General features: G+C 46.5%; 1 protein-coding gene and 1 non-coding gene across 3 annotated transcripts; both read left to right on the forward strand.

Annotated features, from left to right (window-relative positions):
• Positions 1-45,988: 45,988 nt before the first annotated feature.
• Positions 45,989-54,410, forward strand: Eif5 (eukaryotic translation initiation factor 5). Of its 2 annotated transcripts, XM_032908489.1 has the most exons (12): positions 45,989-46,099; positions 46,215-46,408; positions 47,256-47,535; positions 47,664-47,745; positions 48,001-48,173; positions 48,331-48,442; positions 49,730-49,869; positions 50,136-50,294; positions 50,633-50,794; positions 51,040-51,204; positions 51,464-51,598; positions 52,330-54,410. In XM_032908489.1, the coding sequence occupies exons 3-12, from the start codon at positions 47,464-47,466 to the stop codon at positions 52,417-52,419; spliced, it is 1,290 nt and encodes a 429-aa protein (XP_032764380.1). In that variant the 5' UTR covers positions 45,989-46,099; positions 46,215-46,408; positions 47,256-47,463; the 3' UTR covers positions 52,420-54,410. The 2 variants fall into 2 exon arrangements, with proteins under 2 accessions (XP_032764380.1, XP_032764381.1); XM_032908490.1 differs by lacking the exons at positions 45,989-46,099; positions 46,215-46,408 and adding an exon at positions 46,457-47,011.
• On the forward strand, positions 48,839-48,964 carry LOC116906418. Its single transcript, XR_004388680.1, has one exon. It is a non-coding gene; the product is annotated as a small nucleolar RNA SNORA28 (small nucleolar RNA).
• Positions 54,411-71,922: the final 17,512 nt, after the last annotated feature.

Raw genomic sequence — 71,922 nt, forward strand, 5'->3', positions numbered from 1 at the left:
AGAAAAGAATAGATAATTAATGGGTTGGGGATTTAGCTCAGTGGTAGAGCGCTTGCCTAGGAAGCGCAAGGCCCTGGGTTCGATCCCCAGCTCCGAAAAAAAAAAAAAAGAACCAAAAAAAAAAAAAAAATTAAAAAAAATGCATACTAAAATAATAAATAATAATAAAAGTATACACACATACATAATTAGAGGAGCTGATGGAGAGATGGCTCAGTGATTAAGAGCACTTGATGCTCCTGCAGGACCATCTCTAACACCAGTTCCAGAGGATCAGCTTTTCTCTTTTGGTCTCTGTGGACACTGCATGCGTGTGGTAGACATGCATACATGCAGGCAAAACACTCGTGTACATATAATAGACATAACTAAAGTTTTTAAATCTTAAATACACACATATGCACGCACACACACACACACACATGCACACGCACACACATGTGCACGTAATGAGATAACTCAGCACGTATAGGCACTTGTTACACAAAGCCTGACAGCCTGAGCGCAGTCACCAGAACCACTTAAAGTTGGAATAGGAGAACTGACTCCAGAGATAACCAAGCTCCTGAGGAGACATTGCTTCCTGTTCAAAGGCCTTGGCAAACGCTTCGAGATGTGGAAACTATCATGAGCAGGAACTTGAGACAATCTTCATGACAAGAGTCAGGCAAATCTCGTGCGATCTGGCATGCTCTTTAAAGATTTATTTTTAAGCTAGGCAATGGTGGCCTGCACCTTTAATCCCAGCACTCAGGAGGCAGACGCACCAAGTTCTAGGCCAGCCTGGTCTACAGAGAGAATTTCAGGAGAGCCTGGGCTATACAAAGAAACCCTGTCTCAAAACAAAACAAAACCAGCAAATAAATAACTGAACACTTGATTTTATGTCTGTGCATGTGTGGGTATGACTCTGTGTGTGAGTGTGTGTGTGTGTGTGTGTGTGTGTGTGTGTGTGTGTATGTGTGTGTAGGGGGTATCCATAGACATCAGAAAATGCATTAGATCCCTAAAAATGGAGCTGGGGGTGGTTGTGGTGCTACCAGAAGTATGGGCCCCTAATGGCCATAATCCACCGTGTGCTCTCCACCTTCACCATAACGGGCATTCCTCAACAGACGAGAACTGATAACAGCCCTGCCTTTACCAGCTCCCAACTCAAACCCTTCTGTTCAAAATGAGAAATCCCCTACCACACAAGGATTCCTTACAACCCCCAGAGCCAGGGCAAAACAGAAAGAACACATCAAACCCTAAAAGCCCAACTTAAAACAAAGACAAAAACACTTACCCCTCAACACAATATTAGTGCCAGCTCTGACCATTCTGAATACATTTAATATTTACCAGAGCAGCAAACAACCCCTCCTCTCCCTCCACTGCCACTCACCAGAGGTAACTCCTCTCATCCTAGTACAATGGCGTGATCCCCTGGATGGGATTTGGAAGGGGACAGACCCCCTCCTCACTACCAGAATGAGTTTTGTTGTGTTTTTCCACGGGTCCCGCCCAGGCCTATTTGGATTCCAGCCAGAAATGCTGGACACCACCCTACCAACCAAGACGATAGCCCACCCCTCGGGGACAGGTGAAGGACTGAGGAAGCAGAGGAGGCATCGCCACTGATAGAACAAGATCTCCTGGCAGGACATCCATGGCCTAGCAGCAGCTACCGTCCACACGCCCTCCACAGGCTTCCGTCTCCTCTGCTCCAACGGCTGCCTTTGTTTCCTTCATTCTAGCTCCTCTAACACCCAGCCTCTCCCTAACCCTCCCAATACCCACCAACGGAGATCCTTTGCTAGGGAGACCTATAATGGACACAACAAAATCATAGGAACCCAGGCCTGCCCACTTGAAGGGTGCCGGACCAAGACTGAGATTCCGCTATACCCTATACCCTGATTCCATCTCCTCAGCCCTTTCCTCTGCTTTCCTCACCACAGCGCAGGTGACTGCCTCCAGAAGGCCCCATAGATGGAGGCTGCAGATTTGGAGTTGCTGAATCGAATCCACCCGTCATGGTGGCTCATGCTCACTAATCCTCGTTTTCAGCTTTCCATTGGTGATCCCTGGGACAAAGGATAATGATGAATGGGAGTTGTGGTATGCTCTACCCTAACGGCTACACCAAATACTCAGTAGCGAACTGACAGATCTCCCGCCTGCTCGTCCTGTCTTCACCCAGGTTAACATTCTTTAACAGGAGAAACAAACTCAAAAGGAGGTTCGAGCCTCCCTCTCCTGGCTACAATGTATCCAATACACAGCCAGGCTCCTCTCCCTAGCCCCTCCCTAACCCTCAAGGCCTTTTCTTCTCCGCTTCCCCTCCCACCCACTATCCGCAGCTGTTTCCATTAACCGCTCACTTCATGAAACTCCGTGGGCCCTTAGCAATACAAAACTTAAAAACCATTCCTCCTTTTAATCTACCCTCCCCCTTAGCCTCATAGGGTCTTCAAGGTCCCATCCTACACATTCCTATAACATCACTGCCACCCGGCCAATGTGTGTTAGCCCTTCCCCCTTGCTCTTCTCCGGTGCAATAGCATTACCAGTTGCTGTGTTAAACCCCCCTTTCCAAGATTTCTGCACCCCTGCAATGATCGTTCCTCAAGTCTTTCTCTATGAGACCAAAGGACACACTTTACAGCTGGGAGGGGACTGAAAAGAAAAGGGAGGTCTTCGTCCATCTGCTCACTGGACTGGCTCTCACCATTTCACTGGGTGCCATGGGGACCGCTGGAGCAGTGTCCGTGCAAACGCACCGTCTGGCTGGCGATTGCCGGGATGAGCTGCACCAGGCTGTGCCTTCCACCTTGGACAGTCTCGAGTCCTTCCATCGACAGAGCTCCTCCCTAGCAGAGGTTGTGCTACAGAACTGGAGAACTCTGGACTTACTGACTGCTGAGCAGGGAGAGATGTGGCCTGCATTGTGCTGGGGGAAGAATATGACTCTTATGTTGATGAACTGGGCTGGTGGAACAAAACAAACACTCTCAAAGATCTCCAGCAAGATCTCTGGGCATGTAAGGCACCCAGCACCCCTACCCCATGGCACTCAAATCCCTTGATGGCTCGGCTCCTCCCCTTCCTTAGCCCTGCATCGCTTCTTGGGACCCTTCTCGTCCAGTCATCTTGCCTCCAATTTCTAAACAATAGAGAAGTAGCACTGCAAAACCCACTGTCAGTCAGGTTCTGGTTCAATATGGAACCACCCCCAACATGGACGCTGACTGTGACGATACTGCCCCTTTATAAAACAAAAGGGAGGAGCTGCGGGACCTTAGTGGCCCAGGGTTACAGAGGAAGGGTCAAGGGGGCTTCAACTTCAGATGCCTCAGATTTGAGGACAGCAGGAGTTGGCTCCCTCCAGCCTCCCAACCTGATTCCATAAAGCCAGCCCCCAACAACATGGTAAGAATTTATTGGGGTTGGGGATTTAACTCAGTGGTAGAGCGCTTGCCTAGCAAGCACAAGGCCCTGGGTTCGGTCCCCAGCTCCGAAAAAAAAAAAGATCCAAAAAAAAAAAAAAAAGAAGAATTTATTACCCTGACGGTTATCAAGCTTCACACATAGACAACACACTCACTCTCACACACACACTAAAAGCCTCTGAGTAGGGAGCTGGAGAGATGGCTCAGCGTTAAGAGCACTGGCTGCTGAGGGGTTGGGGATTTAGCTCAGTGGTAGAGCGCTTGCCTAGGAAGCGCAAGGCCCTGGGTTCGATCCCCAGCTCCGAAAAAAAAGAAAAAAAAAAAAAAAAAAAAGCACTGGCTGCTCTTCCAGAAGTCCTGAGTTCAATTCCCAGCAACCACATGCTGTCTCACAATAATCTGTAATGGGATCCGATGCCCTCTTCTGGTGTGTCTGAAGACAGCTACAGTGTATCCACATACATAAATAAATAAATTTAAAAAAAAAAAAAAAGCCTCTGAGTATTAGATAAAGCTTCTTCCAACACCCCTGCCCTGCCCTGGTCAGCCACACAAACCTTGCCCCAGAGATCCTGGCCACCTCCCCAGTGGCATAAATACCCCTCCTCAATAAATGGAACCATTTCTCTGAAGTTGTTCCCAAGCGCGTTCACTGCCCAACCCACATCCTGCACTGTACTCACCTGCACCCTCCCCCTGGCCCAGCTGGTTGCAGAATGGGCCTAGCTACCCTGAGTGAAAGCAGACGGGGCAGCACAGAAGTATTGCAGAGAACTAAACTCGCGTCCCCTGGAAGAGCAGTACCTCCCACTTCACCTCTAAGCCATCTCTCCTGCCGCAGACATTTATTTATTTATTTATTTTTATTATTTTTTTTTTATTTTTTTCAGAGCTGGGGACCGAACCCAGGGCCTTGCGCTTGCTAGGCAAGTGCTCTACCACTGAGCCAAATCCCCAACCCCTGCAGACATTTTTTTAAAGGCACAGGTAGCCACGTATGGTAGCCCATGTCACTAATCCCAGCACTTAGGAGTCAGAGGCAGGTAGATCTCTATGAGTTTGAGGCCAGCCTGGTCTACATAGTGAGTTCCAGGCCATCCAGGGCTACAAAGTAAGAACCTGCCTTTTTTTTTTTTTAAAGATTTATTTATTTTATGTATATGAGTACACTGTAGCTGTCTTCACACACACCAGAAGAGGGCACCAGATCCCATTACAGATGGCTGTGAGCCACCATGTGGTTGCTGGGATTTGAACTCAGGACCTCTGGAAGAGCAGTCAGTGCTCTTAACCACTGAGCCATCTCTCCAGCCCAAGAACCTGCCTTTTAAAACAGTCACAGGTAAGTCGCAGGGCAGACACCTCAAATGCCCCTACAGGTAGGCCCTCCTCTCCTCACACCTGTGTGACTAAGGTATTCAAACAGCACTACCATGAGCCACCAAGGGGACCCTAGAGACCCCCCAACAATAGACTGCAAAGGGAGTAGAACCCGGCATGCCAGAATGACCCCCACAAGTTTAGGCACTAGCTCCCTTTCTTTTATTCTGCCACATATACACACCCCAAGACAGGATTTCTCTGTACAGCCTTGGCTGTCCTGGAACTTGCTCTGTAGACCAGGCTAGCCTTGAACTCAGTGTTGGGATTAAAGGCATGCACCACCACCACCTAGCTCCCTTTTTATCCGACAAATAATATCCAATGACACTGTGCTAAAACCCAGGGGACCGCGCACTTTCGTTTGGTGACTTCTGACTCTTCAAATACACACATGGAAATAGGAAAAGCAGCAGCAGCAGGAGGAGGAGACCGACAGGGGCTCTACTGTTTCTTTCAGCTTCTGAGCAGTGGATCAGTGAGGCTAAAAAGGTGATTCAGGGGATAAGAGCATTTGCTACTGTTTCACACCACCTGGTTCTATTACCAGCACCCACATGGCTCCCAGCCATCAAGGGATTTGATGCCCTCTTCTGACTTCCTTAGGCATCAGGCGTGCACATGGTACACACACACGAAGTGGAAACTTAAGGGTGCTTTGGAAAGTTAGTTGTGTTGGATGGTGTTTTGCTGGGGCAAAACATGAAGGTGTGTTTTTCTGAAGTGGACACAGGGGAAAGGCTAAGGCAGACTCGTGAAGGAACGTTTCGCTGAAGCAGACACAGGAGAGAGGATGTTCCGCTAAAGCAAGCACGTGACAGGACACGTGATAAAAGGATTCTTCGCTAAGAACACACATGTATTGGTCTTCCTTACACTGCTGTAGTTGAACTGCATTTGTCATGACTCCATAGAGAGAAACTTGCCAGAAAAATTCTGGTGGCGTGCTGCAGCTTCCTGCTGCTTCCTCAGACTGGGGTCGATTGGCAGAGTGATGTCAGCTGAGACAGACGCACATGCTGAGGCAAGACACATGGAGGACACGTGATGTTTGGAGGGAGCATAAATAGGGGTTGAAGGACAGTGACAGTGGCTGAGCCTGACTTGCTTATAGAGCTTATGGCTCTCAAGTCTTCACTGAGAGAGGCACAGCTGAGAACTCCTCCTGGTGGTCCTGTTGGCCCTGGCCCCTCTTGCTGACTTGTATCAAGCCTGAGGCCTGGCTGTCTCTGCTGGGCAGCACCATGGCTGCTGATTTGTGTTTGGTCTCCTGACTCTACCCAACCGGACTGACTGCTGGTGCATCCGTGAAGTGTTTGCCAGTGATCAAGCTGCTGCTGCCCTGTGAACTGAACTGCCGATTTCCAGACCACACAGATGGGAGTTGTTCCAAAGGATCTTTTTAAACAGGTCCACTTCCCCTGCACCCTTTCTTTTCCATGACCTCTGGTGGGTGGTGGGCTACAAGGGAGGTTAAAGCATTTAAAACCCACCATTAAGGGTTGGGGATTTAGCTCAGTGGTAGAGCACTTGCCTAGCAAGCGCAAGGCCCTGGGTTCGGTCCCCAGCTCCAAAAAAAGAAGAGAAAAAAAAACCTACCATTAAAAATGGGTTTTGGGGGGTTGGGGATTTAGCTCAGTGGTAGAGCGCTTGTCTAGCAAGCGCAAGGCCCTGGGTTCGGTCCCCAGATCCAGAAAAAAAAAAAAAAAGAAAGAAGAAAAAAAAATGGGTTTTGGGAGCTGGAGAGATGGCTCAGAAGTACTGAATACTCTTCCAGAGGTCCTGAGTTCAATTCCCAGCAACCACATGGTGGCTCACAACCATCTGTAATAGAATCTGATGCCCTCTTCTGGTCTGTCTGAAGAGAGCAACAGTGTATTCATATACCTAAAAAAAAATAGGTTTTGGAAAAAATTAAAGGTACACACACACACACACACACACACACACACACACACACTCACAGGCACATGCACACATGCACACACACTCGCACACATACATGCACAGAAAAAATACTCAAACACATAAAATAAATGTTTAGAATTTTCTAAAATATAAAATAATAACGGATCAGTTCCTGACAAATCACAACCCAGGATAGCAATTTCAGGATCTAGTGAAAATATTCAAGCTGATCGTGGTCCCCTTTTCCTAGCATATCCACAGGTCAGTACTAACCGTAGCTTCCTATCCCAGACTCCAGAGTCACCAGGGCCCAGAAGGTCTGCACGGTGCCTTCTAACACCTCCCACTCTGCTGGACTGCAGGACCTGCTCCTCACAATGCTGGTAACTCAGTTTTCCCAGGACCCCCTCAGGATGCCCAAGGCTCAGAGCCTTGCCTGACAGTATGCGCCTAGCACATTGAGCCAGAGACCAGCCTGTGGTCATGGACCCTAGAAAGCCTTCCTGTGTACTAGGAGAGCTGGGCCTGAGGCCCTCACCCTTTACTACATGTATCTGCCCAGCCTGGAGGTGAGTAGAATTTCATCCAGGAACAGCCTGTGCAGGTTCTAGTGGCCTCATCAGTGAGATGCTAATTTGGACTTTACGTCTTTTGTTTGCCTTTGGTTTGGTATTCTTGAGACATACCTTGCTGTTACACAGGATTGCCTCACACATACTAGGTAGCCCAGGCTGGCCTCAAACTACCTCGAAGCCAGGCATGGTGGCACATGCCTTTAATCCTACTACTCAGGAGGCAGAAGCAGACATATCAGAGTTCAAAGCTAGCCTGGTCTACAGAGGGAATTCCTGGCAGCTATGTCGAGAACAAACAGACAGAACCTGCTTCAGTGTCTTAAGCTCTGGGATTATAAGGGGTACCTACCACACCCAGCTAGGCTCTACCTTCCATTTATGTGTCTGCTGTCTTTTAAGATCCCTTGTTCTATAACGCTCTGTGTAGACCGGGCTGACTTTGAAGTTGTGGCAACTCTCCTGCCTCACCTTCCCACATGCTGGTTACTGATAAGTACTACTTGGCTCAAGGCCTTTCTTACATCCAATTTATTTTTTTTAATTTTATTTATTTTATGTATATGAGAACACTGTAGCTGTCTTCAGACACACCAGAAGAGGGCATCAGATCTCATTACAGATGGTTGTGAGCCACCATGTGGTTGCTGGGAATTGAACTCAGGACCTCTGGAAGAGCAGTCAGTGCTCTTAACCGCTGAGCCATCTCTCCAGCCCACACCCAATTTCAACAGTCAGTGAGAACTGGCTGTGGAAGCAGGAGGCTGATGTGGACACTTGAGTCGGGGTGGTTCTGGGGCTTTGGGGATAGACTTGACAATCGGACTCCCCTGGAAGCATTGAGAACGCTGCATTAAGTGGTTTTCAATGGCCTGAGTTAAATGGACAACTGAAAGACAGGGCAGTAGTTACCAAAGGCGTTGTTTTGGACCATGGTTTGGTCACAGCAGAACTGGAAGCAGGAAGTAGGGGGGTGAGAAGTTTCAAAGCTCAGAGATCTAATTCTGCCAGCCAGGCTCACAAAAGCTGAAGCCCAAAATACATCAGGAGGAAACGACTCTAGTGAATTGTTTACAGCATTGAAGACAGTGCGAGCACAGCCTCTGCACACAATGGGGTGTGTCCCCAGCACAGATGCCTTGATGAAACAGCCACCAAGCGCTGAGTCTGCATGGCCCACAGCTGTGAGCAGAGCTGTCCTAAGCAAGTTACAGTGACCAGCTAGCCGTGCACACACTGTGGTCTGCGGCAAGCCCTTCTGGAAATACTCACTCGTGAACAGAGCTTAGCTCTGCGGTAAAAGACAAGAAGGAAAGCCAAGCTTTTCATTCTAGACTTTTCTGCACTATTGAACTCTACCATGTGGGTTAATTAAGTTCCTTTAGGTGCCAATATGCTGCTAACAGGGAAAGACTAGGTCGTTTCAATTTCTTTGTACTTCCTGGGTTTGGTTTTTTAAAAAAAAAAAAAAAAAAAAAAGAGGAAGGAAGGAAAGGAGGAAGGAAGGAAAGGAAGGAAACAAAACAAAAGGAACAGAGCCAGGTACTTGGTAATCCCAGTACTAAAGAGGGAGAGGCAGGAAGGTCAGGAGTTCAAGGTCATTCTCAGCTATACAGCAAGTTGGAAGCACACTGAGTTCTGCTTGGTCTTAAGATCCTCCACACTCAGGGTCTCTCCCACAGGGAATGCTCTCCCCATTGACCGTCCAGACCTTTGCCTGATGTTCACAAAGTCAGCTGCTTTGCCAGGTCCCTCAGCTGCCAACCATCCTTTCTCTACAGTGCATCCCCAAGTTCCCCATGTGTGGAATGAAGGGAAGCTTCACACACACACACACACACACACACACACACACACCCCACTGAGACAGTGAGAGCGATATGTACTCAGACCTGTCAGCATGCCCAGAAGCAGGCAACAGAAGCAGCCTTGCAGAAGATGGTTTATCTGGAAATTACCTGGTGGGGAGGAAAGGGCTGCCAGGGCCTCAGATTGGCTGGGGTTAGTCCCTGTCTCCCCACAACCACCCAGAACTCACATGACAATCCTCAGGACCCACGCTTCCCAAGAAAGTTCAGTGTAGCATCTCTGAGACAGAGGTGAGGCAGACCTGTGACTCCCAACCTGGTCACCTGGGACAGTCACAGCAAGGTCTAGTACTCCGATGTAATTAGTAATAATGGCCTTGGGAGCTTGAGGGGTGGCTCAACAGTTAAGAGCACTTGTTGCTCCCGCAGAGGACCCAGGTTTGGTTCTTGGCATCCAGAGGGAATCAGATACCCTCTTCTGAACTCTGGGGCACCAAGCACGGACGTAGTACACAAGCATACATGCAAACACTCACATAAAATGAAGTTTAAAGATCTAAAACAGAAAAGTACAGCGGCGCTCTCCCTGTAGTCGCCCTTTGGGCCACCGTTGACAGGTTATCACAAGTCGGATCACAAGCTCACACTCCAGTTCCGGTGGGTGTAGGTAGGTGAGCAATGTTCACATCCTCTAAGGATCCCTGAGCCTCCCACAGTCACGGTTGGGGTCACGAAACCAAAGCTCCTGAAGCTCATTCCGTGGGTCCTGGAGTCAAGCGCCCGGTAACAGCACCCCTAGTTAGCACTGACCGAGTCTCAAGAACGCAGCATTGACTTTGTCAGAGGGACTATGTAGTGGAATTCATTCCCTGGCCCCACACTCCAGCCCAGAAGGACTTCTTACACCTACCCTCAGAATTGGGACGCGACTCCTGGAAGATAAACCCAGGGAAGAGCGGTCCCCTGGCTGCTTAGGCGGCAGTAGCTAGAAACCACAGGCATTCAGAGATCACAGAGATCGCAGCCACGTTCGCCACCTAGTGGCGATGGGTTGCAGCATCTGTGGGGTTTGACTCACTCACAACCTGGTCAGGACTTGAAGCAGGGAAACCAGGGCTATGTCTTGGGCTTGGAGGGAACGGAGAGTAGCAAGGAACATTTTTAAAGAAACAGGACAGTGGACATTAAAAGACTTGAAATTCTTTCCAGAAGAACCCTCTGGAAAAGAACAAAGACAGAAATGATACTCCCTGGCGCTGTGAGGCTTCAGAAAACCGTAGTCTCATGAGAACCCTCACAGACAACTAGTACAGTGGCTTCTCACCACCTACTCCAACCTTTAGCCGGGCACACATTTATCAACTGTGATTCATTACACACCCACAAATTTCAATGAGACCCCCACCCTTACAGATCCTCTGAAGGTGTTTAAGTGTGTGTCCCACCAAACAGCTATATTACTCATTTAAAAATAACTGCCGCGGGGGGGGGGCAGGGGTGGCTCATGCCTTTAATCCCAGTACTCAGGAGCCAGAGGGAGGCAAATTTCTGAGTTCGAGGCCAGCCTGGTCTACATAGTGAGTTCCAGGACAGTATGAAGACCCTGTCTCAAAAATACAAATTATAAAGGGGTCAGTGTTTGAGAGCTTTGCTGAGCAGCCGTGAAGACCAGAGTTCGGCCTCCAGCACCCACATGATAAGCTAAGCGTCCCTCGCAAGCCCGCAACCCCATCTGCAAGATGGGAGGAGGCAGGAGGATTGGTGGGGTTTAACGACTTCCAGCCTACCCAAGAAAACTCAGAGCCCACGTTCAGGAAGAGACTCTGCCACAAAGGATTAGTGAAGAGGGCTGGAGGATACTGACCCCAACCATAAATTGTTTTATTGCTACTTCATAACCATAATTTGTCTACTGTTATCAATCTGATGTGATTACTGTTATGCAAATATGTTATGTGATTCCCAAGGGGGTCTCCACCCACAGGTTGAGAAATATTAACATACAATTATTCACACACACACACACCCCTATGTCATGCACATACAAATAAATAATGTATGCTGATGAGGTGATACAAACCTGTAACACAAGCTCTCAGAAGCTGAGGCAGGAGGATTTCATGTTTTAAACTCCTGTCTCAAAAAATACATTTGTTATTCTGTTTATAAGTTCAGTGTGAGGGGCTGGAGAGATGGCTCAGTGGTTAAGAGCACTGTGTGCTCTTCCAGAGGTCCTGAGTTCAATTCCCAGCAACCATTTGGTGGTTCACAACCATCTGTAATGGGATCTGATGCCCTCTTCTGGTGTGCAGGTGTACATGCAGACAGAGCACTCGTGTAAATACATTTTAAAAAATAAGTCCAGTTGATTTTTATAAGGGGGTTCAGTCTCCTTTTGCCAGCTGTTCTAAAATCTTTTTGTATATGTAATTGCTTTAAAAATACAATTGAACACAGCTGACAAAATATTCTCTATTGTGTTTAAAATGTATTTTAAGGGCTGGAGAGATGGCTCAGTGGTTAGGAGCGCTGACTGCTCTTCCACAGGTCCTGAGTTCAATTCCAGCAACCACATGGTGGCTCACAACCATCTGTAATGGGATCTGATGCCTCTTCTGGTGTGTCTGAAGACAGCTACAGTGTACAGTGTAAAATAAATCTTTAAAAAAAAATGTATTTTAACCAGGTGGTAGGCAGAGGTAGGCAGATCTCCGAGTTTGAGGCCAGCCAGCCTACAGTTCAAGTTCCAGGACAACCAGGGCAACCAAGAGAAACTATCTTGAAAAAACAAAAGTATCTATCGTTATGGCTGGGAGGTCGGCTTAATGGTTAAGAGCACTGGATTCTCTTCTATAGGACCTGGGCTTAATTCCCAGCATCCACATAGGAGCTCACAGCCATCTGTAGCGGCAGTGCTAGGGGATCTCCCGCCCTCTTCTGGCCTCTGTCGGCACTGCATGCATATGGTACACAAACACACATGGGGGTGGGGGGAACACTCACTCGTATAAAAATGAAAGAAGAATACATTTGGAAGGTTCGTTTATATTAGTTTTCACATGTGAGTTGGGGGGGGGGTGTACACCTGAGTGCAAGTGCCCAGAAGGCCGGAGGCATCAGCTCTCCCTACGGGTGGAGTTACAGGTGGTGGGGTTGGTGCCGAGAACCAAACTCAGGTCCCCTGCAGGAACACTCAGCGCTCTGCCGAGAGCTTTGGGTGCTGCTTCCAGGAATTTGGCCCTGGGCTCAGACAAGGAAGCAGGCTCAGGTAAGAATATTAGAAACAGTGGCTGCCGCGGGGCTTCGCTTAACTACTCCCTGGTGTGGTCTCTGCTTACTACTTTGCTCAATTACTTTGTCTTTCATCTAAGAGCTGACCGTGGTTTTAGATGTACCTGGAATGATATAAAAGCAGGCTGGAGAAAAACAAGCCTGCTTCGGCCTCAGCCTTGGCCGGAGTCATAATTTTGTCTAATTGTGGGTTTTGTTTTGTTTTTGTTTTTCATTCCTCACTCCCTCCCTGAGACCCAGTTGACTGACTGAGCTGACTGGATCATACTCTTAGCTTCTGAGCCGTCTTTCTAGATTCCGGGATAGATCTTAAGTCCTAAAACACTGGCCAAGGGGTTGGGGATTTAGCTCAGTGGTAGAGCGCTTGCCTAGCAAACGCAAGGCTCTGGGTTCGGTCCCCAGCTCAAAAAAAAAAAAAAAAAAAAGAAAAAAAAAAAAAAAAAAAAACACTGGCCAAATCCTCCTATATCCCTCAAATCACAAACACACGAGACCCAATTAAAGTAATCATTTTTCCTCCACCTTCCGAGGATGGGCTTCACGTCTACAAGAGGCGAAGGTTTCACTTCAGTGGTGCTGGTCTCTGGTTAATCGCAGCTGATTTTTCTGCCCAAGCTGACTAGAGACCACTGATTCTTAATTCAAAGATAATCATAGGAACGACCTTGACGAAAGTCATTTAGGGACTCTCCAGCCTCCCTCCGAAACACCGCAAGCCCCGCCTCCGTCTGTGCTGCTCTCCACGGAGCATCTCCCGGCTTCCACGGAGCGGTCATTTAACCTCAGCTGCTCAAGGGCTTTTCCAGCCCTAAGCTCTGAAATCCTTCTGCAAGCCTCTCCCAGAACACACAGCCAGGGCCTTCACAGCAATATCCCAATTAGTGTGTGTCTGTGTGTGTGTGTGTGTGTGTGTGTGTGTGTGTGTCGGGGCATGTACCAGTTCTGTTCTAGTTTGCCTTCTGGGATAAGCAACAAAAACAACTTGGGAGAAAAAGGTTTGTTCCACCCGGCATCTCACTTCCATTATAAGGGGGAGTCAGGGCAGCAATCTGGCTTGCTCTGCTTGCTTCTTACATAACCCAGGACCACCCACCTAGGGCGGCACTGCTCACAATGGGCTGGTCCTCCCATCCATCATTAACCATCTCATAGTCAACCATTATTAAGAATAATTAATATGTGACCATTAACACACCATAGCACAAACAACCTTAAAAGGAAAGTGTTCTGATTGTGAAAAATAGCGCCTGCAACAGAAGTATAGGCCGGAGATTGCAAAGGCTTCCCCCGGATGTCACATCTTGGCAGCACTAATGCAGGGCTAGAGTGGAGAGAAGCGTGCAGAGGCCTGGGCTGGGCACTCACAGGATGGAGGGCTGCAGGTTCGTACAAGTGATGAGCAGAGAGTGGCGTCCGAAGGTCACGGCTGTCAAATCCAGACGCGGAATACGCTAGGCTTGAGATATTCTTTTGTTGTTTAATTTTTTTTTAGTTTAATTGTTTTAAATTTTTTATTTTTAATTAGACGTAGATGTATGTAAATATGTGCGTGTCAGTGCAGGTGTGGAATATATCACATTTCTTGTGATTGATCCGCCTGATGTGGGTGCTGGGAATAGGACCTCTGGAGGGACAGCCAGGACTTTACCTTCTGAGCCATCTCTCCAGTCCATGAAATGTTCACATTCTTATTAAGACATCAGTGACTGGGCTGGAGAGATGGCCCAGTGGTTAAGAGCACTGACTGCTCTTCCAGAGGTCCTGAGTTCAAATCCCAGCAACCACATGGTGGCTCGCAACCATCTGTAGTGAGATCTGATGCCCTCTTCTGGTGTATCTGAAGGCAGCTACAGGGTACTTATAAAAAAAAAAAAAAAAAAAAAAGGGCTGGAGAGATGGCTCAGTGGTTAAGAGCACCACTGCTCTTCCAGAGGTCCTGAGTTCAAATCCCAGCAACCACATGGTGGCTCACAACCATCTGTAATAAGATCTGATGCTTTCTTCTGGTGTGTTTGAAGAGACTGAAAGTGTACTTATATGTAATAAATAAATATTTAAAAAAAAAAAAAGACATCAGTGACCCTGATTGTCACTCTCCCTTCATTTTACTTCCTTAGTGTTTTTCTTGTATGTGTGTGTGTGTGTGTGTGTGTGTGTGTGTGTTTTACAGATTTTAAATATATATATATGTAGCTATTCAGTGGTACCACATGTCTTTAATCCCAGCACTCAGGAGGCAGAAGCTGATGGATCTCTGTGAGTTCAAAGCCAGCCTGGTCAACAAAGTGAGATCCAGGACAGGTAGAGAGACACAAAAAAACCCTTCTCTTGATATATGGTGTGTGTGTGCACGCGTGTATGTGTATGTGTGTATGTATGTGTGTATGTATGTATATGTATGATGTATATGTATGTACGTATGTATGTATGTGTCACCTGCATATCTATAGGTGTACCACACAGGTACAATGCTCATGGAGGCCAGGAGGACAGAAGAATGCCTCAAACAGAAGTTCAAGGGGGTGTGAGCTCCCATGTTGGAGCTGGGACCCCAACCCCAGCTGTCTGCAAGAGCGATAAGTGTTCTTAACTGCTGAGCTGTCTCCACAGTCCATGCAAATTGTTTCTAAAATGGCTGAACCATGAAAAACATGAAGGACCCTTCAGATCCTTAGCAGGGGGATGCTAAGGAGGAAGAATGTGGCCAGGTGGTGGTGGTCCACGCCTTTAATCCCTGCACTTGGGAGGCAGAGGCAGGAGGATCTCAGGGTCTGGGACCGGCCTGGTCTACAGAGTGAGTTCCAGGTACAACGGCAGCACTGCCAAAAGAGTGGCTTTCCTTGAAGTGCACCTTTTTATTTTTCTTGCTTTTTAAAACTTGTTGTATGGTAGCACTATGTTTCCGAGCTAGTCTCCCACTGCGGACTGGATTTGAATCTCCTGTCTCAGTTTTAAGAATAGTTGGAACTACAGGTACTCCAGGACTCAATGACAAGCCAGGCCAAGAGAAGGTGACCATGACAATCAAAGGACTCGGTACGTCTGTTTGCTAGACTCCTGTGAATGTCCAACCCAATTCCATAACAAACAGTTTTCTTTCAAAAAATAAACGGGGGGCTGGGGAGAATGGCTGTGTGTGAGGACCTGAATCTGGATCTCCGGCACCCACATAAAAAGTCTTATGTGGTGTTGGACCCCAGAAGGGAGACCCTCACTCAAGTCTCGGGAGGAACGCGCACCCAGTAGGACACAGACACCGACTTGCTGTAATCACACGAGGAAGTTTTAATTGTAAGCAAAATGAAACGAGAGCTCAAGCCAGCATGCTGGGGTCGAGACTCATACACCACACAGGGAGTAGAGGAGTTCGACCCTGACCTGACTTTTTACAGAGCTTTTAAAGGAAAAAACCACAAACCAGGGGGAACAAGGGGGGTAGGAGGGAAATTCTAAAACTATAATCTGCCCATACAGCTAAATCATATTAATCATGTACCACACACTCCCAAAGCATTGTGACATTGTGATTAGGGATTGGGACATTCTACACGGCCAATAGAACATTGTGGCCGAAAGCTATGGGCCATTATGGCTATTCAAAGAAACCTTTCATGTAAAACTGTTTTGGGAACCATTGTATAGCAAGGGAGGGTGAAAAGTTCAGGTTCTCACAGGCCCCACTTTTTCTTTCTGGGTAGCTGGACCCTTATTTCTCCTTTTGGTATTAATTTTTAATTTTACACTTCTACATTCCCCACTTTTTCTTTTTATTATCGCTCTAACCTTAGAGCGATTGTTCATCCCATTGTAATTCTTGGTACTGTTGTCGCAGAACCAATACCTGGACAGCGCTTATTTTTTCTTTTATAAAAGCTACCAGCCTATTAAGTATACATGGCCCAAAAGTAAGTAGAAGCATGAGAATTATAATGGGCCCAACTAAAGTAGAGAGGAGAGTGGTTGACCATGGGGACTTATTAAACCAACTTTTAAACCATCTCTGATGCGCTTCTTTGTCTGTCTTTTGTCTAACCTTTTTTAAGTTTATTTATGGAGTCTTTAATTACTCCTGAATGGCAGTTCTGAATTCTCTATAAGCCTTGTATTGTAACAGCAGATGTCCTTGTGCTGCCCTTGCAGCACCTAGATAGCCTTAGCCCTAAGTAATTCTCAACTCCTTTTTTTGTGTCTTACTAAGTCGTTAGCATCAGGATTCCAATCTGGACACTATTTAAACCTGCACACCAAGGTCATGACTAGCTTTTAGAACTTCTAAACTTATATAGATTGTGATCTCTGAGGCACAGTCTCAAGAAGTGTTAGGAGTACAAACGTATGTAGCGTTATATCATTTGTAATGGAAATCAAGCCTATCTCACACCTATCTTGATAGAACCCAGGACAAACATGACTGACTCTCCCTCTAGGTCCCAGCTCTCAGCCCCAACAGCTAATACACGGCTGGTGAGGGCTGAGAATTGACAGCTGTCAGGGTGGTCAGCAGCACCAGGTACAGTCCTTTCCAGCGAGGCTCGAATGTCTGGGCTCAGTGTAGCTGCAGTCTCCGACCTGGAACTCAGGGTCTCGGGGCATAGGCTGCTGTCAGCTGTGAGCAGATTTCTTTCTGTATCACCTGTAGGTCTTTTAGCCTGGCACACAAATCATTATTACTATGACATGTTGGTTCAGTAATATCACCTAATATAATCAGAGGAGCTGAGGCCCCATATCAAAGGGGTAAGGCTGAATCTGGAAGGGGTATTTCTTGCTCTGAAGAGAGCAAGAGGGAAGGAGTGTCACCCAGTCTGCGCCAGTCTCCATGGTTAATTTGGTCAGGGTCTCTTTTAGAGTTCTATTTATTTACTCTACCTGTCCTGAACTTTGAGGTCTGTAAATATAATGTAATTTTTAATCGACCCCTAAGTACTTGGCCACACCCTGGCTTACCTTGGCAACGAAAGTAGGGCTGTTGTCTGACCAGATTACCTTGGGCATTCTAAATCGGGGGAAGATTTCTTCTAGTATCTTCTTGATGATTGTAGAGGCCGTCTCTCGTTTGGTGAGGAAAGCTTCTATCTATTTCTGAAAAAGTATCTACAAGCACTAGGAGATACTTGTGATTATATTTTTCTGGTTTTATCTCAGTGAAGTTCACTTCGACTTTTTACTAAACTCTCTAGGTCTCTTTGCCCTGTTTGCTTGTTAAGCATTTACTACTGACATACCTTATACTTTTTACTGCCTCTCTGGCCAAAATCTTAAAGTCTATCTTTGTTCTCTGGGGAGTATAGCTTTCCCCTCAAGTGTTTTTTCCGTTTAAGCAATTTGAGCCTTTTCTTCTGTTTTACATTTTAAGTGAGGCCATCCCTTAGTCCAATCCCAATTCCCAGTGGCTGTCTCTTGCAGGCCTGTAACCAGGATAGGCTCCTGCATAGCCATTTCCCGAGCCACTTTATCTGCTTTGTTATTGCCCCATATCACTGAATCTCTTTCTTCCTGTTTTCCTGGGCAATGAATAGTACTCACAGTTGTTGGCTTCACCAGGGCATCCAAGAGATGGCAAAGGCATCTGCAGTGCTGATGTGTTGGGGGCGTAGAAGTTCAGCCATCCCAGATGACATCGTTTTGTCCACCATGGCAGCACCCACTTATCTCTGATCTTCATTCATGAAGAGAACTGTTCCCATCTGTGACAAGGTCCTCGGCTTTCAGCAGCCGTCAATCAGCCAGTCGCAGAGGTCTTTCCTCCACCCATGGGCTTCTGCCAGTGCTTGACACTCGTGCTGTGGTGGCTCCAGGTCCGGACTGGGCAGCAAGGTGACCAGATTGTCCCCACCCGGTGGAGAATCTAGTCCATGGCAGCTGACCAGTGGTCCCATCTTTTGGGACACTCTATTTAAAGGCAAACATCAGCCACTCTATCACAGTTTAAGTCCTGGATTGGGCGATAATTGTTAGTGTCCGCTGGCAGGAAGCGGTGTGTTTCAGGCAGAAAAGCACTAAGCCATTCATCTCCCAGCATCAGGTTCTGGTGCACTGAGACAGGTCTTAAGCTCCACATACACAGTCTGTAGATATGCATACACATGGCCTCACCCAGCCATTTTGGGGAGCAATTTTCTCATGAGCAAGGGATGGGGGCAGTCAGGGATGACTATGAACTAGTGGGTTACCCGGCCCACGCCAAGGTCCACTGTTCTTCGGGCAGTCCATAAGTATTGTTCGTTGTCAGTAGCCCCTTGTATATTGGCCCACTGGGGGGCATAGGAGCACAGAGCATTGGGTCCCTGTATCCACACTTCCCTTACATAGCCAGCACTCTAGGACCAAGAAGCTCTCCAGTGGCCCCTCTTGTTCTTTCTTGGACAGTCCTTGACCCAGTGTCCTTTTTCTTTGCATTAGGCACACTGATCTTTAGCCAGTAATTCTCTTCTGTTGCCAGGTACTATCTTCCTAGGTTCTCTAACTACTGTGGCCAGTATATGTTCTTCTCCCGTCTTTTATCTCTTTTAGTCTCTTTTTTTTTCCCTAGTTTTTTCTGTAACATTCTCTTTATATCCTTTTCTTATCTTGGCCAGATTGGTGGGGCACTTTCCAACCCCTCAGAGACCCACCCTTGGAGCCTGGCGGCAGACCTGGAGCACTCCCTACCTTCAGGCGTCTGAAGAGAGCAGGCAGAAGTGAGGGCCTTCTATCCGTGTCTGGAACATTTTTTCTGGCCTCTAGTAGGATTCCGTCTTTCCTCAGTGGTAAAGAAGACCTGTAACAGCTACTAACAAGCATCTCAAATGGGATGGTGAGAAAACATAATGGATTCAAGAAGCCTGGTCAGGCCTGCAGGATTTTCTGAAAAGGAAGGGTGATTATTTTTCCAATTATATAGGTCAGCTGAGGAGAGAGGCCAATACTGCAAAGGGACTAGTTCATCGGGGCCCGGTGGTGGGCCATAAGCGCGGAGGGGCAAGGCAATCGTGAAGTCTCCCTCTGGGCTGCGGCCTCTCCGGCTCCGCGTCCCCGCCGCGGGCCCCTCCACCCCTTCCCTCTCGGCAGGTGCCGGGTCCGGGGGTGCAGATGGCCGCGGCAGAGGGTAAGGGGGAGGCTGTGGCTCTGTCCATGAAGGGTCCTCGATCTCAGGGTAGATCTTCGGGGGTGCCGAAGGGCCCGCCGACGGTTGGGTCTGCTTAGGTTTAGCTGCCGCAACTGCCACTGTCACTCCGGACCCTACGGTCCAGGGCGTAACCCAAGGTGGGGGATTCTGGACCAGGTCCTGCCAGACGGTGATATAGGGGATCTGGTCGGGATGTCCTCCTACTTCCTGAAAGATAATGCGCTTGACAGCGAAAATGAGAGACAGGTTAAAGGCTCCCTCTGGTGGCCATCCTACCTTAAAGTCCGGCCATTCAGATGAACAAAAAGTCTGCCAGGGTCCCTTTTTAACATCTACTGAAAAATTGTGAGCTCTAGTCCTTACTTCAGTCCAGTGATCCAAAGTCAAAGTCAAAGGAGTCGTTACTTTCTGTCCCATGTCGAGCTCGACAACACACACCACACACACGAACACAAACAAAAAAGACAACAGAAAACAAAACTGACGTCGACCTCGCGTCGACCAGAGGCACTGAAACTGATCGCAGGTCCCAGACCTTGCCTAACAAATCGGTCGTCAAGGAGTAAAGTCTCCTCTGGACCTACCAGAAGGGGTTCACCAGGCGTCCCTGGTCCTCCCCCGTGTCCTCCTGGGACGTCTCCCAGGGCGAACGGACGGTGGACACCTGGACACGTCTATCCTTATCCACCCCGCTCTCCTCCCTGGAGTGCGGTCTCACTGAGCGTCCGCAAAACTGAAATTGCGATCGCACCAGATTCCCAGACAGGACACAGACACAGCGCTGAGACAAAACAGAGAATCTTACCTCCAAGTGGGTCTAGGACCCCTGGGTGGTCACGCAGATCCCGGACGAGCCCCCATAAATGTTGGACCCCAGAAGGGAGACCCTCACTCAAGTCTCGGGAGGAACGCGCACCCAGTAGGACACAGACACCGACTTGCTGTAATCACACGAGGAAGTTTTAATTGTAAGCAAAATGAAACGAGAGCTCAAGCCAGCATGCTGGGGTCGAGACTCATACACCACACAGGGAGCAGAGGAGTTCGACCCTGACCTGACTTTTTACAGAGCTTTTAAAGGAAAAAACCACAAACCAGGGGGAACAAGGGGGGTAGGAGGGAAATTCTAAAACTATAATCTGCCCATACAGCTAAATCATATTAATCATGTACCACACACTCCCAAAGCATTGTGACATTGTGATTAGGGATTGGGACATTCTACACGGCCAGTAGAACATTGTGGCCGAAAGCTATGGGCCATTATGGCTATTCAAAGAAACCTTTCATGTAAAACTGTTTCGGGAACCATTGTATAGCAAGGGAGGGTGAAAAGTTCAGGTTCTCACAGGCCCCACTTTTTCTTTCTGGGTAGCTGGACCCTTACTTCTCCTTTTGGTATTAATTTTTAATTTTACACTTCTACAGTGGCAGCAGACACTTCTAATCCCAGGGCTGCCAGATGGAGCCAGGAGGTTCTTAGGGGCCTGCTAGCTAGATAACGTCACCAAATCAGTAAGTTCTGTGAGAGATACTGTATCAAAAAAGATGGTGGTGTGCAACAGAGGAGGACACCCGGCATCAACCTCTGTCCTCCACACACACAAAGCAAACAAAAGACTGAGTCAGCACTGGGAAGTTACACACTTAGGAATGTGACCATGTGGGCCTCCCCACACACGGCACCCCCCAACCCCCATTCCCACACAGGATGAGTTTACATCGCTCACCAGCCTTGGTTCCTCACAGCCTTCTATACCGCCTCACACCAGGGGAAAGGAAAAACAGGTGCCCAGAGATGGCGCCAATGAGCTAAGTCACTCTTGCTCTAAGCCCCTTCCTTGACTTCAGCCTTATGAGAGGAGAGCATCCTCCAGGAGTCCTGACATTAAGGCTCCGACCTAAGACAGCAAGCAGTACAGTAGGAGCTGGCTTTGCTTCTCCCTTTAGATGGACCTGGCCCTCGGGCCCTTCTAGAGGGGCCAGCTAGCTCTGCACCCAGCTAAGAGCAATGTCCTATAAGCAAGGAGCAACAGCCCCAAGGGATTCTTCCCCCCCTGAGAAGCTCTCTGCTGGAAGACAGATGTGGCTGCATCCACACACCTCGCCATGCACACAGAAGGGTCACGGCAGAGTCCCTCTAATGCTTTCTCAAAGACTTGTGACCCACTGTAAGTTGTGCACTATACAGTATTGATTAAGAACTGTGTATACACATCCCCACTGAGGCCATGAGGACAGCAGCAGACAGGGGTCTGAGGTCACGCAACTGGGCCTCTTACCAGGGCCAACAGCACAGTGACATTCTATGAATAGGGGCCAATTTTCTGGAAGGAAAACATTGGGACCCAAGTAACCTCCCACTTAGAGCTATGGGGGTCCCCTCTTCCAGGTCAGTTGGAAATGTGGAAATCCGGGACCCAGCTCAGCCTCTATTCCTTATCCAGGAAGGCAGACACACTGGGCTGAAGACACATCTGCAGGGGATGAAGGCCTGGAGTCATGAGCGAGTTTAAGGGGGTGCAGACAGACCACAGAGCTGTACATGCTGGCCAAGTAACCTGTGTGACATGTAACTGTCACAGAAGTCCTCCTACATGCCAGCCCTGACTGTGGCCTTTCTTCCCACGGCCTCTGTAGTGCTTAGAACATGCCACTCTGAGAGCTCAGATAACACAGAGAGAGCAGATACCAAGCCTCTTAGGGTTGCGTATAGCTAAAGACCCAACACTTGGGAGGTGGAGGAAGGGGAGTCAAGAGTTCAAGGCCAGCCTGGGCTACATAGCACAGCAACCACATACCAGAAAACCAAGAGCTGTGTTTGGAGCTCAGTGGTAGGTGCTTGCCTGGGGCTGAGGCTGGAACAAGCTAGGTGTAATGCTGCATACTTGTGATTTGAGCACTCAAGAGCGGAGTCATCATGAGTTCAAGGACAACCTGGGTTACATAGAAAGACCCTGTCTTAGCTGCCCTTCCCCATTAAGAAAAAATGGACTGCAGATATAGTGTTCACCAAGTATGTACAAGTCCCTGGGTTTGGTCTCTAGCATTTCACATAAACTAGGTGTGTCTGCACTGTATGTAATCCCAACACCAGAGAGAGTGAGAGGAAGATCAGGAAGTTCAAAATCATCCCCGGCTACATAGTGAATTTGCGGCCAGCCTGGGCTACATGAGACTCCATCTCAAAAACAAAAAAATAAATAAACAGTATAACTCACCATAAAGTAAGATTAAAAGGCAAATACCAAAAGCCTAAACTCCTGCTAACAGCAGTGTCACCACACACCTTTAATCCCAGCACTCAAAAGGCAGAGGCAGGTGGAGCTCTGAGTTCAAGGCCAGCCTGGTCTACAGAGCAAGTTCTGGGATAGCCAGGACTACACAGAGAGCCCTGTCTTAGTGGGGGGGAGCCTAAATTTGTGGCCAAATCCTCTCCAGGCCCACCCCTGCCACCAAACGCACCCCTGACACCCTCCTCAAATATCACCCTGCCTGCTGCCCGAGCTACGAGCGCCTTTGAGCAAATAGCACGTTTATGAACAGCTGACCCAAATTCCTGACTTGACAGAGGATGTCTCCCAGGCAGTTGAGGAAGTGCTGGGATGAATTTAAATGTTACTCTCAGAAGCAGAAAGGCGTGATAGCAAGGTCAGGCTGCTTTTCCCAAGGGCGGGGGTTGGGTGAGGATATCGGTGCCAGCATTCTCCAAAGGCCACAGCCCCAAGCTGGCAGTACCCAGTCTGCTCATGGCCTCTCCCTCCAGCTCCAGGCCATCTGCAGAAGGATGGACGCTTTAAACCTTAATTATCCTGCATTCTATCCAGTCCCCGTGACCTGATTCTTTTTCTATCCTCAGAGACTTACGAGGTAGAAGTAGAAGTTTCTGTTTTAATCATAGCACTCATCAAATGAGGTCCTGACCCTTAAGCAAAAGACAGGCACGTCGGGAAGTAGGAAGGAGACTGTGACAGACACAGCCGGCAAGGCTTCTGTCCCCTTGGCCTTTCATCTACCACCGTGGAAACGGGGTATGGGGACAGAGACAGGCCCAGGCCTGTCCAATCTAAGGGTGTGCATTGGCATGAGATTCACCTCCCTCCTCCCAAGCTCCAGGAAATGTAAATGGCCCAGGAAATTCCCACTTCCCACAGTCAGTGACCTAGTGTGGCAAGAATACTAAGTCTAGCAGCCGTGAGGAGTCACGATGGTCGATCCTGGTCCCATAATTCCTCAGTGGCCTTGCTTAGGCTGCTTGACCCCTGAGGATACTGTCAATCTTTTATCCTTCCTTAGAGGCTGACCTACTCTTCCTCCCTAGGGAAAGCAGGCTTTGCCCTGCAGGCATAGTCTGGGCTCAACCGCCCACCCCACTGAACAAGCCTAGCAGAGTAGCTGATGTCTCTGAGTGTATGCAAAGCCAAGTACCCAGCCCACACAGGGCAGGACTTAGTCTGAAGGAGACAGACCGTGTTCCACACTATACCCGCTGCAGTGGAATGTCAGGACCAGACTGCTAAACAGAGCAGGCAGGGTAAGGGAGATGTTAGCAACCCACAAATAACAACAGGAAAGCCTTGCCTGAAAAAGGACCAAGCAAGAAAGCTCAGCCGTGAGAATTCAGAACACATTAAATACAGGACCGACTGGACACAGCAGAGGCACGCATCAGCAGACAGAGGGACGATCTCATGGAGGAAGCTTTCTAGAAGGAGGACTAAGTCAAAAGCAGACACTGAAAGCGCCAAGCTGTTAACAAGTTTCATTGCACTTTGAATAAAGTTCTTGCATTCCCAAAAAAAAAAAAAAAAAAGAAAGCGCCAAGCGAGAGATGGAGAGAGAAGGGCAGTAGTGCCCACCAAGTGACCCAGGCTGTCCTCAGCCACACGGTGTGACAGTAGAGCTTGAGGCCAGCTTGGCCTATGAGTGGCCCCATCTCAAAGTAACACCAAAACAGGGGGAGTGCTGAGAAAGGTGGTAGAGAAGGAACACACGTCCCAGCCAGGCATTGGGGCGTGCACCTCTAATCCCCACACTTGGGAGGCAGGAACAGGTGATCGCAAGTTCCAGGCCAGTCTAGCTCCATTAGGGACGTTATTTTGAATTTTTTTTCTCAATCCTTTTTAAGGTTTGTGTGTGTGTGTGTGTGTGTGTGTGTGTGTGTGTGTGTGTGTGTGTGTGTGTGAGATAAATGTGAAAGTTCCCACCAAAGCCAGAAGAGGGCAGTGCATCCTTTGGAGAGAGACTTAAGAGGCAGCTGTGAACCTAATTGTGGGTTCTGGGACCGGAACTCAGTCCTCTGAAAGAGCAGCAAATGCTTAACCACTGAGCCATTGCTCCAACCCTTCTACCAATCCTTAAGGTAAAGATTTTATGTTGTAATTTTTTTAAAGATTTATTTATTTATTATATATAAGTACACCGTCCGTAGCTGTCTTCAGACACACCAGAAGAAGGCATCAGATCTCATTACAGATGGTCGAGAGCCACCATGTGGTTGCTGGGATTTGAACTCAGGACCTCTGGCAGAGCAATCAGTGCTCTTAACCACTGAGCCACCTCTCCAGCCCTTATGTTGTAATTTTTTGTTGTCGTTTTTTTTTTTTTTTTTTTGAGACAAGAGCTCACAAAGTAGACCAGGCTGGCCTGAAATTCGATGTCCCAAGTGCTGGGATAAAAGGTGTGAGCCACCACAGCCAGCAATTGCAAATTGCAAAACCTTTTAAAGTCATACAAATGAGCCTAGGCTAGGTTAAGGCGGTCTTAAATAAAGAAGGGGTTGGGGATTTAGCTCAGCGGTAGAGCACTTGCATAGCAAGCGCAAGGCCCTGGGTTCGGTCCCCAGCTCCGAAAAAAAGAAAAGTAAATAAATAAAATAAATAAACAAAGAAAGAAAGAAAGAAAGACAGAAAGAAAGAAGTAAGTAAATGGATTTATTAGGTTGACTTATATAATAGGGTTGAAGAATCCAGCAATGGCTGTCTGTGCGCTGAAGAGGCACAGAACCCGAAGCTTCTCATCCTGGGAAGTTGGAAGCCTCAGCGCTCCCCCTGAGGTGCTGAAAGTCTAGCTACTCCCTGGAGAGCCAGCGGTTTTGAGTCCATATTAGACCACTGAAGAAGCTAGAGTCTGATGTCAGCAAATAGTCACTCCAGCCAATCAGGAAGCATCAAAGGCGGGTACCCACAACCCCAGCCAATCAGGAAGCAGTAAAGGTGGGTACCCACAGCACTGCCTTTTCCTAGAACTCTTTATCTGGGCCACTGGCTGGAAGGTGCCACTCATATTCGGTATGGGACCGTCCTTCTCGGCCACTGTCCCTTGTGTCGATCCTCTGGAATCTGTCCCCCTTAGACATACAGGGGAGTTTCACTAATGCTAGGTGTCTGTTAGGTCAAGCTGACAGAACAACCATCATACCCACAGATTAAACTGAAGACACAGAAAAACCCTAGCCAAGGCCAAAAGGAGAAACATCTGGATGTTATTGAGACGCTGAGGCACTGAGCAAACAGGAAGGCTGTGGGCAGCTGTCTCTCTTGCTCTGCATGGGTTATCCCACAGGTTAGACACCAGAAGACCAGAAAGAGTGACAGAAAAGAGTTGGACGTGATGGTTCACATTGGCCATCCCAGCACTTGGGGGACTGAGACAGGTGGATCTCTGAATTCAAGGTCAGCCTGGGCTACATTACCCTCAAAACAAACAAAAAGGAGCCCACTGTGGTGACACAGGCCTTTAGTGCCAGCACCCCAAGAAGCAGAGGCAGGCGAATCTCTCTGAGTTGGCGGTTAGCCTAGTCTCTACAGTGAGCGAGCTCTAGAACAGTCAGGGCTATGTCGGGAGACCCTGTCTCAAAACAAAAACAAACCAGAAACCAGAAAGAAATACAGAAAAGGTAAGGGCGAACGGCTCCAACAGCCAATGTGGTAGAGAAGTGGAAATGCTGTAATGATTACAGGAGACTAAGTCACAGACCCAGACAGACACACTGCCAGGAAGCAATGCCAGCTCTAAGAGACCTCGGCGGAGTTTGATGAGACGATGAAGTAGCTTAGAATCAGTATGTAGCCAGCGATGCAGCCTCACGATTGCAGGGATAGCAAGAGGGCCCGGCGGACGCGGCCATCACTTAGTGGGAGGTTGTTGGTTTTGTTATTTGGTTTCCAATGCTGTTACACAGTTGTTCTACAGTTCTGGCTGGCTCGGAAGTCACGATGTGGCCACAGGGTGGCCTTGAACTTGGGGATCTTCCTGCCTCAGCCTCTGGAATGTCAGCCTTGTGGGGGTGAGCCACTCTACCTGGCTTAGATGTCAACACTTCATACCACAATGCCTTCATTATTTCTACTGTAGTGTGGTGGGTCAAACCCGAACATTCTGTAAGGTTTAAATATCAGTCATTCAAACATCACCCCAATTCTAATATTAAAGGTGTATAATGCCACATTAATCCTAGATCTTGGGAAGCAGAGAAAGAAGGATCTCAGTGAGTTCCAGTCTGGCCTAGTTGGTCTGTGTAGTGAGACCTTGTCTCGGAACACTTAATATAATCAAGAAACTATATCTGAAATGCACAGGACAGTGTGCCTGCCACTAGGGAATCTCAAAACCCACAAAGAAACACACACAGTAGGTGCTTTCAAAACCCTGCCCTGAGCCTCCCGGACCTTGACATGTCGCAAAAACCAGATCTCACATTGCAAAGAGCAGATCTGATGGGGGAACACGAGCTCAGATCGTGTGCCACTAGATGAGCTGTTCCCAATACAACGGGGGAACTTTAAACCCTCTCTGCAGAGCACTGAACCATGCCTTTAATCCCAGCACTGTGTTCCACTCTACCAATGGACAGAGACTGTGTTCCGGTACGGCCGGAAATGCTTGTCCTGCTCTTAGGAAGAGAGAGTTCACTGGGATCATCCTGGTGGCAGACAGATAAAATGTTTATTACGCACACTTAGCACCAGAAAAGCCACCTCCTCCCGCCAATGCCTTCTCTGGCATGTGTGGCTTTGATATGAGTGGTTTGGGGGGTTGGTAACAGTATCTGACACGTTTGTCATGAAAAGATAAGTGGTCCACACTGGAGGCTCTCCCAAGGTACGTGGAACTCACAGCCCAGCGAGGCTCCAGCCGCAGAAGGAAATCACCAGCTCCTTCAAAGACCCAGCTCAGCGCATCGCTGGACGCAGCTCGGATAAACAAACCAGCCTCTTTCCAAGCAAGGGGAGTTGATCAAGCCCCTCCTCCTTACCCGGAACAGACAGCAATTAGATGCTGAGTGTGGTGTGAAAATGAGGCCTTGGATGGCAATGCCACTTACAGCACTGGATGAACGCGTCCCAGCACGAGAGCTGCCCCATCACTGCCCACAAACTCAGACCTTGGTGGAGGTCCGTGGGCTCCCACTGCTCTTTCCAGAGTACAGCCGCTGGCTCTGGACTCCGGCTCTCAGTTTGTTCCAGGGACAGAAACCAACCTTCCTTCCTGCTCTACCAAGCTAAACTCCTATCATCCAGTGCAGGACATACAGGCCTCTACAAGTGACCGTGAGACTTCTCGGTGCCCAGGTGAGCTCCTGGGGTAATCACAGACCACCAGGTCTCTGTGCCAGAAGACTCTCCCCTCTGTTTGGTTTGCACCCAGACAGAATGTGGTGATGCCTCCCACGTGCCTGGAACTCTCTTTGGGTTTCAGAATCACATTTAAAACCCTAGTCTTAGTGAGGGGTAGTTCCTGAATCCACAATAGGCAAACGCACTCCAGAAACCTTCCCAACTCAGGCCTCAGTAATGCATCTTGATGCCCTGCAAACGCTCCCCTCCCCCAGCAACTCCCCCACCCCACCCCCGCAACTTCCCCACCCCCACCCCCGACTCCAGACACCGTGCAGCTTCTTTTAAATTTTTTTATTTAATAACATTATGCAGGCTGGGCATGGTGACGCATGCCTTTAATCTTGGGAGGCAGAGGCAGATATCTATGAGTTTGAGCTCACTAAGTAGACCAGGCTGGCCTCGAACTCACAGAGATCTGCCTGTCTCTGCCTCCCAAGTTAGGAAAGTAAAGGCACACGTCAGGGGGCTGGAGAGATGGCTCAGAGGTTAAGAGCACTGTACTGCTCTTCCAGAGGTCCTGAGTTCAATTCCCAGCAACCACACGGTGGCTCACAATCATCTATTCTGGTGTGTTTGGAGACAGCTACAGTGTGCTTGTATCAGAAAATAAAGATATAACTTTAAAAAAAAAAAAGGCACATGTCAGTTGTGCATAAATCCCTCCCTAATTGCTGCAGCCTCTTGCTCTTAGGAGGTTCAGGCTGTCGGCAGTTAACCTGGGGACAGATGACAACTCTATTCACACAGCTATGTCCGGCTGAGTGAGACTTTCAGATGACCGCCTTGGGGTCCCCCATGCTTTGTAAGTAAATCCAGTAAACCCACTAGTTCCCAAGTAAGACTTTGTGGAACCATACATTGGCTTGTCACTGATGCCACATAAGGAAGGTGTAGATGCTTGCCTATGTCTCCCCAGAGAGGGTTCCCGCGATACCATTCATCATCCACAGATCCCTCATCATAGCTAATTCCAAGACACGAACTCCCCCAGATGCCCAAAAGCAGCTAGTGGGATTGCTCAGTGTGAGCAGGGAGTCTCCCATGGGCCCTGGTCTCCATTATACTCCACCTCACGCCCGGGTAGCTGGGGGGTAAAACCCCTGCCCTGAGTACACTGCTTATACAGTGTAGTCAAAAAGGACCAACAATGCGTCCCAAGTCAGAGGCACACATACCCAAGGCAGAGAAAAGTGTTTTGTTTTCTTTGGTCAACAAGTTCATGGAGTCCCTGTCTTGCCCTAGACAGGGTAGGCGTATGATGCTGACTTTTCTGTTCCACAGGTCTGGGTCTCTAAAATGTTGCATTCTCATGGTCCAGTTGGGAGAGCACTTCAGTGTCTGTGTTTTCAAAGGGAGAATCAGGACGCTCTCAGGTACATGGTGAGGAGCTCCCTGAAGCCATGAAGACCCAGGGAGCTGGAGGGTGAGTCTTCCTGCTGACCACAAGCATTCACAGTCCCTCCCCTTCTTCCCTCACCAGTGACAGATTCATACAAACCTCCCCACAGGGTGAAGGGTGTCAGCACAGTAAGCACAGGGGTGCTGTGGGTTCTGGAACTTTCTCCAGGGGCAGGGGATTGGCGGGGACACAAAACATCTACCGCTTTCTTTATAAGGCCCCAGTGACAAACCAAAGTTCAGTTCCAATAAGTTCACCCTTGGGCCAAGCGTCTTTATTAGGCTTACATAAAGGTCAGGGGGTGGAGGCAGATTGCAGGCAGGAGAAGGGAAGCTTTAAAGAGGCCGCACTGGAAAGTGTGGCCAGCGTGGATGATGTCTCCCCCACAAAATCACAGACAGCGCTTCCCACTCTAGTCCCTCCCTCCCTACACTTCAGCCCTTCCTTTCCCTGAACCTCAACCATGTGCAACCAGGGCAGAACTGCATACAGCCAGCTGGGATACTCTAATGAGGGAACCCCAAAAGTCAACGAGCCCAGTTGTGATGATCTTTTGCACACAGACCCAGCTGCCCTCCTGAAGATGGTGTCTGTCTGACTTCAAGGTTTGTCTTGTGCAACAGTCGGTGCTGTCCCTTTGCCGGGAACACTGTAAAGAAAAAAAAGAAAAGAAAAGAAAAGCTATCCAACATTTTCCACTTACTACCCCAGGCTAGCCATCCTTCTAAGTGGACCCCATCTCTGCCCTCCCACAGCTAAGCTATAGATGGCTGTCACTCTTAAGCCAGACCATAATAAGAGCAGAGTTGCAGTGTCCTCTTCCCCTTCAGGCACTGTGTTGAGGGTTTCAGAAATTCACTCGACTGATGCTCAAACCAGCTTGCCCCGGTAGGTTCCTGGTGTCCCACCTCTCTACTGGACTTTAGTAATACACTGGGATCAGAGAATGGCACCCCTCCAAACAGACCTGTGGTTCCACAGCACCCCACAAGCATGCTGAGACTTTCCATCCCTAGGGCTCCGGGTTCAGTTCAAGGTCATCCAGTTCAGTTCAAGGTCATCCAGTTCAGTTCAAGGTCATCCTAAACTATCACGCCACAGAATGAAATCTAAGAACCGGCCACCCATCCTCCACCCATGCCCGTTGTCCATCCTTCCTATGCCTTTCATACCCCTGCTGTCCTACAACCCCTACCCCATACTCTTGGGCCTTCCCTGGCTTCCTCCCTCCTTCTTCTGTCTTCCTAGGTTGCCAGAGAATTCCTGAGCTCCCACACCAACCCTCGGACTGCCATGCTGTCTATAAATGTTATGTCACACACCCCTACCCACAGTGAAGGAAGTCTTCCTTGTCACCGAGTCTTGTGGGCAGTCTAAATCAAAGAAAGGTTTTACAAGACAATACTGTAACCACATGCAAAGCACACACTGACTAGGTCTATTTCACTTGCTTTTAAAAAAAAAAAAAATGCTCTTCTGGGGGCTGGAGAGATGGCTCAGTGGTTAAGAGCACTGGCTGCTCTTCCAGAGGTCCTGAGTTCAATTCCCAGCAACCAGAGGGTGGCTCACAATCATCTGTAATGGGATCTGATGCCCTCTTCTGGTGTGTCTGAAGAAAGTAACAGTGTACTCACATACATCTTTTTAAAATGCTCTTCTGAACCAGATGGTGGTGGTGCACACCTTTAAGCCCAGCACTTGGGAGGTAAAGGCAGGAGAATCCCTGAGTTTGAGGCCAGCTTAGCCTACAGAGTAAGTTCCAGGTCAACCAGGGCTACAAAGAGAAACCCTGTCTTGGAAAAAGAAAAAGCAACAGTTTAAAAAGTGCTCTTCTGCACAGAATATATAAAACTAAACTGAGTCCTAAGGTAAGTTACAGAGTGTGGGTAGGCTCACGCGCAGTCGCTAGCATGTTACTCCAAGTCTCGTGGTAGATGTTACGCTGAGAGCCAAAGAAACTTCTGGCTTCTTCAAGACATGTTAAATTTCACAAAAGGTCACAGGGTCATGATTTCGACATAATGCTAACAAACAAATCCCTTTGGCATTTTAACCCAAAGAACAAAGGAAAATAAACGCACGACTGAGCACACCTTTAATCCCAGCACTGGGGAGGCAGAGGCAGGCAGAACTCTGAGTTCAAGGCCAGCCTGGGCTACACAGAGAAACGTTGTCTTGAGAAACAAAAAGAAGAAGGAAGGAAGGAAGGAAGAAAGGAAGGAAGGAAGGAAGAAAGGAAGGAAGGAAGGAAGGAGTGCAATTCTAAGTTAGCAAGACACAGATCAAAGCGTCTGCCAAACGTAGTTTGGGGTTTAGTTGTGAAGTGGCAGTTATTACTAAAATAGAAAAGTATTGGGCTTATGATAGGCAGTGAGATGAAATAAAATAAATTTATCTGTTTTTTAAAGATTTAAATTCAAACTTGGAAGGCATTTTTTTTTAATTGAGCAGGGAAATATTGCTAGCTAGTGGTGAGGTAGAAAGAGGGTCCTTAAGTTGTCTGAATTGAGATTCCCTACCAGACATGGCTCACCCGCTGTCTCTAAAATTGAGATTCCCCACCCTGGCTCAACGGGCTCTCTTAGTCAAGTTTCTCTTCTGAAAGGTAGGAGCTGGGACTGGAGGCTCCTGTTCCCCTTTCCCATTTCACAGCAGAAACTGCAAACTGGTACCCACTAGCTAGAGACTGCCCACCTCGTCTGGTCTGTGTTTCTTTCTTTTTTTTTTTTTTTTTTTTTTTTTTTTTTTTGAGCTGGGGACCGAACCCAGGGCCTTGCGCTTCCTAGGCAAGCGCTCTAGCCACTGAGCTAAATCCCCAACCTTCTTTCTTTTTTTTAAGATTTATTTATTTTATTTACAGAAGGTTGTGAGCCACCATGTGGTTGCTGGGAATTGAACTCAGGACCTCTGGAAGAGCAGTCAGTGCTCTTAACCACTGAGCCATCTCTCCAGCCCTGGTCTGTGTTTCTTTAATCTAGGGTTTATCTTCAGTGACTGAACGTGATGTCTTACCAAGTTAGAGGTTTTTATCTCAACAGCTCAGCTAGCCCCTGGACCCACAATCCTCCTGTACCAGCCTCCGAGTGCTGAGGTTACTGGTATGTGCTGCCTTGTCCTGGCAAGTGCGATGCCTTTAAATCAGTCCTCCAGCTCGCTACTGTCCCTGCCATTCTTACCGTTATGCCCAGTCCATCTCACTCTGACACCACCTGCCCAAACCTGGAAGGACTTGAGTTTCTAGCACCTGCCCTCTAGGAGCTGTTGTTGCTCACCATGGAAACCAGTTAGCAGCAGCAGTGTCTGACAGAAGCCAGCAGCAGCGTCTGACAGAGAGCTTTATCTTGCAGTGAACTAGCTGACAATGATGGCAGGGATCCTCCCCGCTAAAGAGCCATCTTGCCAGGAAGTTGATCTGCAGATGTTTTCTGAGTAATCACTGACAGAGGGGTGAAGTGGAAACTTCTGGCTTCTTTGGAAAGTCGGTTATGTCAAATGATGTTTCGCTGGGGCACACAGGAGAAAGGATGTCGTGCTAGAGCAGACACAGATGTTTTGCTGTAGCAAACCCGTGAAAGGACGCGTGACGTTCAGAAGGAATATAGATATGACCCACACACACGACGGGAGCTGGAGCACTGGTTTGCTCTGCCTTGTTGTCCTTCGCTAGTGACACTCGTGCATTGGTTCAGCTTACAGTGCTTGTGGCGATGACTTAGAAAGAAACTTGCCTCCTAAGGCTTCTGTGGTGTCTTCCTGCTTCTGCGGACTCAGGCAGGTTGGTGAGCCTTGCAGTTTCTTCTGGATGGAACTGCCCTTGCTGGCTGGTGTGCGGTGATGGCCGAGTGGACTGGACTAGAGCTGCCGATTTGTATTTAGTGTTTGCTACCCGGCTGAACCGCTGACATCCTGACCACAAAGATTGGACTCACCCTCAAAGGACTATTTCTAAACCGGTCTACTTCCCCTGTGTCCTAATAACTTTCCTCTTCCACTACCTCTGGTGGGTGATGGGCTAGAGGAGAGGCTGAACCCCTATTAAAGTAGGTTGAGAAAAATTTACACTTCCAGAACGGTGCCTTCTCGTAGCCAATCATGCACATCTGATCCTGATGGCCCAGGCACAAAATGTTTCTGAGCTCTGCACTTCTCAGGAGTAAAGACCATTCTTTTTCTGGGCTGTTCTCATCATGAAATAGTTTGCCCACAAGCTGTTCCTGACATATTACACAATGGACAGGTTAGGAGGCCACTAACCAAGGCCCTCTCCCCGAGGCCAAACTCGGGCTAAGGAAAGACAGGTTTTACTTGGTTCGTGGAGTAAGCAAGTGAATGTTTGTGAGGTAACCACAGGCTGCGGTAAGACCTGGTCAGCCTCTTCTAGCTTCACTTAAACCTTGCTGGAGAATGATGTACCAGCCGCCTTCTATCGCTGCAATAAAACACGAAGGCCAGAGACAACTTAAGGGACTTTATTTTTACGTTCAGTTCCAGAAGGCTAGATGTCTGTAACGATGACAGAGGTGTGGCAGTGGGAACAGGAGGCTGAGAGATCACATTCACACGCACATTAGAAGCAAAGTGACAACCGGATAGTGGGGCCAAGCTATAAACACGAAAAGTTCACCTCTAGTGAGCAGGACTCTACCACCTAAAGCTTCCATGACCTCCCCCAAACACTAAGGGTGGTGACACTAAGTTTGAACTTCTTCAGCATTTGGAAGACATGTCTCATCTATACCACTGCAACTGATCTTAACTTACTTGTGTTTTACTTGTGTTGCTGAGTAAATTTTCCGGCTTTATTTTAGATTTATTTTACTTTCTGTGTATGAATGGTTTGCCTGTATGCATGTATGAGTCATGTGTGTGTCTGTTGGATCCCCTTGAACTGGGATTACAGATGGTTGTGAGCCACTAAGTGAGTGCTGGGAATTGAACCCTGGTCCTCTACAAAAGTAACGAATAATCTTAACCACAGAGCCATCTCTCTGGACCAAATTTCATGGCTTTAAAAACCATTTTTGAGGGGCTGAAAAGACGACTCAGCAGTTAAGAGCACTGGTCGTTCTTCCAAAGGTTGCAGCAACTACATGGTGACTTACAGCCATCTATAAAGGGATCTGATGCGCTTTTCTGCAATGCAGGCATTCATGCAATTAGAATACTCATATATATATATATATATATATATATATATATATACATGCATACATGCATACATACATACATGCATACAGTCTTTAAAATTTTTTTGAGGTGGGCATGGTGGTGCACACCTTTAATCCCAGCACTCAGAAGGCAGAGGCAGGCAGATCTCTATGAGTTCAAGGATAACCTGGTCTACAAAGCAATTTCCAGGACAGCCAGAGCTACACAGAGAAATTGTCTTGAAAAACAAAAACAAAAAAGGTTTTGGAGTATTACCATTGGCATGCGCTGGCTAACAATAGCTCAGAGCGCTAGCATAGCTCTTCACAAACAGGGCGCGAACATGGCCCTTCACAAACACAGTTGAGTCAGAGGTTTTTTGCTGTTTGCCAAAGAACGGTTATTTGATCTTTAAAAAAAAGCCAGGACAAAGCAAATTTTGTACAAATTATCTTTGCACTGTACACATGCAAAGTACTGTACACATGGGGAGTGTGGCTGTACACGTGTAGAGTGTAACTGTACATGTGTGGAGTGTGACTACATGTATGGAGTGTAACTGAACACTGTGGAGTGTGATTGTACACTGTGGAGTGTGATTGTACATGTGTGGAGTGTGACTACATGTATGGAGTGTAACTGAACACTGTGGAGTGTGATTGTACACTGTGGAGTGTGATTGTACATGTGTGGAGTGTGACTGTACATATGTGGAGTATAGCTGTACATGTGTGGAGTATGACTGTACATGTATGGAGTTGACTGTACATGTGTGGAGTGTGACTGTACATGTATGGAGTGTACTGTACACTGTGAACTGTGATTGTACACGTGTGGAGTATAACTGTACATATGTGAAGTATAACTATACATGTGTGGAGTGTGACTGTACACTGTGGAGTGTGATTGTACATGTGTGGAGTGTGACTGTACATGTGTGGCGTGTGACTGTACATGTGTGGAGTGTGACTGTACACTGTGCAGTGTGGCTGTACATGTGTGGAGTATAACTGTACATGTGTGGAGTATAACTGTACATGTGTGGAGTGTGACTGTACACGTGCACAGTGTAGGAAGATGAGCTTCACTCCTGGCCTTTGAGCAAATGTGACTATCGTCACTCTGGCCACCGTCGTAAAGTGGTGACAGGGTCTGTGGTGGGGATACACAGAGATACAGATGCATAACGCCCTCCTGTACTTACCAAGTTTACCTTTTTAGCACTGCTATGCGCCAACCACCATTTCCTTTCCTGAACCATTTTTCATCTTGTAAACCAACACTCTGAGACAATTAGGACAGCCCAGACCCTGGCCATCGCCCTGGCCACTGCACAAGTTTGCTGTCTCATCTGAACGAGACAGGCTTTTGGTTTTTTCAGGCAGATTTCTCTGGGTCCTTTCATAATCCCTATTCCTTGGCATGAAGGGTGAGCTTCAGAGAGCCTGCTAAGGAGCCTGCCATGGCTTCACAACCAACTGGGATCTTAAGGCAGCCAAAGCACGTGTTAAAAACAGTAAGGATGGACCACCGAGGTGGCTCAGTGGGTAAAGACACCTGCCACCAGGTCTGGTGACCTAAGTTCCACCCCCGGGCCCCACGTGGTGGGAGAGAGTAGCCTCAGAAGTCATCCTCTAGCTTCCACACATGCACCGTGGCACCTACACACCCACGCATATACAAACTAGTAAACGCTAAAAAAAAAAATGTTTTAAAGGGCCTGAATCTGTATGTTAAGGGAAGAATACTAATACATGAACAATGACAAAGCAGCCATGAACTTTGTGAATCCCTAGCAAGAGAGACTTCCTTCTGCACAAAACATCCAGTACACACTCAGCCTTTTGAACTGACCCGAAGAAGTGCTCTGAGTGCCTAAAGCTCCACTCACCCTTTAATAGCACAAGAAAGTCACGTTGGGAGAGCTGGACGTGGGAGCTCACCTAATTCAAGAAAACTCAAAGCGAGCCCACTCTTTCCTTAAGAAATCTGCAGTCCCATCTGGTACTTGCTATATTTACTCAGAGCTGTACCAAAAACTAAAGGCTATTTAGAGCATGTTGTTAGAGCTTCTCGAAGCTCCTTGCATCTACTGGCGACTATTACAGACACACGGAAGTGGGCTCTAAGAGGACATTTAAAGGCAGCCCCCTGGCCAGGTCGGGAGTCAGCTATGGCCTGTGCACCATACCTTCAGCAGGACCCTGGGAGGCTGCACACCCAGAAGAGGCTTGCTCTACCTCACAGGGGCGCTTGGAAATGAGGTTCGGACCCCACCGTGAGCACCAGACCGGAGGGTGGTTTCCTGCTGTCACTATGATGACAGACAAGCATGATTGATGGGAAAGGACGCAGTTCGCCAGGTTTCACCTTCAGACACGGCCACCTGCTTTGTTCACACTAAGCGACCTTGGTCAAACCTCCTAACATCTCTGTGCTTCAGTTTCCTTAAGAGAATCTACACCTGGGAGGACTGTTGCAGGGAGTATATGAGGTAACACACGAAGCACCGAGCCCAGACTTGTCACGAAAGCTTGACAAGTATGAGCCACCCCCTGAAGCACTAGCCCACTGGAGGTTACTCGCGTTTTTAACTTGATATAGACAAGGGCAGCCTTCATGGGGTCAGCCTTTGCCCCAGTGGCTGTGGCATTCTTTAAGAAGATGAGGTACAGGGTTGGGGATTTAGCTCAGTGGTAGAGCGCTTGCCTAGCAAGCACACGGCCCTGGGTTCGGTCCCCAGCTCCGAAGAAAAAAAAAAAGAAAAAAAAAGTTTGAAAGAAGATGAGGTACAGACAGGTTCACTCAGAGAGAATACGTGAGGGTACACAAACATCGAGACAGCCTATGTGCCCATCGCAGGTGGGTTTTTTTTTTTAATAATTTTGATCTGTTTTCTGAAACAGTCTTGCTTTGTAGCACAGGCTAGCCTTCTAGTCTCAGTCCCTCTTCTTCCTCCCTGGTGCTGGGATCACAGGTATGTACCATCAAGATTAGAACTTTAGCTGGGCGTGACGGTGGATGCCACTAACCCCAGCACGTGGGGAGCAGAGGGAGGTGGTTCTGTGGGTTCCAGGCCAGCCAGGGCTACATAGTGAAACTCTATCAATAACAAAAACAACAACAACAACAACAACAACAATAATAATAATAATATGATAGAGCTTGCATAGGTAAGCAAGATGGCTTATCAGTTAAAGGTACTTGCCACCAAATCTAATGACCTGAGTTTGATTCCCAGGACCCCCAAAGTAGGAGAGAAATAACTCTCTCAAGTTGTCCTCTGGCTTCTACTTGATGCTGTGGTGTGTGTGTGTGTGTGTGTGTGTGTGTGTGTGTGGTGTGTGCATATAACAAGTAAATAAATAAAATATAACTTGAAAAAAGGAGCTTTGTAAATACAAGCAATGGACGCCGAAAACTGCCAGCATCCACTGGAAGCAGGACAGACAGCACGGCCTTGAGAGCTAGGACCCACTTACACTTATTTACGGTAGCTCTGGCCTGAGAAAGTCCATTTCTGATGCCTTAATTCCAGCACTACGTGGTGCTTTGTCACCTGTGCTGCTTAATCTCAACTGCCAACGTGCTGATGAGAAACAGAATCACAGGGGAAGCAAGCCTCTGACCAGCATCTTCACTAGGTTGATACAATGAGAAGCCCCGCCCACTGCAGGCTTACCACGCCCCTGTGATCCCGCCCACTCAACCAAGATAAACTGTACTCTGAACCTCAAGCCAAAGCCAACCCTTCCTCTCCTAAATTGCTTCTGGGAGGAGAGTCCATCACAGCAACAGGAAAGGAAATTAATGCAGTGCCCCGGGCTCTCTGGTTTCCTGTCCCGAGGTGCAGCCTGCTAATCCCACCATGTGTAGGGATCACTTAAATTACACATTGCCTTCCTGACGCTGAACTGGTGGAACTACTTGTATTTTCAGTTTCCAACACTGCACAATAAATAGATCTCTTCACTCTTAAAAAAAAAAAAAAGCCCTCCTCAGCTATGTCTTTATAGTAAGAATATGTATACTATATAGTAAGAATATGTATACTATATTGTAAGAATATAGTATACTATCTCACAGACTGAAATAGTATGTTGAATGTTCAGATTCTGTAAGGTTGGAACACAGAGGACATGTAAATGTTTGAATAAAATGAATAAAGAGGTAAAGCAAGCAACAGTGAATGATGAGGCAGGTGTGGATCCATGCACACCTGGACGGGTCAGTACACAGGTGGCCCATGCACAGCTGGATGGGGACAGAGCACAGGTGTGGGTTCATGCACAGCTGGATGGGGACAGAGCACAGGTGTGGGTCCATGCACACCTGGATGGGGACAGAGCACAGGTGTGGGTCCATACACACCTGGATGGGGACAGAGCACAGGTGTGGGTCCATGCACACCTGGATGGGGACAGAGCACAGGTGTGGGTCCATACACACCTGGATGGGGACAGAACACAGGTGTGGGTCCATGCACATCTGGACAGGAACAGAACACAGCTGTGGGTCCATGCACACCTGGACAGGGACAGTGCACAGGTGTGGGTTCATGCACATCTGGACGGGGACAGTGTACATATTTGGGCAGAGCTCATACACACCTGGATGGGGACAGTGGTGCTTACTCATGGGCACTAAGGACCTAAACTAGGGCTCTGATCATCTGGCTAAGACAAGACTACACACGTTGTCTTTTGAGAATGTCCATTGTGCTGAGGGTCCAAATTTTCCAAATGCCAGAAATATAGATAAATATATATATGTAAAATCCCCCATTTTTAACACTATTTTTTTTATTTTATGTGTGTTAGTGTTTTACCTGCATGTGAGTGTACCACATGCTTGTCTTTAGAGCAGTGGTTCTCACTTTCCTACACTACAACCCTGTAATACCTTCCTCCTGCTGTGGTGACTCCCAAATATAAAATCATTTTTGCTGTTACTTTCTAACTGTAATTCTACTACTGTTATGAATGGTGAACAAGAAGCACTGCCTCAGAGGCTGGAGGAGACATTAGACGCCGTGAACTGGAGTTTAAGGGTAGTTGTAAGCCACTGTGTGGTGCTAGGAACCAAACCCAGGACCTTGCAAGAACAATACGTCCCTTAACCACTGAGCCCCAAACGCCCTGATATTTAAAATGTTACCCCCCCCCCCGAACCTCTACTGCCTGGGAGCAAGGGAAGAGAAACGCACTGCCAGAAAGTGGATGTTCCAAGCACGTCAACCTGTCCCTAGCAGTAACGAGAACCCGGAAATGGGTGGTAGAGTGCTGCAGTCCCCACACAGGGGTGTGCTAAGCACACTGAGCAACAGAAGGGAGATGTGCGCATGGACCTCTCCGGGCACGGTGACCAGAGCACAAGGTCACCCTGATTCTAACAAACAACGCAGTCCCGCCCTGCACTGCTGAACCCGGGCTTGCTTCCAGAACATACTGGGTCACGGGCCTGCTCTTGCTTTCCTTTGCACGCTGACTGCCCTGAGGTACCTGGAAGCAAGCTCCTGAGGCTGTGGTCTTTGGGGATCCAAAGTTAAAGAACGTGAGCTTTATGCAGAGGGCTATCCCGGGATGCACAACACCTGCGGCCTCTGGGAAATTGCCAGAGATCAGTTTCCCATCCTGCCCTGGAGAAACAGCCTCTGCAAGGCCCAATTCATTGATTTAAAAGTAGTTTTTAATTATATTTGTTTAGTAGTATGTATGGGCATGTACATGTTACAGTGTGCCTGGGAAGGACACACCACCCCGGGTGACAACTTGAGTGATTCAGTTCTCTCCTCCAAGCATTTGGACACTGGGATGGAACTAAGCCGTAGTAAGCCCAAGGCGCTTTGCCGCTGAGCCATCTCACTAGCCTCCCAGTCTGTGGTTCCATAAGCTTCTGCCCCGAGGAAAACCAAGTCCCACAAAGGTAAGCAGGAGAGCTTTCTTTTAAGAAATGAATGGATCCGAGAGGCTAGAGAAATGCGCAAGGAATAATGGTGCTTGCTATGTGAGCACGAGGGCCAGAATTTGGTCTCAGGCCTGGCTGTATCTGCCTGTAACCTCAGCATCAGAGGGCAGAGATGGGCAGATACTGACAGCTGGTCAGCCTGGCAGAAACAAGTAAGATTCCAGTTCAGTCAAAGACTTCCTCTCAGTCAGGCGGTGGTGGCGCCTTTAATCCGGGTTAAAGTAGTAATCCCAGGGTCTCGGGCAGGAGCAGCAAGCGTTGTGCAACACCTCCACAAGCACTTGCAGTGCTCACACCAAGCATCCCCATGGCCACTCACAGTGTGGGGATGGGGATTCAGTCCAGGGACCATATACCAGCAGCAGTACCCGGCCCAGTGAGCAACTATCAAGCCAGCAACCTTCCGTGTTCTGAGACAGCCGATGCGAGAGCAGAGACAACATTCTCACCCCTGATGTCCCAGCATCTGTGTGGGAGAGAAGGTGCGGGCTGACTCACACCACCCTGCTCTTCTTCCTCTGTCCAGGAGTGGCAGACAAGGCTCCGCTGCTGTCAGGGCTGCTTTAAAGAAGGGTACTCCTTCACCCGGATGCTCACATTTCCCCAGACACTCCTGTGTCTGTTCTAGGCCTCCACAAAACCAGATTCTTCCGTTCTTCTCCAGAGCAAGGTCCCTGACTTCAAACTGTGAGGACTGATGAGTGGCAGGGACAAGTGAGCAGAACCCTCAGGGAATCCATGTGCACCCCAGCAGTTGTGGGATGGGGAGGGTGGAGTAGGCAGGTCACAAAGGCAGGAGGCATCCTGCTAGGGCGGCAGTGCTCAACCGGTGAATTGTGGCTCCTTTGGGGTCACATACTTAGGAAATAGCAACATGGTTGGGGTCATCACAGTATGAGGAACTGTATTAAATGGTCGCATCATTAGGAAGGTGAGAACCACTGTGCTAGAGTGGACAAGCTTCAGTGGGGTGTTCGCCAATCAAGCACGCACACACCACACACACACATACACACACACACACACACACACCAAACAAATACATAAAATGAAAAGGAAATTTGCATTCTAAGGAAGTGGATATGCTTGTTTACTTTTGCTTAAAGAGCTACATCTCAGCTAAATGTTTGACGTCGTAGGCATAAAGCCTCCGCATTTATTTGGATGACCGATATCTTGATAACCATAACTGCTAACAATGTTACTTTACATACATTCGTAGTACAAAATGGCAGAAATACATTTACAGCAATTGCTAAACTTGGAAATTTCGTCCTAATCCCAAGCCAATGGGGGAGGGGGGTTAAGACAAGGTCTCTCTGTGTAGCCCTGGCTGTCCTGGGACCAGATCTGTAGACCAGGCTGGCCTCAAACTCAGAGCTGCCTGCCTCTGCCTCCTGAGCACTAGAATTAAAGGTGTGCACCAGCAGCTCACTATACAGTGCTTTACGAAACACAAGCAACTCAATTAGGCTTTGGAGTTGTGTTGTTTTGTTTTGTTTTGTTTTGAGACAAGGTTTCTCTGGGTAGCCCTGGGTGCCCTGCAACTCACTCTATAGACCAGGCTGGGCTTGAACTCACAGAGCTCTGCCTGCCTTCCCCAACCACACACTCCCAGTGGTGACATTACTACACCCAGCCTCGATCTGTTTAAAGACAGACTCACATGTAGTCAAACGGCAATTTTTAAGTTTAGTATCACATTTATCTATCTATCTATCTATCTATCTATCTATCTATCTATCTATCTATCTATCTATTTATGTGTGTATGTATGTGTTTATTTTATGGAGGTGACCCTCATGTGCCGCTGTGCAGGAATGAGCTCTTAGGTATCAGTCTTTGCGGGAAGCACCACCTAAGCCATCTCAGTAGCTCCCAGAGAGCAGTTAAAAGAATAAATAAATGAAGCATTCTAGACAGGTGTGCCTGTTACGCATTTAATCTCAGCACTCGGAAACCAAAGAGGCAGTCAAATCTCTGTGAGTTCCAGACTAGTCTAGGAGTCAGTTCCAGGCTGAGCGGGACTTTATACAGAGACATTTTCTCAAATAAATATATAAAAAAAAAACCATTCTAGCACAAAATATACTGATTTGACACATGATGAAGAATGACCTTACTGTGCCAGAAAGAAGCCATTGTTTCTATAAGAGCAGTAACTTTGAGATTCTATAAGTAACTGTTTCTATAAGAGCAGTAACTTTGCGTTTCTATAAGTAACTGTTTCTATAAGAGCAGTAACTTTGTGTTTACAGTGAAAACACTGCCCTTCATAACTCACTGTCCTCTCATCTGAGCAGAGGTGACTCGGGCAGCTTTTGTTGCCACTGCACGTGTCACGTGCTCCGAGCCTAGGCTGCAGTGAAACTGAGCAATGCTGTACCAACACCTCAGTTACATTTGATTTTGAATTAATTTTGGACCTTTAGGGGTCGGTGCCTTTTCCTGTTGCCATATCTCTGTACGGTTATGCAATCCCATATGGCATTGCAACCCTCCGTTTAAGAAGCTGTGATTTAGGGTACCAGCCCTTAAGGCAGCCAAGACTTCTGTACTCACCAGATAATGTTCACTCCCTTCTGGCATCTCTGACACCTTGTCTTCTCGGAGCACACCGAGGTATAGGCTAGTGTGCCAGAGGAGAAAATATGTTCCTGTTCTCTAGCTCCTCCTCCAGCAAGAGTTGTTGACTGAATTAACCATGTGCAGCCTTAAAAACTGAGAGACAGATGTCATAAAGGGGGAAGAGCAGCTGACCAAGTGGCTCCTCAAAGGGGCTCTACCTTAGTCCCCTCAATGGCCTACCACTCAGAAACACAGTTCTAGTCCACGAAGAGTTGATTTTAAAACTCAGGGGACTAATTCAAACTAAACAGACTCAGAGACACCAATGTCTAAACAACCAGCGGCCAATTCACTCGTTTACAGGTATTCATGCCAGCTATCCAGGGTCAAAATGCACAGCCCATGGACAAGGATTTCATAAGCACCAAGTGTCCACTACTTAACAAACTGTAAGTACCTGACTGAAGGAAGTAGCATGCAAATGAGGCGGGGACAGAAATAGCAGGGGGGAATGACGCAATACGCTTGGCGTCAAACAAGCTGGCGTTCAAAAGCTGTCTACCAAATATTAAAGGGCTGTCATCACCTGTAAAGTATAGGTGTGACAACACCCTTACCAGACGATTAGTCGGTTACATGTAAACTGCCTAGTTGTACCTTTTGTATTTACTATGGAGGGCTATGCCATGCGCTGACCCAGGGAAGCTCTGAGAGACAAGAGAACTGAGCACACATGCTAGTTCTGTGAGTTACAGAGAAAGCCACCTTGGAAAAGCAGCTTCATGCCCCCCACTCCTTGGTCTTCAACTTTCTTGTTTGTAAAATGGGGATTAAAAAGTCCTCAGTGTTCAAAATCTTATCAAAGTTGTAGGATTTAAGAATCTGATATATGGTGTGACTGAGTATTTCTTTTCTTTTCTTTTCTTTTTTTTTTTCAGACCTGGGGAGTGACTGAGTATTTCTTAATGTAAATAAATAAAATTAATTTTAAAAAATGTTTAAAGTACTTAGCTAGGTGTACTAGAGCCTGTCTATAATTTCCCCACTAGGGAAGTTGAGTCATGAAGATAGCTATGTGTCTGGGGCCAAGTTGGGCTACATAGTGAGAGCGTCAAAGTTATTCTTAGAAATTGTCCATAAAAATATAGCAGTGTAGCATACACTTAAAACTTAATCAAAACTCATACAAGCTTTTATATTTTCGTTTAACTTGTGGCTATCCTGAAACTCATACAAACTAGGCTAGCCTTTAACAGAAATCTGCCTGCCTCTGCCTCCCAAGTGCTAAGATTAAAGGTGTCAGCACATCTGGCTACTACAAGCTTTTACATTGAAATTAAACACCAGGTCACCGAACTTACCGAAAAGACCACTTTGTATAACATTGCCCAAAATACTTTTCTGAGACAAGACCCTTACCTCAGACTAGTTTCACATCCTTATGTTCTGAGAGTTTCTAAAACATTGCCATTTGAGTTCAACCAAGCAAAAACGCAATCTGTTCCAATACTGCTAAGTCATGATCATGGTTCACAGAAGTATTGCCTGAGATCTATCTTTCCACTTTGAGGGGGAACCAGGATAAGCACAGAGCGGTATGCATTTAGCTTAAAAGCTGTACAACCATGTCCTGTGAAATTAAACTACAGAAGTGACACAAATCTTTCAATTCTGCATCGGGTCTTTTTTCTGCCCCACGGACACAGTCAATTAGCTTTATTGGGCTTATAAATCATGGGGAAATAACCTTGGATTTGGGCAAAACAAAAATTGATCTTTCCATTTTAACCTTCTTAGGAATTCGACTGGCTCAGAACAAAGGGCAGTCAGTCCCTCTTCCATAACACTGCTCTTTCTCCCCATCCAGAAAACCACGCAGCTGCTGACTACACTAGGCTGCTGCTCTCAGAAGCCTTAGGAAGGTGGAACAGGTATTTCTATATTATTTTAGTTGGACTCTGGTATGATTTCAAGTCTCAGTTGAAACTTGTACCAAAAAACAAAAACCAAAACAAAAAAACCTTAGTATTTTTTTTTTTTTAAACAATGGGAGAGTGTCTACAGACCAAAAAGTCGGGGCTCTTCTTCCGAACATGATTGTTGTTGGTAAATACAACATTGTTTCCTCATCGGGTACACCTGCCAGGAGCAACAGTCACTAGCCTGGACTTTACAGACTGGGCTGTGCTGGACAGAGTGGCCCTACGTGGCGGCTGAACACCGAGCCGAACACCGAGCCAAACTCCGAGGCACAGCCGGACTTTACTGGGGTCGAGACCACACCACGATGCACGAGGGCCCAAGTTACACACAAAAAGTGGCGCTTCCATCGTGGGAAACCTCAAACACTGAGTCTCGGCTAGTCGGTGGCCTTGCTTCCCGAGCTCAGGAAGAGAGGCACCATATGGAATGACAGACACGGGACAGAGAGTGGAAAGGGTGTAGGGGAAGAGGCAGGGGGAGCAGCACTTTCGGAAGCTCCTGGCGAGGTCTGGACGAGCAGTTAGGTCCAGCGTGGTCCACAGGAACACACTGTGGATATGATCGGCTCCGCCCCGCCGGGGGAATGAGCAAGCGCCATATTGCCTGAATACCTAAACTTACAGCGAGCCGGGCTATCGCGAGACCGCAAAGACCTCTGGGAGGGACAGAGGGGGAAGGGAAAGGAAGGAAGCTAGGACAGGCGGGAGGCGGGCCGAGACCAGGAGTGGAGCCCCAGGAAGTGGAGGGCGGGGAACTGTGAGATTGACGTGCCTCCAATCCAATAACAAGACAAGTAGGGAGGGTCTGTGGCCAATAACCAGTTGCGGCCCGCTGCAGGGGGCGGGATCCGGGGCCGAGGGTAGCTTGAGCGCGGCGGCGGCGTTGTTCAGTCAGAGCGAGAACATTCCAGAGGTGAGTCCGCGGGGGGCGGTGGCCCGTGCCCCTGCCCAGCGCTCCCGCCCCTCCACCCCGCGGGCCGCCGGCGGGGGCAGGCGCCGCCCGCGGCTCACAGCCGTGTCCCCGCCAGGTCGCCAGGTTCGGCGCTGCTGGTGTGGACGCGGACGTCGCTGGGACAGTCCCTCCCGCTGCTCGGCGGCGGCACCTGCCCAGCCGCCCCTCCGCTCGCCGCCGGCCCCGCCGCTCCGGACCCGGTTTCCAGCGCCTCTTCCTCCCAGTCCCGGGCGAGCCGCGTTGGGTTTATGTCTTTATTTGACGAAAACGGTGAGTCGCGGGCGGCGGGCCATGGCGGCGGCAAGATGGCGGCGCGGCCGCGTGACCTGCCGCGCGTGTGGCGCAGTTTGGGGGGGCCGGTCTCTGCGGGGACGCGCGCGCGCGCTGTGGCCGGGCTGAGTCAGGCCCGGGGCGCGTTTGTGACTCAGGGAGGCCGCACCTCTGCCCCGCCGTCCGCCGGAAGAGGGAGGCCAGGCGATAGGCTCTGACTGTCGCGTAGCCATGGGGACGAGGGCGAAGGTCGGCCGTGCGCTGAGGGAGCGAGCGAAGGGAGCCCGGGCGCGGCTTCGGCCGCGTTCCTCGTGCTCCGACGGAGCCAATGGCTCCTGGCCTGGACGTGCCGCCCTGAAGCCACTGGAGTCGCCGAAGCCGCAACTTCGCGGTTGGCAGGTCCGGCTCGACGTTTCCCGTTTTCCAACGATGGCAGCCAGGGGAGGCGCCATTGGAGAAGTTGGTGACCCACAGGCTTGAACTGAGGGAGAGAAGGGCCCGGATCCCCTTTTCGGCAGTTACAACGTGGTCGCTCGGCAGGGGCAGCCTATGACTCGCCGGTGGTCTTTGAGCTGACAAACTCACAGCCGCTGAGGGAGCAGGGTTTGTGTTTCGTGTTGTTCTCAGTTCCCTGCCACAGTCACAACTCTTGTCAAAATGGTGGCCTCCTGGATTCCCGGAGTTGTGCTTCTTTACATGGGAATGTCAGCTTTTTTCTCACAGGAACTCAGGCTTTTAGAGCTAGGGGTGTTAATCTGTGAGCTACTCGGGGGGTAGGAAGTTATTCCAGGTAGGAATGATACTAAACCCGTAGGGTTGTTGTGTGTTCTCTGCTTTTCTCTTTCAGAGCTGTTGCGCAGCCATTGGTACCTGTATTGGGGAAACATAGCATACAAGCAAGAAGCTTACAGCCTCAGTGGCGAAAAATTTTTCATGTCAGAGACCGAGAACTCTTGCAGTCGTTTATGTCATCCCTTCTTCTCCAGACAGAAGATACCAAAAAGTTGCAATCAAAGATCTGTTCATCTTATTGATAAAGTCACTAATAAGCCAAAATGTCTGTCAACGTCAACCGCAGCGTGTCAGACCAGTTCTATCGCTACAAGATGCCCCGTTTGATTGCTAAGGTAATGCTGGTATTTTTTTTTTTTTTTTAATTTTAGTAGTCTGTTGGTCCCACACACTCTTCATAGGTTTTGAAAGAATGCATTTTACAGGGAAGACAGTGCAAAATTGAAATTCTTATTTCCTTTAGGTTGAGGGCAAAGGAAATGGAATCAAGACAGTTATAGTCAACATGGTTGACGTTGCAAAGGCGCTTAATCGGCCTCCAACGTGTAAGTAAAGCTTGGAGAAGCCTGAAAAGGTATCTTATGGATATAGTTTTCACAGTCTTTAAGCTATACATCTTTCTTCAGTCATGTTAATTAGCAAGTGTGGAACACTGCTCGGACCTATTGATTGGGTGTCATTAAACCGCCCTGGCTGTGTTTCAGTTGCCCTGTAATTTTAACACACGGTGAGTTTGTATAAATGTTCATGTGCAGCCAGTGCTTTAGTTAACTATAATGAAATTTCTCATCTTTATATAGATCCCACCAAATATTTTGGTTGTGAGCTGGGAGCACAGACCCAGTTTGATGTTAAGAATGACCGTTACATTGTCAATGGATCTCATGAGGCGAATAAGCTGCAAGACATGTTGGATGGATTCATTAAAAAATTTGTTCTCTGTCCTGAGTGTGAGAATCCTGAAACAGATCTGGTGAGTTCCTTCAAGGTTTTTTTCAAGACTACCATGAAGAAAATTTATGTTAAAACTAGTGTTAGATGCCTTCTGGCACTTTTATAATGTAACCAAAACTTAGGTACAATTTCCATCTTTCACTAGAGATGACACTTGTTTTTACTTTTCTTGACAGCATGTCAATCCAAAGAAGCAAACAATAGGTAATTCTTGTAAAGCCTGTGGGTACCGAGGCATGCTTGACACACATCATAAACTCTGTACATTCATTCTCAAAAACCCACCTGGTAAGTCTTTTTAATAAATTGACTAGTAGAATTTTAAAAAATTAAGATTTTTGTTACTGTAGAGTACACAATATGAGCTCTTAGTCCTAAGTGAGTTTTATTGTGTGTGTGTGCGCACACAAGTGTATGTTCTTCAAAACAAGGTTTTTCTATAGCTCTGGCTCTCCTGGAACTCTGTAGATCAGGCTGTCTACATATTTTGTCTCTGCATATTTTACATCTTGCGATTAAAAACATTCACCACCATCCCTTGTTCTATTGACTTTTAACTGACTATAAGACATTAAAAAATGTCTGTCCTCCTGTTATAAAAGTGAAAGGGGGGCTGCTAAACTAGAGGTCTGTTATTGAGAGTCAAGGCTTGTATATTACGCTACAGTGACCTTAAAGCATTGCAAGCAACACTCTGTGGCAGATGAACAAAACTATCTGACACAATTTGAGCTTGCTATAGCAAATAAGTCTAACCTATTCCGGTGTTCTCTTCTCTGTGAGACAAGCCGTTATATAGGCTCAAACAAACTCTTAATTGCTGATTTGGTTTTAGATGTGGTTTTGTTTAAATTCATGGGAAAACTACCAAATATAAACCTCCTAATCATTAATAGCTCAATACTGTATCAGTACTGCTTCACCTTATTTTATAGCCCACAATGTAGTTAGTGAATTTATGTGATGTCTGAATACCTTCAGAATTCTTTTTTTTTTGTTTCTTTCAAGACACGGTTTTTTCTGTAATATCTCTGGGTGTCCTGAACCTTACTCTGTAGACCAGGCTGGCCTCTAACTCAGAGATAACCTGCTTGCTGCCGCCTCCCAAGTGCTGGGATGAAAGGCATGCAGGGTTGTTTTATTGAAGTGTATTTTTTTTGTGTGGGTATTCTGTGTGTGGGCATGTCTGTACCACATGCATGCAGTACCCAGGAGACCAGAGGAAGGTATTGAATCCCCTGGAACTGACTGGAGTTATGAATGGTTGTGAGCCACCATATGAGTGCTGAGAATCTGAACTCCCCCCCTGCCCCCAGAGCTGGGGACCGAACCCAGGGCCTTGCGCTTGCAGCAAGCGCTCTACCACTGAGCTAAATCCCCAACCCCTGAACTTCCTTCTTATGCAAGAACAAGTCCTCTTAATTGTTTACCAGCCACTCCCTCCAGAATTCGAAGTTGTGTTTTATCTTGTTGGCTTTTTCTGCAGAGAACTACGATGGGGAGAGGGTGGGATTTGAGTCTGATAGTAATATATAAACCATGAGACTAAGTAAGTTAACTCTTACTTCCTTGTAGAGAATAGTGACATTGGTACAGGAAAGAAAGAGAAAGAAAAGAAAAATAGAAAGGGCAAGGACAAGGAAAATGGCTCTGTATCCACCAGTGAGACACCACCACCTCCACCACCAAATGAAATTAGTCCTCCACATGCTGTGGTGAGTTTAGTGTTAAAATAGTGTTGAAAACCCTGATATTTGGTTAAATTTTTTAAATGTATTAATATAGTTGTAGCATTGTGCTATTGGTGGACGAACTGAATTAAACTAAACTATTTTTAGGATCCTTTTTCCCTGTTTGCCGTTTTGTTTATTGTTTTTGTTTGCTCTGATGTGAAAGATAAACATTTTCTGGTCTGTGGGCAAAGGTGCTTGCTTGATCTTGTCAAGATGACGAATTCCTTTGTGATCTTTTGTGTGAATAGGAAGAAGAGGAAGATGATGATTGGGGGGAGGATACAACTGAGGAAGCTCAAAGGCGCAGAATGGATGAAATCAGTGACCATGCAAAAGGTCTGACACTTAGCGATGATTTGGAAAGAACTGTAGAAGAGCGTGTTAACATCCTGTTTGATTTTGTTAAGGTAACTTTTTATAGTTAACATTTTCTCTGGTATCTTTGAATTCATTTTTTTCAGGGTCTCTAGCCCTGGCTTTCGTGGACTTGATAGACCAGGCTAGCCTCAAGCTCTCAGAGACCTGAGCCTGCTGAGATTAAAGGCATGTCCCACCACACCGTGCCATTCTTTGAATATTAATGGAATGCTTATATTTCCTTGATTATGCAAGAAATGTACTAGAAGTAGTACAGTGGGTGTTGAACTGTGATAAATTGGGTATAAATTCTGGAGAAAAGAAGGACTGCTCTCACACATAGCAAAATATGCCTGTATTTTATATTGAAATAATCCTTTATTTCCAGAAAAAGAAAGAAGAGGGCATTATTGATTCATCTGATAAAGACATTGTGGCTGAGGCAGAAAGACTGGATGTAAAAGCCATGGGCCCTCTCGTTTTGACAGAAGTTCTCTTTGATGAGAAGATAAGAGAGCAAATCAAGAAATACAGGCGCCATTTTTTAAGAGTAAGAGACTTTAGGTTTATTATTCTTGATTGTCACCTTAGGACTGTGGCTTTAAATTGCTTCAGACAACTATTATCCTGAAAATAGATAATTCCCACTTTACCAAGTTTGGGAGCACCTGCAAAGGGTAAGGGTGCATTGACTTTTTGGGCTACTCTTTCATACACTATGCTTTAAGAAAATGAATGTACTTAGGTACAGAATTATAGAACAGGCAGATAATTGCTGATGCTGTCTACCTGCAGTTTTGTCATAACAACAAAAAGGCCCAGCGGTACCTTCTTCATGGTTTGGAATGTGTGGTAGCAATGCATCAAGCTCAGTTGATCTCCAAGATTCCACATATCTTGAAGGAGATGTATGATGCAGACCTTTTAGAGGAAGAGGTCATTATCAGCTGGTCAGAAAAGGTAAGGAACCACGTAAGTTATGTTGAAATGCTTCAGAAGCATCAGAATGGCTATTGGGGCATATGTTATGAGGAAGTTGTGTCTAATAGACCCAGTTTTCTCTATGAAGTTGAATTCTATACTTGGGTAATGTGTATGTGTGTTCTGTCTACTGAAGGTTAAGGTGTGAACCAAGCCCTTTAAATAGCTAATTCATTGTACACGTAACTTAAATTACATTTTTCAAATCTTCACCAAGAAAATTCTGGGCTTTTTTTAGGCCTCTAAGAAATATGTCTCAAAAGAACTTGCCAAAGAGATTCGTGTCAAAGCAGAGCCATTTATTAAATGGTTGAAGGAAGCGGAGGAGGAATCTTCTGGTGGTGAGGAAGAAGACGAAGATGAAAATATTGAGGTAAATGCTAAAAAATGTTATTGAGTACTTGGTTGTCAGTGGGTATTGCAGGTCTGCCACACATGAATAGGGTTTTGTGTGTGTCCCTGGCTGGTCTGGAACTCCGATGCCTGCTGCTCTTAGTGCTAGCTAAAGGTGTGCGCTGCTCTGGGGAGAGGAAATAGAGATTGAAGGGTAGTGGTATGACTAGGCAATTGGGATGGTTCCAAATTTCAGTTTAAGGATACAACAAAATGCAATCTTTCTGTGAGTGGAGGAGACAGTTTTTGCATGTAGTTCTAGAAAGTGAGCATACTAGGTAAACAAGCATTATCTGACCTTGAGCCCTTTTGGGCCCTAGAAATACTAATTCAATTTCAATGATGACATTTTCTCCCTACACATAATCAAAGTAAATAAAGCCAGATATGATGGCATATACCTTTTATCCTAGCACTCGGGCAGAGGATCTCCTGATTTTCAGGATAATCAAGGTGTTATGCAAAGAAACACTGTCTTAAAAAAAAAAAATTTAAATAATGAATCTGGGGGTTGGGGATTTAGCTCAGTGGTAGACCCCTTGCCTAGCAAGCCCAAGGCCCTGGGTTCGGTCCCCAGCTCCAAAAAAAAAAAAATGAATCTGAAGGTCATCGAAAGGCTTGGAAGGGAGTAAAGGGAAATGAAAATACTGTCATTTTCTCAGGTGAAAAACTTGTAATGGAAATAATATAATCCTGTATTTGTATTGTCAGGTGGTATATTCGAAGACTGCCAGTGTACCAAAAGTTGAAACTGTGAAGTCTGACAACAAGGATGATGACATTGATATTGATGCCATTTAAAAGGATGGATGCAACTTAGCTTAACAGTGTAATGCTGCAAATTTTTCTCCATTATCAGCCAGAAGTGCAACATGTATGTGCAAGAGCTAAAGTGGCTTAACATCATGCTACACTTGATACTAAAAAGCTATTACTGTGAGTGGTCTATAATTAAGCCCAATGAGACATCTAGGGAGTCCATACATATCAGTGAGCAGTTGTAGTTTGCTTATTTATAGCATGTTTCTTTCGGAAAAACTAGTGGTGGACACATTTGGATCACATTTATACAGTTATAAAAAATAAAGATTTGATTTTGGTCATTCTTCAGACTTTGGGCTATGAATGGCTTATACTGAAGTAATTGGCTACTTTTAGGATGTTACACCATTTAATAACTTAGACTTCTTAAGTTTGGTAGATTGTTAGGTACTGAAGACTTGAAGAATGCAAACAATTATAATGACCTTACTCAGCCATTAAGAAATGAAGTATTTTGAAAGTTGTATCTCCAGTCCATTGAGATTGGCAACTGACAATTCTTGTCATTCTAAGGAAATTTGATGATTTAATGACAGTGTGACATCCTCATAAGAAGTAAAAATGACCTGTGTGTCCTATGGTTTAAGAGCAAATTTTGAAACTTGGAGTTGTGGTTTTTCAGTTTGTGTACACTCACCCCAAATTGTAGTCTATTGAGTTGTGTGCATTGCACGTTGGATAAGCCAGGGAAATAACAAATAAGTATTTTGTGTGTATTTAGTGGTTGCTTTGTACTGAGAGAAAAGCTTTGAGGTGTGATTAAATCGTAAACTCTGATTCTATTTGGGAGAAACAGGAAAAAGGTGCACTTAATCTAAAACAGCATAAGTTTTCAACTTTTACCCTTAAATTATAATTTCAAGATGTTTAGACATACTGTATCTTGTGTTTGATGTGTTCCCCCTCCCTAATATTATGGTTTATTCTTTAATGCCTTTTAATTTGGATATAATAGCTTGTACTTTAGATTTTGGTTGCTATCTTGCCAAAATAAGTGTTACTGTTTTTCAAGCTTGATCCCCTTCCCCGATTGTCTTATTTAAAGAGAAAGTTAAACTCATACTTCTGAGTCAGAGCCTGTATTTTGGTTAAGACTTGGGATATTTTTTACTTCACATTGAATATAGCTGGATACCTGAGAAGTCTGGTGATGGCCACTGGGTGGGTGCAGCTAGCTAAGGCCTGACCAGCCCATTCAGAGCCTTGGACTTCAGACACAAAAGTGAGTTTCTTACCCACTTGCTGGTGTAAGCTCTATCTGGGGTCCTGACTATATTTGAATACTTGTCTTCAATATTAAAAAACATAGCACATTTTTCTTTCTACAAAAGTACATTCTGGAGTTAAGAACCCATGTGGTTGATTTGTGTGTGGCGTGCTAGCTCATACATGATTTGGATCTTATTCTTTGTGTCATCCATCTCACAGATTATAAGACTTTGATTAATGTAAAAAGTATGCGTTAAAATCATACCAAACATTTGGTAAAATTAAAACCTTGATAGGAGTCTGAGCGTGGAACAGGAGCCATATACCTGGAATGGTAACAGGGGAATGTGCTGTGTTACACCAAAGAAGTGGGACTTGGAAAGTCACTTGTCTCCTGGGTTTCAGACTCTTTGTTGCATGGGCAGCCCATCCATATGTCATCACTTTTTGAGATTCTCAAGTAGATCAGCACATTTCGGCCTCAGGTTGGCAAGATTTTGTCTTAGAGCTGTTGCTTTAAAGGGAAATGGTCAGGTCTTAGACACTTAGGAAGGTCTTGGGCTTCTGTTCATTCTGGTGCCAAACCAGTGGGATTCAAATTTCACACAATCTGGGTTTTTATTCATGGAGGTTAACCTGGTAAGAGTAATCCTTCATGGCTCTATTGAGGTGTCTTAAAAAGTTTCCTGTTTCAAACAGCTACATTACTTGATTAAAACAATGTTATAAAATTAAATTTCTGTCTGCTTTAATATTAAAAAGGTATGTTTTGATTTTATTGTAAGTAAAAAGCGCTGAATGTTCAATATTATAGCCCTGGGATTAAAGGTGTGCGGTGGTAGTTCTTGTCAGAACCAGCATGGAGCTGGCTGGGCCTGAACAATATTTGAACCTAAAACCTAACCTGGAATGTGACCTCCATGTACCTGATGGGGGTAGTAACCCATGTGCAACCTTTTGAAGCTCAGCTGGAATGCCATAAGACCAAGTACTGGAGCAGACAGCCATGGAAGAGCTCCCACTATAGTCCCCTGCTTCACTTTCACTGATCAGAAAAGGTGATATGTGCCTTATGTCAGGAGTGGTGGGGAGGGGAATGTTTTTTCTAGAAATCATTGATAGCGTTGACTGTACAAACCTGGCTTATAAGGGCCAGGAGCATGCCCAGTAATAATGCTACTACAAACCTGCTAAAAAGTTAACAGCCGTTATATACAGTGGAGATGTGAGGGTTTACTATGTGTGAGTTCTATGTAGAAGTGTTCACCTGGCGAACCAAAACTGAAACAAGCACCCAGTACCTGTGATAGTGCACAAGCGTCCATAACTCCAGGGGGTTCCAACCACCTCTGTCCTCATGCATTATGTACACACATAAATGCAGCAAAACACCCCTAAATAAATCTTGGCCAGGATGGAGGCAGAGGCAGGAGGTCTTTGTGGATTTGAGAGCAGCCAGGTCTGCATAGGTGTAACATAGGACGACATAAGTCAACCACATAGAAGGACCCTTGTCTCAAAAATCAAGAGCAGACTGTAGGCCAGAGTTCAGTTCCCAGCACCCATATCATATGGCCCAGAGCCACCTATAACTCTAGTTATAGTCAAGGGATCTGCTGGCTGCTGGCCTCTGACCTCCATAGGCACCGTACTCATGTGCAGAAAGACACAAATATAAATAAAAATTTTTTTAAATTTAATTTCAGCTAACCATGGTGACATACTTTTAATCCCAGCACTTAGGAGGCTGATAGGCCTCTGAGTTCAAGGCCAGCCTAGGCTACAGAATGAGTTCAGGGACATCAAGACTACATACATAGATCCTGTCTTTAAAAAGTTCATAAAATTTTGTATGTATGCATGTGTGTTAATATGTGCAGGTGGCTGCAGAGAGCAGAAGGTGTCAGGCCTAGAGTTACACTCAGCTGTGAAACAATTGTTACAAGTTCTGGAGACTGGACTCTGGTCCTTTGGTAGAACAATATTATCACAGCAATAGAAAAAAAAAAAACAGGACACCAGCTGCTGTCAATGGATGAACAACATGGTCAGAAATGAAATAAAGCATTCTCATCCTCTTAGTTACAATAACTCAATGCCATCATTTTTTTTTTTTAACAAGAATTGAGATCTAAAAGCAAAACAAAACAGAACAGAACATCATTACCAAAAGCAACTTGGAGAGAAAAGGGTGTGTTTCAGTTTGTTCAATTGCAGTTCAACATGTAAGGAATTCAAAGCAGGAACCTGGAGGTGGGAACTAAAACAGACCATGGAGAACTGCTGCTCTCTGGCTTACTCCAGAAGACTGAGGATCTTGTCCTCAGGCTGGGCCTTCTCACATCGATCACAATTCAAAGAAATGCCCCACAGACTTGCTCACAAACCAGTCTGATAGAGGTAGTTCCTTAACTGAAACATTCTCTTCTAAGATACCCCAGTTGGCAAAACAACATGAACCAGCACAGCTTGATTCTGAGGAAATATATCTGGGAAATGGTCACTTGAAGGTTCCCTGGGATTTCCTTCAAAGGAACTTTTTTCTTTCCACCATTGGTCACGGTGGTCTCAGAACACACTCCAGCCCCTTCTTTGGCTTCAAGCTGCACTCCCCTGCAGAATTAAGTCTGTGTCCCTTGTGGTGACTATTCTTGGTTGTCAACTTAACTGCACCTGGAATTAACGAAAACCCAAGTGGCTGTGTGTATCTGTGAGAGACTTTTTTTTTTTTTTTTTTTTTTTTTTTTTTCGAGCTGGGGACCCTAACCTAGGGCCTTGCACTTGCTAGGCAAGTGCTCTACCACTGAGCTAAATCCCCAACCCCTGTGAGAGACTTTTTAATTAAATGACTTGAAGTGGGAAGATCCACTTTTCATCCAGATCTTTTGAGGTGGAGAAATCTACGTAGCTGGGCCACATTTTCTACTAGCAGCCTATAAAAAGTACATGGAAGAAATAAAGCTTGTTGCCTTTTGTCTGCTTCCTATCACTGGCATTAGAACCTACTTCTTTGGGATTTCAGCATATATTGAAGACCAGCTGAAAACTATTGGATTCTTGGAGCTTCTGTTGGGAGACAGCAATTGTTAGACTAGCTGGACCACAGCTTAAAGCCATCCTGTAAGTCATACATACACACATACATACTGTAAGCACTGTTCCCTTATAGAACTCTGACTAGCCCTCCTCCCTCACAGCTGCTCTGCTTACAACTTTCCTTGTGACCTCATCCTGCTTCTTTATATACCTTCTCCTGACAGCAATATATAATGAGTCTTGCTTGCAAGCACTACTTCTAGGAACTTGAGTGAAGGCAGTTGGGTCCAGAAGGGGTCCAATGAAGCACTGGCAGGTGGACTCGTTGCCAATCCATGAGGCCTCTGCCCCACTGCTCACCCATAGGTCCCTGGGAGAAGGCACCAGTATTCATCCAGCTTCTGCAGAGCTATGCTTCTGCTCTCCGTCACGAATCTCTAAGGTACCTGACCTCTCTGTAAGACAGCACACTGCTACATTGTACCATGGTGTCCAGTTGGACAGAGCTGATGAGCAGATGGGATAAGATGCTCTTGCTCCAGAGGACAGCGAGAACCATCAGGAGCCATGTTCTTATGGATCTGACCTTCTGAGTGAGGCCTGCTGAAGTAAAAGGTACATTATTGTACCTGGCGCCTTCCACAGGAGGAAGTAGTCCAGCACTGCTTCCTGGGCCACATTAGTGTTTGGAGGCAGCAGATTTAGCACTTGGAATGGGTATCCAGTCCTTACACTCTATGGGCACGGGAAGACTGTTATAAACTGGGGCAGGAGTAAAAGAAGGGCTGGACAGCAGTGCAGGCAGCAGAGTCCAGCTGCTTGCAGCAGACAGCACAGCTGAGGATGTGCCGCTCTCCATGCTAAGGGAAAGATCCTGAAGCTCCTATGTCAGTGGTGTCTAGAGGTGGGGTCTTTTGAGAGGTTCATGAAGGTCCCTCTTGGTGGTATGAACTGCTTCATAAGAAGAGGGAGAGACTCAGCAGCTCCTCCATCTGCTGTCCTTGTGATGCCCTGTGCCATCCCAAAAGGCCCTTTGTCTTGAGTAGGCATTTGGACTACCCAGCCTCCAGGACCATGAGCTATGAGGTTTCCTCCTCTCCACAAGTGCTGGAGACTGCATCACCATGCCTAGCTGAAGATTCTATTCTTTCTTCTTTCTATATGCATTGGTTTTGCCTGCATGTATATCTAGGGGAGTTAGATGTGTGTCTAGGGGAGTTAGATGTGTGTCTAGGAAGGGTGTCGGGTCTTGGAGTTAGAGAGTTGGAGCCGCCATGCGGGTGCTGGGATTTGAACCCAGGTCCTCTGGAAAAGCTCTTAACCACTGAGCTATCTCTCCAGCACCTGCGTTCTATTTTTTTTTTTTTCATGTGGGGGAAACAACTTGTGAGAGTGTTTGTCTTGGTCAGGGTTTCTATTCTTGCACAAAACCCCAGAAGCAAGTTGGGAAGGAAAGGGTTTATTCGGCTTACACTTCCACATTGCTGTTCATTACCAAAGGAAGTCAAGACTGGAACTCAGGCAGGTCAGGAAGCAGGAGCTGATGCAGAGGCCATGGAGGGATGTTACTTACTGGCTTGCTCCCCTGGCTTGCTCCCCTTGCTCTCTTATAGAACCCAAGACCACCAGCCCAGGCATGGCACCACTCATAATGGGCTGGACCCTACCCTCTTAATCCCTAGTTGAGAAAATGCCTTACAACTGGGTCTCATGGAGGCATTTCCTCAACCGAGGCTCCTTCCTCTGTGATAACTTAGCTTGTGTCAAGTTGACACACAAACATCACTATGAAGCCTCAACCCTTACTTTCTTATTCATCCCCAAGATCTAAATAACTTTAAACGTCCCATAGTCTTTACAAATTCTTTTTTTTTTAAGATTTATTTATTTCATGTATATAAGGGCACTGTAGCTGTCTTCAGAGGGCATCATATCCCATCAGAGATGGTTGTGAGCTACCATGTGGTTGCTGGGAATTGAACTCAGGACCTCTAGAAGAGCAGTCAGTGCTCTTAACCGCCGAGCCATCTCTCCAGCCCGTCTTTACAAATTCTTACATACTAAATTTTCAATCCCTTTAAAATATCGAATATATTTTAAAATTCAAAGTCTTTTTTCAATTCAAAGTCTCTTAACTGTGGACTCCATTAAAATACTTTCTTCCTTCAAGAGGGAAAAATAGCAGGGTTCAGTCACAATCAGAGCAAAATCAAACTAACCATCCTATGTGTGAGATCCACCCACAGTCTTCTGGGCTCCTCCAAGGACTTGGGTCACTTCCCAGCTCTGCCCTTTGTAGCACACACCTTGTCTTCTAGGCTCCAGCTGCCTGTTCTCCACTGCTGCTGCTGCTGCTCTCGGTGGTCATCTCATGGCACTGGCATCTCCAAAACGCTGCTGTCTTCCGCTGCAACGAGGCTTCACCAACAGCCTCTCACAGGCTCTCTTCATGGTGTCAGGCCTCAGCTTCTTTGCATGAGTCCTCCAGTCTTAGGCCATCAGCTACAACTGAGGCTGTACCTTCACCAATGGCCTTCCATGGCCCCTCACAGTGCTGAGCCTCAGCTGCTAAATAAATCCTTTCCTCCCCAACTTGCTTCTTGGTCCTGGGGTTTTGTGCAGGAATAGAAACCCTGACTAAGACAAATTGGTCATGCCTTCATGCCTTCAAAAACCAGTACCACCTGAGTGACTCATACATTACCAAGTCTAGCCACAACATGAGTTACAACCTTGGCTATCTCTGGAACACAGCCTCTTTGTGCTCTCAGAAAACACTTCCCAGAAGATTTCACCTCAGTGATGCTGGTCTCTTCTTAATCACTGCTAATTTCTTAGCTCCAGCTGACAGCATCAACAGTCCCAGTAGTACAGAGGTTTCACTTTAGTAGTTCTGGTATCTTGTTAATCACAGCTGATTCTTCAGCCCCAGCTAACCAAAACCGCAGAATCTTCACAATCAAAACAGCAACAGCCCCCAAAAGAGTCTTTAATCTTCCCTCTGAAATTTCACCAGCCAGGCCTCCATCTTCTGCACTGTTCTCAACACTATCCTCCAAGCTCCTACAGAACATCCCACAGAGCTCTTAACACCCAATGGCTCTTCTAGCCCAAAGTTGCTTCCACAGCCCTCCCCAAAACATGGTCAGGTTGTCACAGGAATACCCCACTATGCTAGTACTAATTTGTCTTAGTCAAGGTTTCTATTCCTGCACAAAACATGACCAAGAAGCAAGTTGGGGAGGAAAGGGTTTATTCAGCCTACACTTCCACACTGCTGTTCATCACCAAAGGAAGTCAGGACTGGAACTCAAGCAGGTCAGGAAGCAGGAGCTGATGCAGAGGCCATGGAGGGATGCTACTTACTGGCTTGCTCCCCCTGCCTTGCTCAGCTTGCTCTCTTATAGAACCCAAGACCATCATCCCAGGGACGGCACCACCCACAATGGGCTGGACCCTCCCACCTTGAGCACTAGTTGCCTTACAGCTGAATCTCATGGAGGCATTTCCTCAGCTGAGGCTCCTTCCTCTGTGATAACTCCAGGTTGTGTCAAGTTGACACACAAAACCAGTCAGTACAGGGTTCTTCTAGTACATGGGTCTGAGGAGCTGAACTCAAGCTGTAAAGCTTAGTAGCAAGTGCCTTACTAACAGTAATATGACGGGCTGGAGTGATTAAAACTCTGTGCCTATAACTCGAATGTGCTGAAGGAGCCCAGGAACTCGGTACTGTCATGGGTACCATAGTTTGACTTTCATAGAAATAAAATAAAAGCTAAAATGAAGAACAAACTGAGCAGGACGGTGGTGGCATATATACATTTAATCCCAGCACCTGGGAGGCTGAGGCAGGTGGATTTTTGTGACTTTGAGACCAGCCTGGTCTATGTAATAAGATCTAGGACAGTTAGAGTTACATAGTAAGACTCTACTCTGTCTCAAACAAACAAACACAAGCAAACCCCACAAAAATGTAAAAGCCGAGTGAGGCATGCTCACATCCATTTTTGTTGCAGTATAATTTAAAAGGGCTTGACCGGTTCCCATGCATCACTGCTCCACGCTAGGCCCCTGGTACTCGGCCCCGGGCGGTCGCTCCCTGGTGTTTGTTCTGACACCGTAGGGCCATATAGAACTAACCTTAATTTATCTCAGTGGTGACTGGCTTCAGTGAGGCACCATGCCAGGTTAGCCTTGCTATCTTCTGGCATTTCTAGTCACCCTGGCCAGCCCTGGCCAGCAGGGAACTCTGGTCCCAGCTACTCGGTAATATCAAGGCTCAATAAACTGTAACCCAACCAGACTTATATGTCAAATACTTGATGTACAATACACCCACACAATAAACTTATAACCAATTGATAAGGACATAAACTGCCCACCTAGATAAGATAAATCCATCCCAGCTACGTTGTCGATTCAGGACCACCCGGATCTGGGTCATCCTTCTTAGTCTCCATCTTGAGTCTCCCTCCTTCTCCTCTCCCTCCCTACAAAAACTTCGTCTCTGCCTTGTTCTTTTACTGTCCAATCATGGCCTTGGTCTAACTTGTGACAGCCCTCACCTGAGTAATGACATCAACCTACACATTTTAGTTCCCGCAATAGAAGGTAAAGGCAGGCAGATCTCTGAGTTCAGGGCCAGACTAACCTCATAGTGAGTTCCTGCCTGACTTCCTGGCTGCTGGGGTGCCCAAGCACTGTTGGCAAGCTGCTCAGGAAAGGCAGAACACAGTCCATAATGGGGGTCCTCAGTCCGTGTGTCCCCAGTGGAAAACAGTTGGGAATGGCGAGTGTCAAGGTCCAAGCTTCCACTCGGGGCATCTGTGAGCCAAGCAGGATGGGGATAGCTGAGTCCAGGATGGGGGTTGGGGGGAAGAACCTGGTTTGTGAGTGCCCCTATCTGGTTGGTGAGTGAGTGCCAAGAGTAGTCAGGGGCTGGAAGAGAGAAGGCCTTCTCCAGGAGATTTAGGGGAACTGCACAGAAGGATCTCTTCCCTGCTTTGTGTTTAATCATCTGTCTTATTTTATTTTTAAGAATTATTTATTTCATATCTGTGAGTACACTGCAGCTGTCTTCAGACACACCAGAAGAGGGCATCAGATCCCATTCAGATGGTTGTGAGCCACCATGTGGTTGCTGGGAATTGAACTCAGGACCTCTGGGAGAGCAGCCAGTGCTCTTAACTGCTAAGCCATCTCTCCAGCCCTCTGTTTTATTTTTCATTTAATTTGTTTTGTTTGGGGAATCAAGGAATATTAAGAAAATAATGCCAGGGTGTGGACTGAAAGGGAAGTGATAACTTATTTGTTTGTTTGGTTAGTTGGTTGGTTTTTCAAGACAAGTTTTCTCTCTGGAGCCCTGGCTGTCTTGGGACTCATTCTGTAGACCACGCTGGCCTTGGAGTCACAGAGATCCCCTGTCTCTTCCTCCTGAGTGCTGGGATTAAAGGTGTGAGCCATCACTGTCTGGCAGGAAGTGGTTTTTAAAAGCATTACACAGTTAGGAGTGGCCTTCTCTGGTGGTTAGTCTCTGTAACCCAGATTGAGAAGCCCCTGAGACGCACGTCTCTAAACAGGTCTATGCAGGCATTAATTGTGGAGGAAGGGCCCACCCTGACTGTGCACCTAACCTCCACACTCATACACACACACACACACACACACACACACACACACACACACACACACACACACGTAACTAAAATAAAAAGAAATCTTAAAAAATTCTTTAGCTGGTCATGGTTAGTGAGGTCCAGGACAGTCAGGACTATGTAGAAAGACCCCGTTTCAAAAAAAAATTTTTTTTCCTTAAAGCCAGGAATGGTAACACACACCTGGAATCCCAGCACCTAGGAGACGGAGAGGCCGGAGACTCTGCATTTGAGGTCAGCCTGGTGTCCAGAGAGAGTTCCAGGACACCCAAGGCTACACAGAGAAACCCTATCTCAGGGTGTGGATGGGGGTGAGGAGGATCCAGCTTCATGAAGATCATAGGAGACTTGGACTATGCGTGAGGTGTGCTGATGTGAACCCCTTTAAGTAGTGCATCATGGTACCAAGTGTACATGACCCCTGATATGTGCTGCCCTCAGTAGGGGACATTATTCACTCATGTCTCACAGGGACACGTGAGGACCTAACTCCAAACCCCACACTTTTCTCTCAACATGGTTATTATCCTCAGCCCGTCTATTGGTTACTTTCACAGGCTTAAACATAGTGTTTGCAATTTCATTAATCATGCTTCTGTCCCTAAGAACACCCTTAACTGCCTGGAGGGGAGATGAATGTGTCTATTTCTCTAACTTGGCTTCCAGCTCAAGTCATGTGATGGCTCCTGTTACATTGTCAACACTGAAGTTAACCCTAATCCATCTACAATTACAATAAAACATTCTGAGTTTTAGAGACTGAATCAAAAGGTGAAGATCTGTCAGCCCTGTGTGTGTGTGTGTGTGTGTGTGTGTGTGTGTGTGTGTGTGTGTGTGTGATGTATATGAGCATATGAGTGTTTCTCTTTCCCTGTATGGAGTATGTACATGTTTGTCTGTAGTATATGTACTTATATGTTTCTGTGTATGTGTTTGTGTGTGGTGTATGTCTCTATGTGTGTTGTGTCCGTGGATGTTTCTCTCTGTGTATATATATGTAGGTCTCTCTCTCTGTCTCTCTCTCTCCCCTCCCTCCCATAATAACTGCCAACTTTATTTTTTTTTTTTTCGGGGCTGGGGATTGAACCCAGGACCTTGCGCTTCCTAGGCAAGCGCTCTACCACTGAGCCAAATCCCCAACCCCTATTTCTTATTTTTTTGAGACAGGTTCTCCTAATGAACCTGGAGCTGAGTTGTAGACACATGTGACCACAGTAGGCTTTTTGCACAGGTGTTTGGAACCTGAATTTGGATCCTCAGTTTGCAGGGCAGGCACTTTATCAACTGAGCCATCTTCCTAGCTCCAGCTTTGGCGGGCCATTTGTTTGTTTGTTTGTTTTCATAATTTAAAAAAAATCGTATTAATTTTTACTTATATAAGCACACTATAGCTGTCTTCAGACACGCCAGAAGAGGGCACCAGATCCCATTACTGATGGCTGTGAGCCACCATGTGGTTGCTGGGAATTGAACTCAAGACCTCTGGAAGAGCAGCCAGTGCTCTTAACCGCTGAGCCATCTCTCCAGCCCTCCTCCTGTGTTTTAACTACTTTCCTTCCCTCCTTGTGTTCCCTTTCTTACCGAATGCTCTTCCCAAGTCTCAGGGATATAGCAGACCCTGGGGAGTTCTATCCGAATGCCTTTCTCTCAGCAACATCACTTCCCAGCTCCTGTCTGTGCCTCAGTGCTATTGCTTGGATCTTTCTTCTCACTCTGAAGAGTTTAGTCCTGGTTCTAAAGTCCCACATGGGGGTTGGGGGATTTAGCTCAGTGGTAGAGCGCTTGCCTAGGAAGCACAAGGCCCTGGGTTCGGTCCCCAGCTCCAAAAAAAAAAGAAAAAAAAAAAAAAAAGTCCCCATGTTCCCCCTCTGTCCTCTCATACCTCCAAATAGCTTCCAAAGAAAGGCCAGAGGGGTGACATTTTCTCACACTGTGTAACTTGGTTTGTTTGTTGTCATTGTTATTTTGGAAAGAGGTTCTCTCTACATAGCCTTGGGTATCAGGAAACCCTCTATGTAGTCCAGACTGGCCTCTAATTCACACACACACACACACACACACACACACACACACACACACACACACACGCACACACACCCCTCTGCCTCCTCCTGAGTGCTGGGATTAAAGGTGTGCACCACCATACCTTACTCTGACAAGTAGTTTAACAAATTAGAAAATCTCTATGTTTAGAGGTGTGTGTGTGTGTGTGTGTGTGTGTGTGTGTGTGTGTGTGTGTGTGAGATTAAAGGTTTGTGCCCCTTTGCCCAGCCATTACTTTGTTCTTGTTGCACAGCAAACCACCATAAACTTCAATGACAAAATCCTGTTGCTTCCTTTCTACAAACCTACAGCTCATCTTTGGTTCAACTGATCTCCCAGAACTTGGCTGGACTTGACCCTAGACTTGTCTTCATTTTATTTCCACACAAGGAATGCTTCTGGGGGTAAAAGTTAAGCTCAAATCCATGAGGGGCATAGTTCAGGCCTCTGTCTGAATTATATCGCTTACATTTTGTTGATCAAAACAAGTCACATGGCTAATCCCTCCCTGATGGGGCAAAAAAAAAAAAAAAAAAAAAGCCTGCTCCTTCTTGGAAATCAAGGTGAGGGAATAAGTATTTTGGGACAATGATCTAATCTTCCACGGTGGGTAGACTTGACATACCTTTATTCTGCTCTTCATTTTATGGGTAAGTTAGCTGGGTATAGAATCCCAAGGCACCACTCATTTCCCTAACACTGAAGACCTGGGTCTTCAGATATGAAAGTACTCAGGGCTGCCAGATGTGACCACATTCCCATTCCCCTTTATCTTGCTTGCTCCGCCCTTTTTTTTGTTTTTTGTTTTTTTTGTTTTGTTTTGTTTTGTTTTTTGTTTTTTCAAAGACAGGGTTTCACTGTGTAGCCCTGGCTGCCCTGGAACTCACACTGTAAACCAGGTTGGCCTCAAATTAACAGATATCCATCTGCCTCTGCTTCCCAAGTGCTGAGGTTAAAGGTTTAATTTTTTTCTCTCTTTTTTTGTAATATATTTGGTACACACAAGAGGATACATATGTAATACGTAATGAACCATAAATCAAAATTAAAATGAACAATTTTTCATAGATGGTTTTTATTCCTTTGGAGAGGAGCTCTTTCACATACTAGGGAGGCCAGGAATTCAGGCAGGATTCCCCAGCCTCAGCCTCGGCCTCCTTGTGCTGGAATTGTTCCTGGCTCTCTCTTTGCGAGTCCTCACATCATCCTGTTGTGGGTGAAGAGACGGTTGGCACAGCTTTCAAAATCCATCAGGCCTGGATTTGTGCACACCTCCCTATGGCCTGTCCTGGAGAAAGTCTCTGTGTCCTTGTGAGATGCTTACCATCTTCCCTGGGGAGTGGCCTGGGTGCCTCTGTTGGCTGTAGATGGTTTACTATATTGTGCAAGCCTTCTATTTCACTAGACTCATCATACCTAGTTTACTTTTGTTTTGTTTTTTAAATATTTATTTATCTTATATATGTTAGTACATCAGACACACCAGAAGAGGGCATCAGATCTCATTACAGATGGTTGTGAGCCACTGTGTGGTTGCTGGGAATTGAACTCAGGTCCTCTGGAAAACCAGTCAGTGCTCTTAACCACTGAGCCATCTCTCCAGCCCCCTGGTTTACTTTTGTATTCTGAGGAGACAGTGTACTGCTCTCCTCAGTTCCCGTGGCCTCTTTTTAAAAATTATCATTTATTTTATGTTTATGGGGGCTGGAGAGATGGCTCAGTGGTTAAGAGCACTGACTGCTCTTCCAGAGGTCCTGAGTTCAAATCCCAGCAACCACGTGGTGGCTCACAACCATCTGTAATGGGATCTGATGCCCTCTTCTGGTGTGCAAGTGTACACGCAGGCAGACCACCATACATAATACATAATCTTTTTAAAACTTATCATTTATTTTATGTTTATGAATATTCTACCTGCATGTACGTATGTATACTATATGTGTGCTTGGCCCCCCTGTTATGAAGTTATGAGGTTAACAGTTGTAAGCCCCCACCTGGGTGCTGGAAATAAGTGCTCTTAGCCAAATGAGCCATCTCCCCAGCCGCCACCGCCACTATGACCTCTTCCTTCCCCCAGAACCTCAGCTTCTGCTTTTGTGTTACTGTTGCTTCTGTTGCCTTCGCTGTCCTACTTCCCACAAGGACTTCTCCTCCTCTTTTGTAGCCAGCCCCTCTCTAGTTTTGTTACCACCATGGGAACAAATCTGATCTCTGCATGTTGAAGAAAACATGCAGTGTTTGGCTGTTTGAATCTGATTTACTTTATAGAACACAATGACTTCCTATTTAGGGATGAATATGCAGTCTCTTTTTTTTTTTTTTTTTTTTTTTTTTGGTTCTTTTTTTTCGGAGCTGGGGACCGAACCCAGGCCTTGCCTTCCCTAGGTAAGCGCTCTACCACTGAGCTAAATCCCAGCCCATGCAGTCTCTTTTTATTTTGCTTTATTTTTCTTTTTAACTTGTTTATTATTTGGAGATTTGTTTGTTTTGTTTTGTTGTGTTTTCAGATTCTCATTCTGTAGTTAGTTCAGGCTTTGTTCTAGCACAGGCTGGTTTCAAACTCAGTAATCCTCCTGCCTCAGTCTCTGAAAACAGCTAGGTTACAGGCATGAGGCACTATGCCTAGGAGTTAGTATATTTGGGGAGGAGCACATCTAGTAAAAATGAACTCTTTTGGCTTTCATTTATCTGGGAATTTCTTACTCCCTCCTTTGTGTGTGTGTGTGTGTGTGTGTGTGTGTGTGTGTGAGAGAGAGAGAGAGAGAGAGAGAGAGAGAGTTTTTATGTAGACCAGGGTAGACTCAAACTTGCTATGTAGCTCAGGTTGGCCATAAGTTTTCCATCCTCTCACCTCAGCCTCCCAAGAGCTAGAATCTCCTTTTAGGGTAGGATTGGTTTTTATATTTTTATTGGGGGTTGAGGGTGGGTCACAGGGAAAGGGACCTCTTCCATCAGTGGGAGCATTTGCAGCTCTCCAGACACTCTGGGCTTGGGTCCTGAAGGGTCTGGGCGTGGCTGGGTACATCTGCCAGGTTCCTTTTATCCCCCATGGATACTGTGGAGTTGTAGGATGTGGCCTGGTTGATTGTGGTAGCTCTTGGATAGGGGCAAGGGAGGGAGGATTTATAGCAGTGAAATGAGCAACTGCCATGTCCCTTCCCAGGGCGTTCTTGAGGAAGGTGGAGCAGTTCCTGGCCATCTGGGTCTCAATAGACTCTCTCTTTTATTACTATTGCTTTACTACTATTACTGTTACTGCTATTACTATTACTACTATTACTATTACTATATTATTACTATTGCTATTACTACTATTACTATTGCTATTACTACTTTACTATTACCACTATTAGTATTACTATTATTACTACTACTATTACTACTATCATTACTATTGCTACTACTACTATCACTATTACTATTATTATTACTATTATTATTACTATTGGGGCTGGAGAGACGGCTCAGTGGTTAAGAGCACCGACTGCTCTTCCAGAGGTCCTGAGTTCAAATCCCAGCAACCACATGGTGGCTCACAACCATCTGTAATGGGATCCGATGCCCTCTTCTGGTGTGTCTGAAGACAGCTACAGTGTACTCATATAATAAATAAATAAATAAATATTATTACTATTACTATTGCTACTATTACTATTGTTATTGCTATTGCTATTATTCCTTTACTAGTACCATTATTACTATTACAATTATTACTACTACTCCTATCACTATTACTACTATTACTATTACTACTACTATTACTATTGTTATTGGTATTGCTACTGCTCCTTTACTAGTACCATTATTACTATTACTATTATTACTACTACTCCTATTACAATTACTACTACTACTATTACTATTGCTATTGCTATCACTATTAATATTACTATTACTATTGCTATTACTACTTTACTATTACCACTATTACTATTACTACTATTATTACTATTGCTACTACTACTATCACTATTACTACTATTATTACTACTATTATTATTACTACTATTATTCCTATTACTATTACTACTATTGCTATTGCTATTGCTATTACTCCTTTACTAGTACCGTTATTACTATTACTATTATTACTACTACTACTATCACTATTACTACTATTACTACTACTACTACTATTACATTGCTATTGCTATCACTATTACTATTACTATTGCTATTACTACTTTACTATACACTATTACTATTATTACTACTACTACTATCACTATTACTACTATTACTATTGCTATTACTACTTTACTATTACTATTTCTACTATCACTATTGTTATTTTGTATTTCATCACATTTAAGAAGTTCTCAGCCATTGTTTTTTCACATGATGTCTTTTCATTTAGTTTAAAAACGAAACAGCAATAATCTCTCTTATTCTCTTTTTCTGCCCTTCTTTCTTCTCCCTTTTCAGGCAAGAAGGCCCTTACCAGAAGCTGACCCACAATGGTGGACTGTCTCCAGCCCTGTGATACAGTACATTCCGCTCATTCTCTTACCCACGGGGCTGACTAGATAGTTCAGTGAGTAAGGTGCTTGCTGTTCAGCCATGAATTCATTTCAGTTTGAATCCCCAGCATCCATATCAAAGCCAGACTTGGTGCCTAAGTGCATCCCCAGCACGGGAAAGTAGAGACAGCTTGTGGGAGCTCACTGGCCAGCCAATCTAGCCAAAGCAGTGAATTCCAGCTTCGGTGAGTGACCCTGCCTCAATATGGCTGCAACAATATAGGAAGACATTGGATATTAATATACCCTATTGCATACAGGGAGACATCGGACGTCAACATATAGGAAGACATCAGACATCAATATATTGTATTGAATATAGGAAGACGTTGGATATCTATACACCATACGGAATATAGGAAGACAGTGGATATCAATATCTGCCTTCCACAAGTGCACACCCAGGTGAATACACCCATATTCACATAATTACCAGGTCCCTAGTATCCTACCCCAGTGCATCAGAGGATCCAAGCCTTGGTCTGGAAACTGAGAATTTTCCAACAGACTCCAGGGACTCACAACAGTCATATCCGACAGATTCTGCTGTGACGTCATTTAGACGAGGAGTCGTTCCTGCTGCTTCCTGTTTCGTCTTCCTCCCAGATCCCACTGCTGTATAAGGAACTCACACATCAATAATGAGGAACAAATGACTTGAAAATTGGACAAAGCAGCCACGCACACACATTTCCCCAGGGCACACTACGGGGGCATGGGAGCATGTGAAAAGGTGCCGGCATCATTCAAGACCACGGCGTGATCCCGCTGCACACCAGATCTCACAACCTGTGTGTTACCTTATATGGCAAAAGGTGTAGGGAGCTGGAGGCCAGAACCTTATCCTGAATCATCTGTAATTGCCTGTGCCATCATGAGAAAGAAGCACGTGCAACACGGGTTGTTTGTTTGAGCTTTGACAGGCTCTGGCTATGCTGACCTCAGACCTGCAATCTTGCCTCTCTCTGCCTTCCAATTGCTATGGTTACAAGTGTACATCACCATGCCAGGCAGCCTCTAATTCTCTCTCTCTCTCTCTCTCTCTCTCTCTCTCTCTCTCTCTCACACACACACACACACACACACACACACACACAAACACACACACACACACACGGCAGGTGGGGGATAAAACGAAGGCAGAAATTAAAGTGATATAGCCTCAAGCCAAAGAATGACAGCTTGTAAGAGTCATGAAACAGAGCTTGCGTTAGGTTGCGATATTGCCATGGGCTAGGGAGAGTCTGCTGAGTTGGGCTACCCAGCCTGTGATCTATCCACCCAGGTGGCAAAGACAGAAGAGACCAGGCAGACAGTGGGCAGTCGGGACCACCTTGCATGCACGCTGCTGGTGGGAAAGTAAGACGGGCGCTCCAGTTTTAGAGCGTGGGCTTTGGGTCTTCAGGAGCTTAAACACGGGGATACCAAGGGAGTGAGCAATCCCGCTGCTCGGAGCGCACCCAGGAGAGGAGGAAGCATACCTCCAAGTAGCAGCTTGTCCGCTAATGTTACAGCAGCATTAGTCACAATCGCCCCAACACCCGCTGCACAGGATAAACAGAGCCTGTTGTGAACACACAGTGGAATATTGTGCTGCATTTGTGCTCACTGTTTCTTAGTGTCTGTCTGCCTGTCTGTCTGTCTGTCCGTCTACAGGATCTCTCTATGTACTTCTGGCTGTCCTAGAACAACTCACTCTTCTCAAATCCTGGCATTAAAGGCTGGAGCCCCCTTGGGGCTGGAGAGATGGCTCACTGGTTAAGAGCACTGACTGCTCTTCCAGAGGTCCTGAGTTCAATTCCCAGCAACCACATGGTGGCTCACAACCATCTGTAATGGGATCCGATGCCTTCTTCTGTACTCATATACATTAAAAAAAAAAAAAGGCTGGAACCCCATTCTGGATTAGAAATGTCTCATTCAGGCACTGTTTGTGATTGGACCTCTTTACACCTGGAAGATGCTGTTCACTCTGAGGCAGGGGCATCTTTTCCTCCCTCAGTGAATCCTTTTCTCTTAGCTGATTCCAGGTACAATCAGGTTGACAATTAATGATTAATCATCACAGCTATCTTACTTATTTTACTGTTTCTGAATTTCTGTTCCCCATCCCCCAACACACACACACACACACACACACAAAACCACACACACAACCACACAAACACATACACACACACACACACACAAACACACACACACACACACACACACACACACACACACACACACACACAAACACATACACACACACACACACACACACACACACACACACACACACACACATACACACACACACACACACACACAAACACACACACACACACATACACAAACACACACAAACACATACACAAACACACACACAAAACCACACAAACACACACACACAACCACACAAGCACATGTACACACACATGCACACACACACACACACACACACACACACACACACACTCACACATTCTTCTTTGAGGCAGGTTCTCACTGTGTAGTCCTCATCCAGGGCCAGCCCAGCTGCCGGCACTCCCTTTGCAGATTAGTTCACCTTGAATACACAGAGATCCAACTGCCTCTGCCTCCTGAGTGCTATTAAAGGCCGCACCATCATGCCTGGCATACTTCTGTTAAAATTCTATTTTTTAACATTTATTTTATGTATGTGAGTGTTTTGCCTGTATGCATGTGTACTATGTGACTGTCAGGTGTCCACGTGTGGGTGCTGGGATCTGAGTCCTGGTCCTCTACAAAGGCAGCAGGTGCTCTTGGCCGCACAGCCCTTTCTCCTTTAGAGGTTGTTGTCTGGGATATGGTCACGTCCTCATTCTAGTTCTCCTTTCTGTTTTGGAGTGTATACGTCACGGTGCGTATGGACTGAGTGCTCTTCCTCACTGTGACACGATACCCAGAGATAATCGAGTAAGGAAAGAGTTCTTTTGACCCTCCCAGTTGCAGAGGTCTCAGCCTATAACAGTGGGGAAGAAAGGGGAAGGGGAGAGGCAGAGGAGGTGGGAAGA

This window comes from Rattus rattus, chromosome 7, assembly GCF_011064425.1.
Source record: "Rattus rattus isolate New Zealand chromosome 7, Rrattus_CSIRO_v1, whole genome shotgun sequence".
NCBI classification, from domain to species: Eukaryota; Metazoa; Chordata; class Mammalia; order Rodentia; family Muridae; genus Rattus; species Rattus rattus.

Coding starts and splice junctions, on each gene's coding strand:
- Eif5 (XM_032908489.1), top strand. CDS start 47,464: ATGTCTGTCAACGTCAACCGCAGCGTGTCAGACCAGTTCTATCGCTAC. Junction 48,443..49,729: donor CATTCTCAAAAACCCACCTG/GTAAGTCTTTTT, acceptor ACTTCCTTGTAG/AGAATAGTGACATTGGTACA. Junction 51,599..52,329: donor ACGAAGATGAAAATATTGAG/GTAAATGCTAAA, acceptor TTGTATTGTCAG/GTGGTATATTCGAAGACTGC.